At 37.1% G+C, this 72,089-nt stretch overlaps 2 protein-coding genes across 3 annotated transcripts; both read left to right on the top strand.

The window, feature by feature from the left end:
- The first annotated feature begins 418 nt into the window (after nt 1–418).
- On the top strand, nt 419–1,990 carry LOC103973459 (transcription factor TCP20-like). Its single transcript, XM_009388029.3, has 2 exons — nt 419–1,772; nt 1,861–1,990. The coding sequence occupies exon 1, from the start codon at nt 515–517 to the stop codon at nt 1,607–1,609; it is 1,095 nt and encodes a 364-aa protein (XP_009386304.2). The 5' UTR covers nt 419–514; the 3' UTR covers nt 1,610–1,772; nt 1,861–1,990.
- A 41,202-nt stretch (nt 1,991–43,192) lies between these two features.
- Nucleotides 43,193–58,611, top strand: LOC135645509 (E3 ubiquitin-protein ligase RKP-like). Of its 2 annotated transcripts, XM_065163956.1 has the most exons (11): nt 43,193–43,330; nt 43,611–45,215; nt 46,755–47,582; nt 48,145–48,305; nt 49,556–49,694; nt 49,790–49,873; nt 52,710–52,988; nt 53,072–53,203; nt 55,353–55,552; nt 56,679–56,874; nt 57,947–58,611. In XM_065163956.1, the coding sequence occupies exons 2-11, from the start codon at nt 43,716–43,718 to the stop codon at nt 58,244–58,246; spliced, it is 3,819 nt and encodes a 1,272-aa protein (XP_065020028.1). In that variant the 5' UTR covers nt 43,193–43,330; nt 43,611–43,715; the 3' UTR covers nt 58,247–58,611. The 2 variants fall into 2 exon arrangements, with proteins under 2 accessions (XP_065020028.1, XP_065020029.1); XM_065163957.1 differs by lacking the exon at nt 46,755–47,582 and having other exon boundaries at nt 57,947–58,433.
- The last annotated feature ends 13,478 nt before the right edge of the window (nt 58,612–72,089 follow it).

Genomic DNA, 72,089 nt, shown 5'->3' with positions numbered 1-72,089 from the left:
TTCATGACGGTATAAGCGAGGATTTGATCTCAATTTATTCCTGCTGCTCTCTCCCCTTCCAATTGTGGATTAGCTGGCAAGTAGTGGGCTTTATCTACAACTACAGTGAACGACGAGGATGTGTTTTCTCTGCACAGCTAACCATCTCGAAGGGAGACATATATAACCTGTAAGCAACCCACTCATGAAGAGGCAAAACAACAGAGGAAGTACTCTTTCATGTGATGTTTGGTCTAAAATCCTCCTATTTGTGTGCTGCCAATACAGAGTGCCACCTGGAGAATTGGAGGAGTCCCTTCCAAGTGATGCAACTGCGCTGTCCCAAGCAATCTGGTCACAGACAGGGTGGAAAGAAGGAATGGAAACAAAGAAGCAATAACGATAGAGATGAGAGTCCAATCAGTAGAAAGTGGGGAGGGAATTTTACTTGGTAGCATTGATTAAGACAGGACAGATAAATCTAAAGCAGACAGTAATCTTACAACTCGGGCATGAATTCCATTTGACTAAACACATGGAGGTGAGCCTCACAGCATCAACGTTTCAACTCTGCTCGGTTCTTTCTGCGCAACTCTGCGAAAAATTCCGCCTTTTCCCCTCCTGCCTCCCTCTCATGGAGCCCAAGAGTTCTGCCAAGTTGCTCCAAGAGGTGCCCAAGTTCCACCAGGCTATGGGCCTCCTACGGTCAGACAAGAGAGAACCCGCCGCAGCTTCCTCAGTAGCAGAAAATATCGACCTTTTTCCTTCCATAGCCTCAGGCGGGAGGGAGTTGCAAGTGGTGCCGGCAGCGGCGGAGAAGGACGAGCAAAGGCGGCAGCTTGCGCCCAAGAGGAGTTCTTACAAGGACCGGCACACAAAAGTTGACGGCAGAGGGAGACGGATCAGGATGCCCGTCCTCTGCGCTGCCAGGGTCTTTCAGCTCACCCGAGAACTGGGTCACAAGTCTGATGGGGAGACAATCCAGTGGCTCCTCCAGCAAGCGGAGCCCGCCATCATAGCCGCCACAGGCTCGGGCACCGTCCCGGCATCGGCCCTCGCCGCCGCCGCCGCCGCCGGTGGCCCCATGTCCCATTCGAGCGCCACTGTCCTTGCCGGGCTCCATCGGAAGCTTGATGAAGTGGATCAGGGAGCCGCCACAGCCGTGCGGCCTATCTGGGCCATGGTTGGGGGTTCTGGCGTCCCTCGGTTGCACCCTGGGTTATGGCCGCCGCCGCAAATGGGTGGGTTTAACTCCGGATTACTGCATTCAACAGCGGCCGCCTCATCCAACTCGAACCTTGGGGCCGGAGGCAGCGGCGACGGATCGGTAGGCAGCTTCATGCAGAAGATGGGATTATTGCATGGAATGGAATTGCCCAGCCCCAACATCGGCACGATGAGTTTTGCATCAAAGTTCGGTGGGTATGGGCAACAGCTGCCCGGACTGGAGCTCGGTCTCTCGCAAGATGGGCATATGGGAGTGTTGGATCCGCAGGCCTTGGGTCAGTTCTATCAGCAGATGGCAACGGAGAGGGTGGGAGCCGGCGCTGATGGCAGTGGGCAATTGCAACAGCCGCAGCAGCGACCGGCTCGTCAGGCAGAGGATGATTCACAGGGGTCAGAAGACTAGAAGGTTGGTTGGTTGGTTGGTTGGTCGGATGTCTTTGTGCGTGTGTGACTTCCACAAAAACAAGGCAGAGAAAGAGACAGAAATTTCATTCTTTGATGTCGTCGAGTGATGAGTAATTCGATCCATCTGCCCTTCCTTTCTCTGCAAACCTCACCGAGCTCAGGTAGCTTCTTCTCTGTTAGTTTGCATTGGATGTCATTTATCGGCAGTCTTGGATTTTAATCCTATTTTACTACGTATGGAACATGCAGGTGTATCATTACAGAGCTGTGTGTCGGTAAAAGAGTTTTAGGCCTTATATAGTAGAGGTACCGATGTAGTTGTGATTGGCTTGTTGGTGCAAATAAAAAATTGGCATTCTTATATCTTTCTGTGCGTCCTATTAAGCACTCTGAGCAATTTCAATTTTTGGGAGGGTTCTATTTCTTCGTGCATATTGATGTTTTAACCTAATTTTATGTTAGATTTGATATCTGTAAAACCATTTCGCTGTAATATACCTTTATTGACTGATTGTTCGAACGTGTCTATTGCTATTAGAACCTGTAGCCATTTCTTCTTAAAATTTATGAATAAAACATATATGTTATTTTTGCCATGCTGGGGGAAATGCAGAACGTTGAAGCTGCTTGTAATAAATTAATAAAATCCAAGAAATCTTTTGCATGTGCAACATGGTGTTTTTTTTTCCTATCTGCATAAAGTGCAAAAGTCATGTAATTAAGAATTAGGCTGCATACACAAATGTCGACAATCTTTCCCTCCAATCTTTCTCTACGGCTCAGTTGATTAGTCTAAATCATTGTTCTTTGTCATCGATCCAAATTGATGTCTCTTATTTGGACGGTCAACTTCAGGACTTCATTTTCTATGGTTGGAGACTTTTATGTCGAGAATGACCATCATCTTTTTTGAATCGATGTTGGGTTCTCTTGATGAATCATGAGATCTAGATATTTTGTTGAACCGACATCAGATGTGCAACATTCAGGATTATTAGATCTTTTGATGTTGATGCAGGTCTCGGACAGGTGAGTGTCAACCATTTTGGCTTTTCATTAACATGTCATCCATATATTGTTGGAATATTAGTGACATTAATAGAAGATGAATTAGAACTTGTTAAATCTTGACATTTTAATCGAGAAAGCAAGTCTTAGAAACATTAAGCGAGCATGCAAGAACAATTGACAGATGCAAACAATAGAGAGGCATATGATTTTTAGTAGTTTGATCTTTTTTTTATGTATATTCACTCTTGATTCCTCAATTCTTAAGGTCATCGTGTTTTATTAATGATGTTCCTTAGTTTAATTTTCTTCTTTTACAATCTTTTCATTTAAAGACTTAGAAGAGAATCTCACGTCAATCTTAAAAAATAATACTTACTTATGGCCATTAATAATGATAAAAAGATAGATGAGATTTAAATAAAACTCAAAGAGAAAATGATAATGCATTGTAAACTCAACGATGAATACCCCCACAAAGTCCAGAAAAATTATTTACACCCTATCATAATCTAAGATATGGTGTCTATTTCAGAGTATTAAATATTATTTAGAAAGTAAGACACTAGTCAAATGTAATAAAATAATTTGATATTACGTGGAATGAGTTGTTTACAACTTTTGGGAAGATGAGATAGATTGGGACATCAAAATATTCTAATAGCCTCTTGATAAGTATGAAATCCCATCGATCACGAGAAAAGCATCATTTTTTTCAATATCTAAGATATCATAAATTAAACTATTGTTAGGATTCTGGTTTGGAGAGTCTTAATTGAGGGACATTCATATAAAACTTACCTAAGCCGACCCGTATTAAAGAGGTGAAGAGGCCGGCTAGGGTTAGGAGGTTGTTTCTTAGAGAAGAATTAGGAGTTGTAAAGGAATATGAGTCTTGAGTATGAGTCCTATTAGGAGTTAGGGTTTAGAAGCCCTATAAATAGTCATATATTCCTCCTCTTTTTATAAGCAATAGATGAATCTTTTCTGTAGCCTTTGAGCAGTAACTTGGAGGGAGGAACCCTTATAGAGTTCTAAGGAGGCCGATCCCCTAAATAAATCAACCTCAAGTTTAGAATTTACAAGGGTTCTAATACTTGGTATTAGAGCAGCGTTCTTGGCATCTCGCAGCCCTTTCATAGCCATCCATTAACCCTCCACAGCCACCCAAAGTAATTCCCACAATTTCTTAAAATATCGTCGCCAAATTCCGCCATCATCTCCACCACCGTGGATTATCCTTTGATTTCCCCGTGAATTGCAACAGGTTCTGGTTTCCTATCTTACTGCTGCTGCAATTTAGTTATCCTTATTCGAAAATCCAAAAAAAAAAATATTCTAAAATTGTTGCATAAATTTTTCGTCGTAAAGTTTTCATCTCTACGACGAAAGATACAGTACAAAATTTCAACTGCATAGCACAGATTGTTTGATCTTGCTACTACGTTTTTTCTATCCAAATCTCTATAAAAATTTTTATGACAGTTTTGACACTTCCTAGCAACAGGTTTTCCTTTGGCTTTGTCAAAAAATTCTTAATATAAACCATTGATATTTTACATCTAATATGCTATACTTGAAAATATGTACTGTAAAATTTCAACCGCATAGTATTGGTCTTGATACTATATTTTTTCTATCCAAATCTTTACAAAACTTTTATGATAGCTTTGACACTTCCTAATAGTAGATTTTCCTTTGGTTTCATCGAAAAATTCTTAATATAAACTACTGATCTTTTACGTCCAATCTACTACACTTAAAAATCTGTGCTGTAGAAAATTTCAGCCGCATATTATTGTCTTAACCCATCTATTTATAATTTTTTTTTAATAAAATTTCTTATATACTTTATAGATCATCTTGGCTTCCATCTAAGATTGATCTATTGAGGAATTCATCTCTAAAAACGATTTTGTGTTGCTGTAAATTTTCATCATAAATCGTTAAAATTTTTCGATGAGAATTCTGCTATCGCAACTTGTACCAATTTTCTTGCTGTTACTATCAAAATTTTCTTAATTAAATTGGATATCCTTACTGTCATATAAACTGAGATATTGCTGTCAATTTCCTCCTCAAATCTCTCAAGTTTTTGATGGAAATTTCATCGAGAAACCACTGTTTCTTCGACGACAATTCTGCTCTTACAAGACAGCACATATCTGCAGCAACTTCCACTGATTTCTATCAAACCTTTGCTGTCATCTACCACAGATCCAAAACTATCATCCATAGCCCTAAAACTCTATCAAACCATACCCTCAAACTGCACCCAAAACAACCACAAAATAAGCCTAAACCGCAACCTACATCCACCAATCCACCAACCCTATCGACCATCACTTCTCTCAACCTATACATGCCTTTAACCCGATAAAAAAATAGAGATATTAACATCATAGATTTGAAGGTATATACTATGGCATCCGAGGAGGTAATCAAAGCTAAATTTGAAGCATTCGAGGCCCGAATGGAGGATAAGATTCGGACTCTCTTTACCGAACTCAGTTTGGGTCGACCATCAAGCCCGAAGAAATCACATCAAGGAGAGAGCTCTAACCAATCGCACCAAGCCCAAAGATATGACTTACAAGAGAGGGGAAGCTCTATGACTGACCCTAACTATCCACGCATGAGAGTGGACTTCCCTAGATGGGAAAAAGGAGACCCGATTGGTTGGATCTCGCGCGCGGAGCGATATTTTCGGTACCACAAAACCGCGAACACATTTATAGTGAAAATTACAGCTATATATCTTGAAGGGGATGTCATAAAGTGGTTTGACTAGTTTGAACATACTTATGGAGTCCTTTCATGGCGATAATTCAAAGAAGGACTGCTAATCCGCTTCGGACCAATCGATTACGTGAACATTGACGGACAACTAGCAAAGATCTGACAAATCTCCACCATTCAAGAGTACCAAACCAGGTTTGAAAGGTTAGCTAATCAAACTTATGATTGGTCTCAAAAACAGCTATTGGGGACCTTCGTTGAGGGCTTGAAGCCAGAGATCCGGGGAGAAGTTAAAGCACGACAACCGTACATGCTTATGACAGTCATCTCTTTTGCACGACATCAAGTGGAGCGATTGAACCATGAAGCTTGGAGGACTAGGGTCACTCCTCAACCAGCAATACTGAAGCATTCAGCCCCCTCTACTATCGACCGAGTCCTTGCACTAAAAAGGTTGACAAGAGAAGAGCTTCGGGAGCGATATGCGAAGGGGTTATGTTGGCATTGCGACGAGCCGTGGAGCCGTGAGCATCGTTGTAGTAAAGGGAGACTTCTTATGATTGAACCAATAGAAGAAGAAGTCATTGAACATCCAGAAGAGAGCCTTGAACATGAAGAAGAAGATGCAGAAGAAGAGCCACAACTGACTGAAGTTACGGTACATGCACTAACCGGCTACTCAAACCCGCAAACGATGAAAGTTGGAGGCCTTCTCAAACAACATCTGATCACTATTCTCATCGACATGGGCAGTACTAATAACTTCCTAAATAGTAAGGTTGTTGTCCAGATGACCTTACCTATCGAGAATTACAGCAAGTCTAACGTTAAGGTTATGGACGGATGGATTTTGAAGTATGATCGTAGGCGCCCGCGAGTAAAACTGTTGCTACAGGACCAAGAGATAATTGCATATTTCTTTCTCCTCCCTCTTGATGATCATGAGGCCATGCTCAGAATTGAATGGTTGACGACATTAGGTGATGTTTCTTGGAATTTTATGTAACTAATTATAAAATTTTACAGTAAGGAGAAATAGGTGATATTGCACGGGAAACGTGGGGGCGACGTAACGATGATTTGCACACAACAAATAGAGAAGATTTTGCATAAAGCATGCAGCGGCTTTTTGGTACAACTTGAGCAGCAAACTAAGGGAGAGCCAATAGAATTTGAAGATCCAAACCTTCTTCCTTTGCTTGCTAAATTTTCAGATATATTTGACGAACCGCACAACCTACCTCTTACCCGTCAACATGATCATTATATAATGATTCTTCCAAGCAAACTCCAGCAAATACTCGGCCATATCAGAATCGACATCTCCAGAAGGATGAAATAGAAAGGATTATAAAAGAGATGCTTGAAACAGGAGTTATTCGGCTAAGTTGCAGTCTCTACTCTTCACCGGTGCTACTTGTATGCAAGAAGGAGGCAACATAGCGAATATGCGTTGATTACCGAGCTCTCAATGGCATAACCATCAAGGACAAATACCCTATCCCAGTAATAGATGAATTACTAGATAAAAGAGAGCACAAATCTTCACAAAGCTGGATCTTCGTTCCGGGTATCATCAAATACGAGTGTGTGAAAAAGGCATACCGAAAATCGCCTTTCGAACACACAACGACCACTATGAATTTTTGCTTTATTCATCAAAAGATAGAATATCTTGGGCATATCATATCAGAGGAAGGTGTGATGGTGGATCCCTCCAAAATAGAAGCAATGCAGAACTGGCCGACCCCGAGGAACATAAAATTGCTACATGGATTTCTGGGTTTAATAGACTACTACCGCAAGTTCGTGAAAAACTATTAAAAGATCAGTGCACCACTTACTTCTTTACTGAAAAAAGATGTCTTCCAATGGTCGGACAAAGCCTTCGCTACCTTCGACAAACTTAAAGCAGCTATGACGACGACGCCGGTGCTAGCACTACCAGATTTCAGCTGACCCTTCATTATTAAGGCTGATGCATCTGGAGTCAGAATTGGAGCCATTCTCATGCAAGATGGTCGATCACTCGCATACACTAGCAAGACATTGTCGCTATCCCATTAAAATATGTCAACATATGATAAGGAGATGCTCGCCATTGTGCACACAGCAACGAGGTGGAGACCCTACTTGATCGGTCGACGATTTCAAATTAAAACATACCATAAAAGCCTCAAGTACTTTTTGGAGCACAATATATCATCCCTTGAGCAGCAAAAATTGGTAACAAAACTTCCTGGATTTGATTATGAAATAACTTACAAAAAGTGGAAAGAGAATATTGTTGTAGATGCGCTTTCGCAACTACCCGAGCAAGCTGAATTTTTGGCCATTTTACTTTCGACCAGCGACTTCCTTGAGGATATTAAGATGAAATGGCAGGACGATTCGGAGACCAATAAGATCATAAAAAAATTGGAGGAAGCACCAAGCTCCGTGGCTCATTACAATTGGGACTTAAAAAAATTACACTGATGCATTGTGCTTGTGAGAAATTCTACTTGCATCTTCACGAGCAGATTTTGGACAAAGTTATTCCATATGTAGGGTACTAAATTGAAAAGGAGTACGACATATCACCGACAAACCGATGGCCAGACGGAAGTTGTAAATAGGTGCTTAGAGATAGCCCAAAGCCACCCACTAAATATGACTACCTAAGGAGAACTCCAAACCCAGCCAAGTGCCATTATTGATCAACAGATCATGACTCGACGACGACGACCCACTACTGAAGTGCTAATACAGTGGGCGAACCTACCAACAGAAGATGTCACTTGGGAGAACTATGACAACTTGAAGATCAAATTCTCACAATTCATGAATCATCAGCCTCGAGGACAAGGCTGATTTTAAGAGGGCGGGTCTGTTAGGACTCTAGCTAGGAGAGTCCTAATTGAGAGGGACATTCATGTAAAACCTACCTAAGCCGGCCCCTATTAAAGAGGTGAAGAGGCCGACTAGGGTTAAGAGGTTGTTTCTTAGAGAAGAATTAGGAGTTGTAAAGGAATAGAAGTCTTGAGTAGGAGTCCTATTATGAATTGGTTAGAAGTAGGAGTCTTGAGTAAGAGTCCTATTATGAGTTAGGGTTTAGAAGCCCTATAAATAGCTATGTATTCCTTCTCTTTTCATAAGCAATATATGAATCTTTTCTGCAGTCTTTGAGCAGCAATTTAGAGGGAGGAACCTTTATAGAGTTCCAAGGAGATCGATCCTCTAAAGAGATCAATCCCAAATTTAGAATCTGCAAGGGTTCTAACAACCATCAACTAGAAATATAATGTCTTAGAATATAGGTGGAGGATTTATCAATTTCATCAATATACATATTATTATAAAACATATCTGACTAATATAGGGTAAATTGATTCACTAATTTGGAAAATAAGAAGTACATCTAAAACAATAGTCTCTAAATCATCTTGTTTTTCTAAATTAATATACATATTTTTGTGAATTAATTTAGACTTAAACTTAGAGAAGCTTTAACATATTTAAGGGTATCAAATAGGGTTGACTCAAATGTTCCATCTAGTATCCTCTTTTTCTGTTTTTTTGTGTGTCAAATTATCTATTCTTAATCCTAAGAAAAGACTTCCATCGTAAAGAAAATGAGTAAAAAAAACAAACAGAGACGAAAGAGAAATATATTTTCGCCACTGCTGTGAAATATTTTATTTGAAAACCTCATAAAAGTGATATGATTAAACGAGGGATGAAAAAATAAATATATTTTCTCCGACGAGCATGAAATATATTATCTGGAAACCTCAGAAAGTATGATCAAATGAGGCCATAGAAGAATAAAAGAGAACTACCGTAAGGCAACCGTGGTATAATCAAATGAGGGATGAAAAGAGAAATATGTTTTTCTCCGACTGGTTTGAAATATATTATCTGAAAACCTCGGAAGGTATGTTGGAAGTCCTACCTCGAAGACCATAGTATGGTCTTAACCAAGATCTCGAACTCTAGGAAAACTGCAAGAGGGAAAGAAATAGAAAGCGTCCATCCTCCCTTTAAATCAATTATTTTACAAGGATGAAAAGAGAAATATGTTTGGCAGACACTTGGAAAGGGTGAAGACATTAATCAAATCATGGAACAGCAAAATTTTGCAAATGCGTCACTACAGATTATAGGAAAATAAACGGATAGGATTGAAAAATTGTTACATGGTCTCTAGGAAAACAAATAGATGTAGAAGAAAGTAGTGGAATTCGGAATACTACTACTAAAACCCATGGTCTCTAGGAGTATTTCTCCAAAATTTGTACCACACTCTTGACCCCAACATCAAATTAGGAAAACTGATGGCAGATGATCTTATGAAAGAATTGATGAATGGAGTTACCAAATTATATATATATATATATATATATATATATAATTATATGCCTGAATCTGATGGCCATACCGATAATGAATCAGAAGAAAATATACAAGTCGATGAGCTCAACAAAATTACTGCGTTTAGAACTGTACCAACCTCTAGAATAAGAAGCAGACCAACCCATGTCCATCTATAATTCGAAGAGAAAAGAGATGTTTCTGAAGTAACATTTGATGGAAAATCAATTGTCGAATGGAATATTGACGGTTTCACATAATATCAGGTTATTACTGTGTGTCAACAAATTATAATATTTAGCAAAAAAATAATAATAATATTTGTAAAGGTCTATAGAGCAAATGGAAATTCTAAAAGAAATTTTGTTGGCATGCTATGGCTTTAGTGGCCAGATTTAAGTTTGGTGGGATAATTATCTCACCATCAATCAAAAGACATGACTTGGAAACGGTAAAATCTGACCCAGATGGGAGAGACTTTAGCAGAACCAGCTCAAACTGCTTAGTGACTCTCCTTTATAATATATATATATATATATATATATATATATATATATATATATATATATATATATATATATATATATATATATATATATATTTATTTATTTATTTATTTATTTATTTATTTATTTATCACTTTGCAGGCGATAACCAAGACATTTATGAGAAAAATATACGAACGACTTATAAGATTAGATTAAGATGTAAAACAATGACCCACTTCAGATGGTACAATGATACCATCCTTTCCAAACTTAACCAAATCAAGATTTAACTACCCTTAGAAACGAAGGTGGAGAGAAAGATAATATAAAATGTTCCAACTTGTTGGAGAACTTTGCATTGATATTCATATCAGAGATTAGCTTCAAAAACAAAAGCTTCTAGGAAGAATAAAGTTAGGAGATTTTTGTTATCAATTTAGATTTCATATGAAAAAATATTGCCTTTGACAATACTAGAGTTTTTAATCAGAAAAGTATAACAAGGTTTAGAAAGAAGAAGAACAAATGAGTCTATAATGACAGATATAATTAGGGGTAATTAGGGGATTCAAAGATATTTGAATCCAACCAACTCTAACTAAAAAAATAATTAGGTTCAATTCAAGAAAAATACTCCAAACCAGAACTATTTTAAAACTATCTAATCTAATCGGTTCAAAACCAATTAATTTGGTTCGATTAATTAATTTTTAATTTTAAATAATTTAATATATATTTAAATAAATCGATTCTGTTTAGTAAATCAATTTAGTCTAATTGAACCTAACCAAAATTTTTATCCAATTGGACTTGCATCCTCAAAAAAATTTAATCACAAAAATCATTCTAAATTTTCTAAATAATTGGACCTATGCATAAATATTTTTTTTATTTTTTTACTGAAATATGCTATATATAGAGGAATAACGACTTCACATGTCATCCTTTTTTCTTGATAATGAGGATATACAGTGATACATACCAGTCAACATAAGAATTCATATAAATCAATAAATAATTTATTAATAAAAATAATAAAAAAATAAGGTCTATACCTAAGACGAGAGAATAAGACTAAGAAGGGAACGAGGAGGAAGAGTACAAGTCTCACAACTATAACTAGTATATCAATAGAAGTAAAAATAATATGTATATGTTACGCTCACTTAGTAATATCATTTGTAATGTCTATATTTTATAAATATAATAAATGATATGCTTATGTTTTCGACTTTTAAATTGAAATACATGCTTTTTAAATATTTCTTTCTCAATGTTCTATGGAATGTTAGTTGAAAATGCATAAATGTTAATATTTATATCAAGCATAGCGTAATAAGCTAAAGGATAATGTCAGACTTAAATATAAGATTAAGTTATGATAATAAGTATGTATATAGCGACTAGAAGTGATGATTAAAATTTAATCAATTTTAAATGAATCTCAAGGCTTTAATGAGTTTGAGTTTTAAATATTATATATGTAGAGGATCATAAGCTACTTAGGCATAGATGGAGTAATAAAAAATTAAATAGAGATACATAAATGTGATTGAATAATGAGTTTAGACCAAAAAAGACCATCCTTGTCAAACCAAATTAGACTTAATTGAGGTTGCTATAACCTTATAATTATATTAGTAAAAGAAAAACAAACACTTAAAATGATGCCTAATGAGATTAAACCTTAGACTTCAAGGTAACATTTTAAGCACTTGTATTTTATTTTAGCCTCATCCTCTTTATCAATCGGATAACCCATGACCCATTCTCTCCTTCTTTAGCCATTCTCTTAGCTTTTCTCATAGAGACTATGAAACCCTAGCTCTAAGGAAGATTGAGGTAAGAAAAACTCAATTCTTCCCTTGCTATACCTAGGGTTTTAGTTTTATAAATTATAGTAAGATATTTTCAGCTACTTTTGAGTCATGTAGATTTAGAATTTATCTATGATTTTTAGACATATTTTGTATAAATCTTTTATGATTCTAAGACCTCTAGTATTACTTTAATTTGAAATTGGTACATAGAGTTATTACTGTCCCAATATGAAGTACTCAAAATCTCTTATTTTCTGAGAAAAGATTTTATTCGAGCTGAATTGACCCTCTTAAGAATTTGATTTGGCTCTATCCTTTTGATATATCTTAAAAAGTTTCGTTAAAGTTTTATAGATTTAGAATTGATTGAATATCACTACTGTACACTAAGTTATAAGATTTATAAGTTCAGATAGTCCTAACCCAATTTTAACACAATAGAATAAGTATAGAAAGTTGAATTAGCAGGGTCGTTTAGCCTCCAAATGATTCTGTTTGAAGTTAAAATTGTGTATGTATTTAGTTTTATATGTCTCTTAGTTTTTATTAAATTTTATGATAATTAAAAATCATTTGGTCACCTAGAATAGTGAAGTAAAATTTGTTCAAAGAATTATATGATAATTTGATTGATACTAACTAGTTAATTTAGTTATAGAGTGAATTGTTAGAAAATTAGTGATGAAATTTGGATCAACTTTTAGGTTTAGTATAGTTTATATGATAAGATATTTTATCATACTTTTTCTATGAACTATTGCTATGAATTATTATAAATCAATATTCGAGAGGCAAGGTTCTTAATGAAGGTGCTTTATGACCATATGCTCCCAATTTGATAGGTGTATCATTCTCTGGCATACTCGATCTTTAAAAAACTTAGACTTTCATTGGTATCTTTATTTTTAAGTTCAATTAGATAAGTATAAGTTTAATTGATTGTAAAATAATGGTTGTATAAGTTATCATATGTGTAATATATTTTGAAATGTATGTTCAATGAATATGATCTTCATGATCTAGTCATGAGCTAAATGTGAATGTATATATTTTGTAAGTATAAAAATATATGAATTATAATAAAAATATCTTGTATGTATGTATGTATAGATGATGATGTGTTTTCTATAATATAATATAGAAGTATTATGATATGTTATGTGGGAGTACACATAATATATTATGATGTGCGGTGTAGAAGTACACATATATATTATGGTATGCGATGTAATAGTACACGTATATATTATGATGACTTATGGTGTAGGAGTGCATATATATAATATGTCATGCAGTATAGGATTGTAGGTACATAATATAACGTGTGATGTGAGAGTGCACATATATATTACGATGATGTGCAATGTGGGAGTGCATGTATATGTTATGATATGGGGTGTAAAAGTCTATGAATTTACTATGCTTCCTATATGTGCATATAAGTATTTTAAATTATTTCATCATAGAATTTTAATTTTTTATTTTGCATATACTTTGTTGTAGGGTTATGCTTGCTAAAAGTTATAAGATGAGAGGTTTACTATTAAATGTCTTATACTAATAATTTTGAAATATTGTATACATGACATGATACTTGCTCATCTGAATAAAGCTAGCAATGCTTATACTTACTGAGTGATTACTCACTATAGATCTTATTTTACAAGTTAGGATACTAGTACCCTATTCAAGTGATTCGGTAGGGAAGTGAGCACGTGTAAACCTATGCCAGTGTAGATATGGATGACAACCTATGTGCATTTTGTGTATATAAATTTTAGATTTGTTATGTTTATGTTTTTCTTTGGTTAGATTATATAAATATGTATAGGTTTCAAAAACATTATGTATAAGTGAAACCCTATCATTTTGTTTTGTAATTAGTATATTTTAATTTTAAGATTGTTTACTTTCCGCTATACTCATATTGATAGTAATAATGAAAATAGAAATGTGACATCCTACATTAATCATAGGTATAGGTGGGACTAAGAGTAGTGTATTACAAGTTATAGTATTAGAGCTCAGGTCATAAATCTTGTAGACTATCTATATCTGCAAAAGCATGGGATACACTACTTAACTATCCTATAAGTTTTAATAATTGATTTGCATTAATTTTCTTATTATTATTTGATGTCTTATACTTGGTAGCTAGGGTATGAAAAACTTGGGATTAATCATAAAGATATCATGAGAATCAGAGGGCAAGCTAGTAGCTCTAGTAGTGTTCGAGAGAAGACTCCTGATAGTAGAAAGATATTCACATAGAGAGATCAAAGAGATCTAGTGATTAATAGGTTAACAAAGTTGGTAGAGGCAATCTAGATAATTGGAGCAATTATTGGCTTGAGGATAAGTGACAATGCCGGTAGTAGCTCGAGGATATGATGTTGTAGTATTAACAAGTGAGAGGTTTAGGAAAAATGATTCACTAATTTTTGAAAGTGATACATATCCACTGAAGAGTTGATAAGAAATATTAAAATTTTTTTTGAGTTTGCAAGGATTCCAAATAAATATAAAGTTATTTGTGTGACTTATATATTGTGAAAAGATGCTTGTCACTAGTAGGATGTAAGAAGGGGTCACTAGTGGGATGTAAAAAGGGAGATTGTAGATGCTGAACAAATAATTTGAAAATGATTCAAGGAGATCTTTTATCAAAAGTATTTCAGTGTAATCCACCAATCAATCAAAATGGTAGAATTTGTTAACCTAAAATAAAAAGGCTAATCGGTGATGGATTACATCAAAAAGTTCGAGGAGTTAGCCCAATTTGCACCACACATGATTAGCACTAATATCTTGAGGGTGGATCAATTTCTAAAAGGACTCAGAGCAAAATTTATTGAGATGTGAAGATGACAAAGAATGCCCTAGATATTCCCTATTCTCCAGTAGCTATTAAAGCATTGGAGGTAGAGGAGGTTGAGCAATGAATTTTTTAGGTCCAATAGATGCACCGTAGCCATGATATGCTAAGGAAGGATCAAATTCTAGATTGTAAAAGAAAATGACACTCAGGTCAAGGACAGCAATAGGAGTAGCCCAATTGGCCTACACAAGGAAAATTTGGTCAAACATTCCAATCTCAATCATCTTAAGCGCAAAGACCCACTTGTCCTAAATGAGGAAAGTATTATATAAAGGAATGCCTTAGAGGTAAAGGACTATATTTTTGGTGTGGAAAGCCAAAATATTTAGCAAGAAACTACATAACAATCTCATCATAACAAAAAAATAGTATTGGACAAGGTCTTTGTGATGACCAAGATAGAAGTAGAGGCTAGCTCATTAGTAATTTTAGGTGAGATATTTATTTATAACATTTCATTGCATGCATTAATTGATTCTAACACCACACATTCTTTTGTATCACTAACTTATGCGGAGAAATTAGACAATCAATCTAAAGCACTAGATGTGATATATTGCATAGTTATTTCATCAAGCGATATAATGTATTCAGGTCAAAGATTGAGGTCTTATCTAATTTAGATTACCTACAAAGAATTAATTATAAATATAATAATATTAAATATATAAGATTTTGATATTATATTGAGTATGGACTGATTGTCTAAATATCATGCATTCATTTATTATAATAAGAAGATAGTAGTATTTTAACCTCCAGGGTCAATAAAGTTTATATTTGCCGGTTCTAAAGAAAAGACATCAATCTTTTTTTATCTCAACAATGAAGAGAGCGAAGAGACTTTTAAATGGTTGATGCACATAATTGTTAGGATCAAGGGGGGTGAATTAGTGCAGTGATAAAATCGTTGATTTCTGAAAATATTGGTTTCGATTAAATCTGTTTCGGAAAGATATTAAACTTGACGGCATTCATAAGAGTGTAAAGAGAAAGTTAAGGAAGATTGCAGTAATGTAAATTGCTCAAATAGAAATGCAAACTAGAAATTAGAGTGCTTCGGTCGTTGTGACCTACAATCCACTTCTGATTCCTATATCGTCGAGGTCACCAATGTCCACTAATGGTCTTCTTTCAATATGCGAAAATCAACCACCTTTTACAGCTCTTTCTCCTTTTGTCGGGTTTAGGAGATAACTCTTATAAGCCTCGTTCCTCTTTCTTAGATGGTTACAAAGCTAAGAGAGGGAGGGGAGGACTCTTCTCACTTTTATAACACTTTAACACCCTAAGAATTCAAGATTATATTAATACTTTCATGCCCTTTCATGCGGAAAAGGGTGGGATATTTATAGGCCCTAATGGCTTCAAAATTAGAGCCAAAAAGTATCTCATTCCGATTTTCCGGGGTACTAGCAGTACCACCGCCATTACTGAGTGGTACCACCGCTTGTCACTCTGACATTAGGTGGTATCACTGCCCAGTCTGGGTGGTATGATCGCTTGATAGAGCTCGGAGATGAGCTCTCGTGGTACCACCACCTGACAGGGGTGGTACCACTATTGGCAACATTAACTGCCGACGGTACCACCGCCCAGAACACCTGGGAGTTCAAGTCCCAAGCGGTGCCACCACCGGCCTTAGTTTCAGGTGTTGAATGGGCTGTTCAATCTGGCCCAATTCAGCCTTATTAAGGGCCCAATTGACCCCTAACTGAGTTAGTGGGATTACCTCTCAATCCTAACTCAATTTAAGTTCTAAGTATAATAATTAAGACACTTAACAAGGCATTCTTGTTTCGGTATGTCAAATGTTCTTCCGGCGAGCTTGGGGCGAACTTCCGACGATCTCTCGGTAATATTCTGATAGACTCCCGACGAGTTCCTAGACTTTACATGATCTTCTTGGTGAGTTTCGATAAGTTTCTTTGGCAAGCTCTTTGACTTCTCGGTTCATTCTGGCAAAACTTCTGACAAACGTTTGGACTTCCGATGAACTCTCGAACTCTCAACAAAGTCTCGATCTTGACTTTAGCACAACATTTGCTTTATGTCTTACTGTTATTGTAGTTAATCCTGCACGCTTTTCTCAACATATAGATTAGATAAAATAATTTACAATTGATTTCATCATCAAAGTCCGAGATTCAACAATCTCCCCCTTTTTGATGATGACAATTAACTGATGATGGAGTTAACCTTAACTCCCCCTATCTATATGCCATACTTGAGAAAAGACATTCTTGAATTTAAGGCCTTTGAATTCAAGTATTAAACCAATAAGTTTAGTTCATTTAAACTTATCAACATGTACTATCATGATTTAACATTCTCAACATACGATGCCACGTATTTATCAATAAAAATGATGTCGAGGCATGACATCCATTTTCAAGTTCAACATAGAAAGATGATAAACAATCATCATTTTTACATATGATTAAAATTTCAAATATAAAACTTTCCAAGATTCAAATTTCAAAAAATGATGATTCATCAATCCGAGGCATGATTCCAATATGAAATAAAGCATTGTAATTTTGATATAGACATTTATCATTTTAATACGAAATCAAGCATGATGCTAGAATAAAACATTTGTAAGTAATCATGCCACATTATAATACATTTCAAGCAAACATTTGATATTTTTCAAGTATTTTTATTTGACGATACCAATCATTTTTCAAGCATTCACGATAAGATACAAGCATTTACGATAAGATACATTGCATACATTTACAATGCCAATTTGCCAAAAAATACAAGCATTTACGATAAGATACATTGCATATATTTATAATGTCAATTTGTCATCCAGTTGTTATATCATTTCTCCCCCTTTGCCATCAATAAAAAGGAGAACAATTCAACAATGCAAGTGTAGTAAAAATTCAAGCAAGTATCACACTAGTTTATCAAATTTGCATCGTTGCATGGTAACATTCAAAAGTTCTCAACATCAAAAGTTATCAACATTAAAGCGATAGATTCCATCAACTTCTCCCCCTTTGTCATTAATGTTAGGATCAAGAGCACACTAAGAGAGGGGGGGGGGTTGAATTAGTGCAGTAAAAAACTTTTACGATTTCAATAAACTTATTTCGATTAAAGCTGATTCAACAAGAATGGTTTCAACTCAATCATTTTCGGAAGAATTTTGAACTTGAAACCTTTCGTGAAAGAGCAAGAAAAGGCTAAGGTGATTTGTAGCAAAGTAAGTGCACAAATGAAGAGCATCGGTTTTGTAAGGTCTTTGTACGATTAAAGCCGATCTCGAAAAATGTTTACGTCAAAGCATAAATAGACGTAGTTTAGGCACAATGAGGAGGAGAGGCAGTTTGCTATAAAGGAAAGTTACTCAAAATAAATGCAAACCGAGTTTTTAGAGTAGTTCGGTCAATGTGACCTACATCTACTATTGGCTTCCTCCTCCAACGAGGTCACCAGCATCCACTAGAGACCTTTCTTCAATAGGCGAAGGTCAACCACCCTTTTACAACTTTTCTCCTTTTGCCAGGCTTAGGAGACAACCCTTACAAGTTTCACTCCTCTCTTGACTGATCTCAACACTTAGAAAAAAGGAGGAGAATTCTAGCTTTTACAACACTTTAAGGCCTTAAAGACTCAAGATAATTTCAAGTTTTCATTGTCCTTTCATGCAGGAAAGGGTGAGGTTTTTATAGGCCCCAATGAGTTCAAAAATGGAGCCTAAAAGTGTCCAATCCCTGATTTTCGAGGTTCTGGTGGTACCACCGCCATTACTGGGCAGTACTATTGCCTGTCATCGGGCACTGGGTGGTACTACCACTCAGTTTGGGTGGTACTATCGCTTGACAGTGCTCAAAGACTGAGCTCAGGCGGTACCACCGCCTGACAAGGGCGGTACCACCATTGGCAGTAATAACTATCGGCGGTACTACCGTTTAATAGGGGCGATACCAACACCCAGAATTCTTGGGAGACCGAGTCTCCCAGGTGGTGCCACTACCGCCCTATATGAGTACTCCGCTCTTTGATACCAGACTTATAGGTTTGGAAGTTTCAGATCTAACACAATCGATCATCAGGAGTGATAGTCAACCTTACGAGGGTAATTAAGTGTCAATAGAGGATCATCCACTCTTAGTGTTATGAGAAGAATATCTTATATATTCTTGCTCAAGCAAATCCCTAGCTAAGGTTATTCAGATTGAGAGAGAAAAAGTACTCCGGGAGAATCCGATTAGAGCGAAACTCGAGTAGATTTCGTATGAGCTTGACATCACCGTGCTCGGTATAGGGTCTCTTAGATATTAGATGGATGAGGGACTATAGATACATAATAACTAAGAATAAACAAGTCTAATATATTGGATTCCCTTGTATCATTTAGGGATTATGACATAGTGACTTAGTACGTCCGTAGTCCACGAGTCGAGTGAATTATTATAAGAGATGATAATTCACTAACTTAGAAAGAGTTATGATAGGTATGACTCATGGTTAGCTTAATATTGGGCCTAGAGGGTCACACACATATGGTAGGTGTTGCAACGAATAGAGGTTCAGATATGAGATATCCGCTAGAGCCCCTATTTTATTGGATATCTAATAAGCCCCCGAATTATTGGATCTTGTGAATAAGATTCAATAAGAGCCAATAAGAGATTATTGGGTAGAGATCTACTAATCTAAGAGGCTTGAGTAATTGGATGGAGATCAAATACCCAAAAGGGTAGGATCCATTAGGGTTAAGTTGACAAGGTCCTTTACAAATAGGAGAGAACCAAAGGGGCATAGGCTAGACCCTTTTTTGTTATCACCTCTTATTTTCTTCCCTCCCTCTCATTCTTAGTGAACAACCCTAGTTTGGGGCGTGTGGACAGCAAGAAGGGTCGGCCCCTTCTTGATCATGTGGTACGCATAGAGAGGAAGATCGTACAACGATTTGAGGTGCGTCTTCGCCATATCTACCATATATATTGTTGAATCTCATATTTTGATGATGAAACCAATTGATAATTATTTATGATTTGATCTGCATTTTGAGTGACACAGGATGCTTCGATCAAGGAGAGACAATTAAAGTAGGAAGAATCATGTTGGGCCAGAGGAAAACATGTTAGATGATTGGACGTCAAGCCGGAGGATCGGTCGATGTATCGACAGAAGGCTTCGGGCCATGGATTCAGACATCGGGACAAGAAGAGCGGATATTGAGCCAAGGATATCAGATTTGCAAGGTCAACTAGTTGATTGGGCAATAGGCAGCAAGAGAAGACGATGCGTCGAAGAATCAAACGAAGCGTCGATGGACCAATGACATGCCGGACAACATGATTCAAGCTTAGTAATAATTGTCTAGATCGAAGTGTGTTTCTATATGTGCAGGATTAACTACGATAGCAAGGCATAAAGCAAAATGAAGTCCCGGAGTAAAGAACGTGATTTCGTTGGGAGTTCGAGAGTTCATCGGAAGTCCGGACGTTCGTCGAAAGTTCTGCCGAAACCAACCGAGAAGTCTAGGAGCTTGCCAAAGAAGCTCATCGAAACTCACCAAGAAAATCATCATGAAGTCAAGGAGCTTGTCGGGAGTCCGCTGGAACATTACCGAGAGATCATCGGAAGTTCACCGGAAGATCGCTGGAAGATCGCCGGAAGCTCACTGAAAGAAACCTAGACTTACGGACTTGTTTAGCTTAGGAAATGTTTTAGAATTTATAGTTAGCATATAATTGAGATTGGAATTGGACCAACCCAATTAGGGGCCAGTTGGGCCCATGTAAGAACTGTGTTGGGCCCAATGAAAAGGCCCAAATAGTGCCACAAGAGGTGACACTATCATGGCAAAGTCTCCGAGACTGTGTTAGGCAGTGGTACTACCAGTCTGGGCGGTGGAACCACCCCTAGCAAGGTGTCAGGCGGTGGTACCGCTTAGTGTCAGTCGGTGGTACCACTAGACTGGGCGGTGGTACTGCCCAGTGAAGTATCAGTGTTAGACTGACACTAGCGGTGGTACCGCCTAGCATAGGCGGTGGTACCGCCTAGCATAGGCGGTGGTACCACCTGTACCCAGGAAACCAGGGATAAGATGATTTTAGACTCTAAGTTTAAATCAACTTGAAGCCTATATACCTCTCTCATCCCTGGTTAAGTTACACAAGACTTGAGAGTAAAAATAGAAAGAAACGCTATTGCAATCTTGTGTGAACTCCTCTAAAAAATTATAAGTGTTAGAATAGTTTGAGAGAAGAGTAAGTGGGGGTGTAAGGGTTATCTCCTAAACCCGGTAAAAGGAGAATCGAGTTGTAAAAGGTGGTTGGTCTTCGCCTATTGAAGGAACACCAATAGTGGATACTTGTGGTCTCGACGGAAGAAGAATCGGCAGAGTGCATATAGGTCACAACGATCGAACCACTATAAAATTGGCGTATTCTCTTGTTTGCATTTCTATTATTGTCATTTGCTTTACTACAAACCATTTTACTTGCTTACTGCCTTCAATATATTTATGAACATTTGTTTTAAGTTAAGTTTCCAAAATCGATTTTTATTGTACGAAAGAATTTTTCGAAACTGACGTATTTTACCGCTGCACTAATTCACCCCCCCTCTTAGTGCCGACTCTTTTCCTAACAGTTGGTATCAGAGCATCGTTTTCTCATTTGTTTTAACACCTAACGAGAAATGGCTCTTTTCGACTTTCAATAGGGTCACTCTCTCATTCGTCCTCCCTTGTTCAATAGGACGGACTACACATATTGGAAAATTCGAATGAGAGTTTTATTACTTTCTTTAGATTTAAATTTATGGAGTATTGTGGAAAACAGTTTTCGAATGTCTTCTCTTCTAATGAACCATTGGAATGATTTGGAGAAAAGATGTTTTTTTTAAATGCTAGAGCTATGAATGCTCTTTTTCGCGCCTTAGACAAAACTGAGTTTAATCGAGTTTCTACTTGCAAAATGGCCTTTGACATTTGGCATACTATTGAAATTACACATGAAGGCGCTAGCAAAGTTAAAATTCGAAAATCAACTTTTTGATGCATGATTTTGAGTTATTTTATATCAAACCAAGAGAGACTATTAGAGACATGTACACCCATTTTACGGATGTCGTCAATGGTTTAAAAGCACTTGGTAGAAGTTTTTCAGATTTTGAACTTGTAAACAAAATTTTATGTTCTCTTAATAAAAGTTGGGATTCAAAAGTAACGACTATTCAAGAATCAAAAAACTTAAACTATTTACCAATTAAAGAACTTATAGGGTCTTTGATGACCTATGAAATGACGTGCAATGCACATGAAGAATTTGAGAACTACCTTCCAAAGAACAGAAAAGATTTCGGACTTAGAATAATTAAATACCACTCGAACATAAGTTCAAGTGATAGTGACCTTGAACTCCTCATGAAATTTTTAAAACAAGAATCAAAAATTAAAAATAAACTTAAAAAGAAGAAGAAGACGACTTTGAACGAATTAAGCTCATTTGAAGACGAGGAGAAAAACAAAGGCGAGGTGGCAAACTATGCCTTAACGGCATTCGACGATGAGGTAATCAAAATATCTTTAATTTATTTCGAAATTACATGATGCTTTTCATGAGTTATTTTTAATTTAGTTTAGAATAATTATTTTTCTTAAAAATTTTATGTTTAAAAATGAAAATACAAAAAAAAATGATCATGCTAGTAATTTTGAAAATGATAATGAAAATTGTATGTTTTATGTTAAAGAAATAAAATGTTAGATTTAAATTTAATGATAATCCTATGTATATTTTTCAAGAAGAAATAATGTATATCTTGATGATTCTCGTATTGATTTTCGATTTTGTTTGAAAATGTCATATGCTCAATGAAACCATGATTGATGAATATACTTTATGTTTAATGATTTCTTTGGCTTGTATGCTCAATGTTTTGAAAATAAATGTGTGTATCATACTTTATGATTTTTATGCATAAGGACGTGAAGTAATGATTTGAAATCATATGTTTTGGAATTATGTGTTATACTTTTTGATTTTGATGATTTTTTATCTTTCTATTTTAAATGTTGATGTATGGTTTTCATATGAAAAACTTAAGTATGCTTATATAAAATCAATCACTTAAAATGAAACACATAAAAAGACAAATATATTATCATTGGAATTAAAATGATAAATCAAATCTCTTATTTAAAGAAGCCTTATGTTTAATATATTATACTTTTTTTGGTCTTGATGGTTTTTATGATGAAATCTACTTTTCGATCCTAACATGATGCATGGTTTTGACATAAGAACAAATATTTGGGCATGCTAATATAAAGTCAATCACACAAATTGAAACTAAGCATGAAAAGTTAGATTCACCTAAAAAGAAAAATGCATGACTACAACAAACAAAATGAACTTGATGGAAAATGCTTTATGTTTGATGGAAAATACTTTATGTTTGATGAAATCATTTTCGATGATGCATAATGATGTAATTATGTAATGAAAATATTAAAATTTTTGGTACCATGCTTGGTGATTTTATACTATGCATGAGATTTAAAAATGATGCGTGATGATTTTTGTGATTTATGCCTTATTGATTTATGACGTAATAAATCTTGCACTTTTGATTTTAAATGTTGATGCATTTATTTATTTGGCATAAATGAAATAAATCACATGAATTGAAACAACTAAAAAGAAGAACGATTTCTCCTTGAAAATTTTATTTTTCCCTACTTTATCGATTTTTCCAAAAAGGAGATTAATGAATCTATTTATATCATTTTTATGAATCTCTTGAAAAAGATTTTGATGTGACGATTTGAATTTAAATGAGCTTTATCTTGATTTTTTGAGATTTATAATATGAAATCTTTTATGAATCAAGATCTCTTATTTGATCTTTTATGTTTCTCTTTGTCATTTACTAAAGAGGAAAATAATTCAATTCATGATCTTGATTTCTTGACATTTGATACTTGAAATCTTTCTATGAATGAAGATCATTTTCTCCTTGTTTCTTTTTGATATCTACTATCTAAATAAATCATGTTTTTTCATAATTATAATTTTTATGATTCATAATGAATTGAGAGATTTTATATGCATGAATTGAGATCTAATTCTCCTACAAGATTAAATGAATTTTATCTATATTATGATCTCCTAAGAATTCTTTTTGGTAATTATTTAAGAGGAGATTTGTTAAAATGAATCATGGGTTCTCTTGATTTCTCGAATTTTAGACTTGATCTTTCATTTTTTATGATTGAAATGATTGAAATATTTTACACTATTATGTTCTTCCCATTTTCTTTCTTGTTTACAATGATAAAAAGGGGGAAAAGTTATGATCATGCATGGTAGGATATAATTTGACAAATTGATATCATCATGATGTGAAATATTTATGATTTGGAATGATGCATGCAATACTTATGCCTTTTATTATGATGATATATGTGATGTATTGTATATGATGTGAATCGTGATTAAAATTGCTTTGATTTGAATTCAAGGTTTATCTCAATTATAGCATTTTGAAATAAGAATGATATGTAAAGTTTTAAAATTGTGCATGTTGTAAATTGAAAATATAATGATGCACAAACAAGATTGATACTTTACCTTTGTCATACTTTGAAAATTATTGTAAAGGGAAAAAGAGATACAAAATTGTATTCTTCCATTCTTTTTGACAATAACAAAGGGGAAGATAGCTAACTAGCTTGCACAAGTCAAGAAGATGTAAAAACTTGCTTACTTACATATCTAAAGAGAAGCAAAAATTATGAACGTACATATCACAAAAAGAGGCAAAACTTTTTAGTTTGCTCAAAAGTAAGAAATGCTATCTTGCAATCTCAAGAGAAGCAAAAGTGATATCTTACCTATCTCAAGAGGCAAAACTTACAACTTGCACATTGCAAAAGGAAGCAAGAATTACTAGTTTGCACACTTCAACAAAAATGCTAGCTTGCATGTTTTAAGTAGATGCAAAAACACGCTATCTTGCATATATCAAAAGGTGTAAAAACGTTAGGACTCTAGCTAGGAGAGTCCTAATTGAGAGGGACATTCATATAAAACTATTAGGACTCTAGCTAGGAGAGTCATAATTGAGAGGGACATTCATGTAAAACCTACCTAAGCTGACCCCTATTAAAGAGGCCGGCTAGGGTTAGGAGGTTGTTTCTTAGAGAAGAATAAGGAGTTGTAAAGGAATATGAGTCTTGAGTATGAGTCCTATTAGGAGTTGGTTAGAAGTAGAAGTCTTGAGTAAGAGTCCTATTAGAAGTTAGGGTTTAGAAGCCCTATAAATAGTTATGTATTCCTCATCTTTTCATAGGCAATAGATGAATCTTTTCTGCAGCCTTTGAGCAGCAACTTGGAGGGAGGAACCCCTATAGAGTTCCAAGGAGGCCGATCCCCTAAAGAGATCAATCCCAAGTTTAGAATTTGCAAGGGTTCTAACACCTGGTATCAGAGCAGCGTTCTTGGCATCTCGATGTCCTTCCACAGCCATCCATCAACCCTTCACACCCACCTAAAGCAATTCCCACAATTGCTTAAGAGATCATTGCCAAATTCCGCCGTCATCTCCACCACCACGGATCATCCTTTGATCTCCCCATGAATTGCAATAGGTTCTGGTTTTCTACCTTACTGCTGCTGCAATTTAGTTATTCTTATTTGAAACTCCCAAAAAAATTATTCCTATATTGCTGCATAAACTTTTCATCATAAAGTTTTCATCTCTATGACGAAAGATACATTGCAGAATTCCAACCGTATAGCACCGTCTATTTGATCTTGTTACCGTGTTTTTTCTATCCAAATCTCTGTGAAATTTTTATGATATCTTTGACATTTCCTAACAGAGATTTCCTTTAGTTTTGTCAAAAAATTCTCAATATAAATCATTGATATTTTACGTCTAATCTGCTTGAAAATCTGCACTATAAAATTTCAGCCGCATAGCACTGTTTGTTTGATCTTGATACTACGTTGTTTCTATCCAAATCTCTACGAAATTTTTATAATAGATTTGACACTTCCTAACAGTGTATTTCCCTTTGGATTCATTAAAAAATTCTCAATATAAACCACTGATCTTTTACATCTAATCTTCTATACTTAAAAATCTATGCTGCAGAAAATTTCAGCCGCATATTGTTGCCTTAACCCATCTATTTGCAATCTTTTTTCAATGAAATTTTTTATACACTTTATAGATCATCTTGGCTTCTGTCTAAGATTGATCTATTAAGAAATTCATCTCTAAAAATAATTTTGTGTTGCTGCAAATTTTCGTCATAACCCGTTGAAATTTCTCGACGAGAATTCTGCAATCGCAACTTGCACCAATTTCCTTGCTGTTATACTGCCAAAATTTTCTTGATTAAATTAGATATCCTTGCTGTCATATAAATTGTGATTTTGCTATCAATTCCCTCCTCAATTCTCTCAAGTTTTTGGTGGAAATTATGTCGAGAACCGTTGTTTCTTCGACGACAATTCTACTCTTATAAGGCAGCACATACTTGTTGCAACTTCCACTGATTTCTATCAAACCTTTGCTACCATCTACCACAGATCCAAAACTTTCATCTATAGCCCTAAAACTTCACCAAACCACACCCTCAAACTGCACCAAAATAGCCACAAAACAAGCCTAAACCGTAGCCTACATCCACCAATCCACCAATCCTTTCGACCATCACTTCTCTCAACCAATACATGCCTTTAACCCGACAACAAAAGAGAGATCTTAACATCACAGATTTGGCGGCATATACTATGGCATATGAGGAGGTAATCAATGTTAAATTCGAAGCCTTCGAGGCACGAATGGAGGATAAGATTCGGACGCTCTTTATCGAACTCAGATTGGGCCGACCACTAAGCCCGAAGAAATCACATCAAGGAGAGAGCTTTGCCCAATCGCACCAAGTCCGAAGATATGACTTCCAAGAGAGGGGAAGCTCTATGACCAACCCCAACTATCCATGCATGAGAGTGGACTTCCCTAGATGGGAAGAAGGAGACCCGATTGGTTGGATCTAGCGCACGGAGCGATATTTTCGGTACCATAAAACCGCGGATGTATCTATGGTGAAAATTGCAGCTATACATCTTGAAGGGGATGCTATATAGTGGTTTGACTAGTTTGAACATACTTATGGAGTCCTTTTATGGTGACAATTCAAAGAAGGACTGCTGATCCGTTTCAGACCAACCGATTACGAGAATATTAACGGACAACTAGCAAAGATTCGACAAACCTCCACCATTCAGGAGTACCAAACTAGGTTTGAAAGATTATCTAATCAAAATTATGATTGGTCTCAAAAACAACTATTGAGGACCTTCATTGAGGGCTTAAAGCCGGAGATCCGAGGAGAAGTTAAAGCGCGACAACCGTATACGCTTATGGCAGCCATCTCTTTCGCATGGCATCAAGAGGAGCAATTGAACCATGAAGCTCGGAGGACTAAGGTCGCTCCTCAACCAGTAATATTGAATCTCTTAGCCCCCCATACTATCGACCAAGTCCCTACACCAAAGAGGTTAACAAGAGAAGAGCTTCGGGAGCGATATGCGAAGGGGTTATGTTGGCATTGTGACGAGCCGTGGAGCCGTGAGCATCGTTGTAGTAAAGGGAGACTTCTTATGATTGAACCAATAGAAGAAGAGGTCATTGAACATCTAGAAGAGAGCCTTGAACATGAAGAAGAAGATGTAGAAGAAGAGCCACAATCGACCGAAGTTACGGTACATGCACTAGCCGGCTACTCAAACCCGCAAACGATGAAAGTTGGAGGCCTTCTCAAACAACAACCAATCACTATTCTCATCGACATGGGCAGTACTAATAACTTTTTAAACAGTAAGGTTACTATCCAGATGGCTTTACCTATCGAGAATTGCAGCAAGTTTGACGTTAAGGTCGCCAATGGATGGATTTTGAAGTATGATCGTAGGCGCCCGCAAGTGAAACTGTTGCTGATCATGAGGCCTTACCAAGAGATAATTACATATTTCTTCCTTCTCCCTCTTGATGATCATGAGGCCATGCTCAAAATTAAATGGTTGATAATATTAGGTGATATTTCTTGGAATTTTATGCAACTAATTATGAAATTTTACAGTAAGGAGAAACAGGTGATACTGAATGGGAAACGTGGGGGCGACGTAATGACGATTTGCATACAACAAATGAAGAAGGTTTTGCATAAAGCATGCAGCAGCTTTTTGGTACAACTTAAGCAGCAAACTAAGGGAGAGCCAATAGAATTTGAAGATCTCAACCTACTTCCTTTGCTTGCTGAATTTTTAGATATATTTGACGAACCGCACAACCTACCTCTTACCCGTCGGCATGATCATTATATAATGATTCTTTCAAGCAAACCTCCAGTAAATACTCGGCCATATCAGTATCTACATCTCCAGAAGGATGAAATAGAAAGGATTGTAAAAGAGATGCTCGAAACAGGAGTTATTCGGCCAAGTTGCAACCTCTACTCTTCACCGATGCTACTTGTACGCAAGAAGGACGGCACATGACGAATATGCGTTGATTACCGAGCTCTCAATGGCATAACCATCAAGAATAAATACCCTATTCCAGTAGTAGATGAATTGCTAGATGAAAGGGAGCATAAATCTTCACAAAGCTGGACCTTCGATCAGGGAATTATCAAATACGAGTGTACGAAGAAGTCATATCGAAAACCGCCTTTCGAACACACAACGACCACTACGAATTTTTACTTTCTTCAACAAAAGGTGGAATATCTTGGGCATATCATATCAGAGGAAGGTGTGACGGTGGACCCCTTCAAAATTGAAGCAATGCAAAACTGGCCTACCCCGAGGAACATAAAATTGCTATATGGCTTTCTGGGTTTAATAGGCTACTACCGTAAGTTCATGAAAGACTATGAAAAGATCAGTATACCACTTACTTCCTTATTAGAAAAAGATGTTTTCCAATGGTTGAATAGAGCCTCCACTGCCTTCGACAAACTTTAGGCAGCCATGACGATGACACCGGTGCTAATACTACCAGATTTCAACCGACCCTTCATTTTTTAGGCCGACGCATCTGGAGTCGGAATTGGAGCCATTCTCATGCAAGATGGTCGACCACTCGCATACACTAGCAAGGTATTATCTTCCTTCCATCAAAATAAGTCAACATATGATAAGGAGATGCTCACCATTGTGCGCGCAGCAACGAGGTGGAGACCCTACTTGATTGGTCAACGATTTCAAATTAAAACCGACCATAAAAGCCTCAAGTACTTTTTGGAGTGAAAGATATCATCCCCTGAGCAGCAAAAATGGGTAACAAAACTTCTTGGATTTGATTATGAAATAACTTACAAAAAGGGGAAAGAGAATGTTCTTGCAGATGCGCTTTCGCAGCTACCCGAGCAAGCCGAAGTTTCGGTCGTTTCACTTCCGACCAGCGACTTCCTTGAGGATATTAAGATAGAATGGCAGGAAGATTCAAAGACTAGTAAGATTATAAAAAAATTGGAGGAAGCACCAAGCTCCGTGGCTCATTACAATTGGGACTCAAAAGAATTACACTATAAGGGACGCATTGTGCTTATGATAAATTCTACTTGCATCTTCACGAGCAGATTTTGGACAAAGTTATTCCATATGTAGGGTACTAAATTGAAAAGGAGTACGGCATATCACCCACAAATCAACGGCCAGACAAAAATTGTAAATAGGTGCTTGGAGACAGCCCAAAGCCACCCACAAAATATGACTATCCAAGGAAAACTCCAGACCCAGCCAAGTGCCATTATTGATCGACGGATCGTGACTCGACGATGACGACCCACTACTAAAGTGCTAATACAGTGGGTGAACCTACCAACAGAAGATGCCACTTGGGAGAACTATGACGACTTGAAGATCAAATTCTCAAAATTCATGAATCGTCAGCCTCGAGGACAAGGCTGATTTGAAGAGGGCGGGTCTGTTAGGACTCTAGCTAGGAGAGTCCTAATTAAGAGGGACATTCATGTAAAACCTACCTAAGCTGACCCCTATTAAAGAGGCCGGCTAGGGTTAGGAGGTTGTTTCTTAAAGAAGAATAAGGAGTTGTAAAGGAATAGGAGTCTTGAGTAGGAGTCCTATTAGGAGTTGGTTAGAAGTAGAAGTCTTGAGTAGGAGTCCTATTAGGAGTTAGGGTTTAGAAGCCCTATAAATAGTCATGTATTCCTCCTCTTTTCATAGGCAATAGATGAATCTTTCTGCAGTCTTTGAGTAGCAACTTGGAGGGAGAAACCCCTATAGAGTTCCAAGGAGGCCGATCCCCTAAAGAGATCAATCCCAAGTTTAGAATCTGCAAGGGTTCTAACAAAAAAGTTTACAAAAAACTCACTAGCTTGCATAATGCAAAACTTGTTAGCTTGCTTCATATAACACTTGTTAAATTTTCTAACTTACAAATTGCATAATGATAAAACTGGAAATTATGTTTATTATGCAATGATTTGAACTTATATCTCAAACACTTGATAGTTGGTGTTGAATCTCGTATTTTGATGATGAAACCAATTGATAATTGTGTTTATGTTTTAATCTGTGTTTTGAGTGACGCAGGATGCTTTGATCAAGAAGAGACAATAAAAGCAGGAAAAATCATGTTGTGCCGAAGAAACATGTTAGAAGATTGCACGTCGGGCCAGTGGATCGGTCGACGTATCGACAGAAGGCTTCAGGTCGTGGACTCGAGCATCGGGCCAAAAAGAGTGGGTATTGTGCTAAGGATATCGGAGTTGTGGAGTCAACTGGCCGATTGGGCAATAGGTCGCAAGAGAGGACGATGCGCCGAAGAATCGAACGGAGCGTCGAGGGACCAATGACATGCCGGACAACTTGGTTAATTGCTTAGGATTAATTGTCTCGATCGAAGTTTTGTTTTACATATACAAGATTAACTATGATGGAAAAAAGACATGCTGCAGGAGTTACGCCGGAGTCAAGACTATGATCACGTTGGGAGTTTGAGAGTTCGACGGAAGTCCGGACGGTGATCAGAGGGTCTACGGGAACAAATCCGAGAAGTCTAGGAGCTTGCCAAAAGAAGCTCATCGAAACTCGCCAAGTGGATCGTTGCAAGTCCAGGAGTTTGCCAGAAGTCCGCAGGAGCATCACCGAGGGTTCATCGGATGATCGACGGAAGTTCGCCGGAAGCTCGCCGGAAGAAGCGATTAACGCACCGGAGTAAGTTGCAGTAAATGTCCTAAGAAATAAAGTAGTTAGCATGATAATTAAGTTGGAAATGAGAAGTGTTCCCATTAACTTAATCTTGGGTCAATTGGGCCCTTGATAGACCCAAACTGGGCCGAATGGATCAGTCTATTCGGACCGAGATTTCTTAGCCAATGGTGGCACCGCTTGGGTCGGCGGTGGCATCGCCCAGGGCTCAGTCTCTGAGCTAGGCTGGGCGGTGCAACCGCCCCTGACATGCGGTGGAACTGCCTGAGCTCAGTCTCCGAGCTCTGCCAAGCGGTGCAACTGCCCCAGTCAGGCGGTGGCACCGCTTGGGCTCAATCTCCGAGCGAGACTGGGCAGTGCAACCGCCCTTTCAGGCGGTGGCACCGCCCAGAGGCTCAATCTCCGAGCTCTGCCAAGCGGTGCAACCGCCCCTGACAGGAGGTGGCACCGCCTAGAGGCTCACTCTCCGAGCTCTACTAGGCGGTGCAACCGCCATACCCCGGATTTCCAGGAGATGATAGTTTTGAGCTCGGAATTCAAACTAGTTTGGGGCTTATAAATACCTCACCCTTTCAGCAATGAAAGGGTAACCAAAGAAACCGAAAATCCAATCTTACTCTATGATTTTTAGAGCTCAAAAGTGTTGTATGAGTTAAAAGTTCTCCTTCCTCTTTTCTTCCAAATTTTGATCTGTCAAGAAAGGAAAGAAAATTTTGTAAGGGTTGTCTCCTAAGCCCGTCAAAAGGAGTGAAACTGTAAAAGGGTGGTTGGCCTTCGCCTATTGAAGGAAGGCCTCTAGTTGATGTTAGTGACCTCGTCGGAGGAGGAAGCCAAAAGTGGATGTAGGTCAAGATTGACCGAACCACTCTAAAATTGTGGTGCTCTCTGGTTTGCATTTATTCTTGCTGCTTACCTTACTACAAACCTCCATATGTGCTTTACTTCCTCTTTACTTTTGCTGCACTCCTTTACGAACTCGCTTTCAAGTTAATTTTCCGAAAACGGTTTTACGTCGGAAATGATTTCATCGTACGAACGCAGTTTTAAACGTTGAAAGTTTTCCACTGCACTAATTCATAATTCACCCCCCCCCCCCTCTTAATGCTCTTGATCCTAACAATTGGTATCAGAGCCTGGTATTTCTCATTTTGGGTTTACACTTGAGAGAAATGGTTCTTCATGGCTTTCAAGAGGGCTTATCGGTTGTTCGTCCACCGTTGTTTAACGGATTGGACTACACTTATTGGAAAACTCGAATGAGAGTTTTCTTGATTTCTATGAATTTGGATTTATGGAATATTGTTGAAAACGGTTTTCAACTTCCCTCTAAACCGATGAACGAATGGTCGGATTTGGAGAAGAAGTATTTTTCTTTAAACGCAAAGGCTATGAATGTCTTATTTTGTGCTTTGGACAAAAATGAGTTCAATCGGATTTCTTTGTGCGAAATGGCTTTCGATATTTGGCGCATTCTTGAAATCACACACGAAGGCACAAGTAGTGTAAAAGATTCTAAAATAAATTTTTTGATGCATGATTTCGAGCTTTTTCGAATAAAGCCAAGTGAAACCATTGTTGACATGTACACCCGTTTTACGGATGTCATCAATGGTTTAAAAGCTCTTGGTAAATGTTTCTCGAATTTTGAACTTGTTAGTAAAGTTTTACGATCACTTTCTAAAGCTTGGGAATCAAAAGTAACGACAATACAAGAAACAAAAGATTTAAATATTTTTCCACTTGAAGAACTTATCGGTTCATTGATGACATATGAAATGGTGTGCAATGCACATGATGAACATGATGAACAAAACAACCTTCCAAAGAACATGAAGGATTTGAGACATAGAATATTTGAAGACCACTTGAGCATAAGCTCAAGTGATGGTGAACTTAAACTACAAATGAAACAAAAATTAAAAAATAAAAAGAATGAAACTACTTGCTTTGAATGCAAGAAGAAAAACAAAAATTGTGATGAATCGAGCTCCTCCGAAGACGAGGAGAAAATCAAGAATGGCGAGGTGGCAAACTACGCCTTAACGATATTCAACGATGAGGTAATCAAAATGCTTTTAATTTATTTCGAAATTAAATGATATTTTTCATGATGCATTTTCCTTTTTTATTTAGTTTAGAATTAATTTTCTTGAAAATTACATATTTAAAAATAAAAATATAAAAATTATGATCATAATTTTGAAAATGATAATAAAAATTGCATGTTTAATGAAAATGCAAAAATAAAATTGGATCATACTTACCTTTCTAATGATTTTAAAAATAATCATGAAAATTACATATCTTATGAAAATACAACAAAATGTAATGATGATCATATGTATGTTTTTCTTAAGAAAAAAAATGTGTATCTTGATTATTTCCGATTTTGATTAAAACCATGCTTGATGTCTTAATGAAAATATTAAGAAGTTTAATATCATGCTAAGAAGTAATAATGTATATCACGTTGATTTCCATTGTTATTTCTCGATTTTGATTAAATAAAATCATGTTTGATTTAAAGAAATGCATAATGATTTAATATTAAATATTTTGATTGATAATTTTATGCATGAGATTTTAAGTTATACATTATGATAAGCATTTGTTATTTTCATGAGTGTATTTGAAAAACTATGGCAAAAATGTACCCGAATGCATGAACTTGTTAAGATTATTTTTCGGACTTTATTGATTCAATGATCAAATCACTTAATTGCCATGATGATTTTACACTATTACATGCCTTAATAACATGTTGGAAATTATGTGTTTTGGATACAAAAATTTTCATGATCATGAGCATGTTTTATCTTCATGATTGAACTTGAAAATCTATAGCAAAACCTTATCCGAATGCATGAAAGTGTTAAATTTCATTTTCGGATCTTCTTGATCCTAACAATCGGATTTTCTCGATACATTATTCTCTTCTGGACTTAATAAACAAATATCATATCGAGTTTGATTCATATCATTGATTTTTGAAATATGGAATCAACTAGCAAATACATCTCTCATAGACTTATCATGTGAAAAATATCTTTCGAGAAATGGATTTGATGATTCCTTCTTATATCTTTAGAGAAATAGTTTTACGTGCAAAGATTTGATTCACACACATATCTTGATCCTTGTAAAACTGAAGTGTGCTTTAATATCTTATCAATTTTAACTTCATTCAAGTAAGCTTACAAGTGACTTTCCTCCATGCAAAAAGATAATAACAAATAAAGAGGAAGAAGTAATGAAAGCTATCTCCATGTCATGTTTTTCTTGAGATGTTTGTATAATTGATATCCTATCACTCAATGTTGAAAAATGACATAAACCTAGTTATGGCATGAATCATTACCGCACTTACGTTTAAAATTTGTTTATATCGTTCTCCTTTTTGTTAATAACAAAGGGGGAGAAATATATGAATTGATACTATTAGTACCATATTTGAATTTGAATTATGTTAAGATATCAAGAACTTGCATCGTAATTTTACTTGCTGATATCTTGCCATGTGATGAAATGCTATGATTTGTTACTAAAATGATGCATGCAATACTTATGCCTTTTATTATGATGTATGTGATGTATTGCATATGATGTGAATCATGATTAAAATTACCTTAATTTGAATTCAAGGTTCATCTCAATTATGAAATTTTGAAATAAGAATGATTACTCACCTTTGTCATAATTTGAGAATTGATATAAGGGTCTTCCCTTCTTTTTGACAATGACAAAGGGGGAGCAAGAATTTCTAGCGTGGACATCATGAAAAGAGGCAAACTAGCTAGCTTGCACAATTCAAGATGAAAGCAAAAAATTACACTTCTCAAAAGAGAAGAAATTGCTATCTTGAACATCACCGATAATTGCTAGCTTGAAATCTCAAGAAGAAGCAAAACATGCTAACATGCACATTTAGCAAACTTGCATATTTCAAGAAGCAAGAGTTGCTTTCTTGAACATCTCTAAATTGCTACCTTGCATGTTCTAAAATGTTGTAACATTGCTAGCTTGCATGATGTAGAACTTGCTATCTTGAACATTACCAAAATTGCTATCTTGTATGATGTAAAACTTGCATATCTAAAACTTGATAGCTTGAATGTTCTAAGCATGATGTAACACTTGCTAAATTTTCTAGCTTCGAAACTACATGATGATAAAACTTGATATTATGTTTTTTATGCAATAAGTTGAATTAATACTATAAACACAAGAATAGTTGGACTTCTCCTTTTTGTTGATAACAAAGGGGGAGAAGTATGATGTTATGCATAAGTTTATGCATAAGTTCATGATGACGTGTTGCAAGTATTCATGATGAATATTGCAATGACTTGAATTCAGTTTGAATTCAAGGTTATATCAATATGGCATATTGATAGGGGGAGTTTGTTTAAACCCTAGGAGTTAAGTTTAACTCCATCATCAATTGGTTGTCATCATCAAAAAGGGGAAGATTGCTGAATCTCGTATTTTGATGATGAAACCAATTGATAATTGTGTTTATATTTTAATCTGTGTTTTGAGCGACGCGGGATGCTTCGATCAGGATGAGATAATAAAAGCAAGAAAAATTATGTTATGCTGAAGGAACATGTCAAAAGATTGGACGTCGGGCCGGTGGATCGGTTGACGTATCGATAGAAGGCTTCGGGCCGTGGACTCGGGCATCGGGCCAAGAAGAGTGGGTATTGTGCCAAGGATATCGGAGTTGCAGAGTCAACTGGCCGATTGGGCAATAGGCCGCAGGAGAAGACGATGCGCCGAAGAATCGGATAGAGCGTCGAGGGACCAATGACATGCCGGACAACTTGGTTAATTGCTTAGGATTAATTGTCTTGATCGAAGTTTTGTTTTACATGTGCAGGATTAACTATGATGGAAGAAAGACATGCAGCAAGAGTTGCGCCGGAGTCAAGACTATGATCACGTTGGGAGTTTGAGAGTTCGACGGAAGTTTGGACGATCGTCGAAGGTTCTGCGAGAACAAATCCGAGAAGTCCAAGAGCTTGCCAAAAGAAGCTCGTCGGAACTCGCCAAGTGGATCGCCGCAAGTCCAGGAGTTTGCCGGAAGTCCGCAGGAGCATCACCAAGGGTTCATCGGATGATCGACGGAAGTTCGCCGGAAGAAGCGATTGACACACCGGAGCAAGTTGCAGTAAATGTCTTAAGAAATATCGTAGTTAGCACGATGATTAAGTTAGAAATAGGAGATGATCCCAATAGCTTAATCTTGGGGCAATTGGGCCATTGACAGACCCAAATTGGGCTGAATGGATCAGTCCATTTGGACCCAGATTTCTTGGCCAACGGTGGCACCGCTTGGGTCGGCGGTGGCACCGACCAGGACTCAGTCTCCGAGCTAGGCTGGGCGGTGCAACCGCTCATGATAAGCGGTAGAACCGCCTGAGCTCGGTCTCCGAGCTATGCCAAGCGGTGCAACCGCCCTAATCAGGCGATGGCACCGCTTGGGCTCAGTCTCCGAGCGAGACTAAGCGGTGCAACTGCCCCTATCAAGCGGTGGCACTGCCTAGAGGCTCAGTCTCCGAGCATTGCTAAGCGGTGCAACTGCCCCTAACAGGAGGTGGCACCGCCCAAAGGCTCAGTCTCCGAGCTCTGCCAGGCGGTGCAACCGCCAGACCCCGGAATTCCGGGAGATGACAGTTTTGAGCTCGGAATTCAAACTGGTTTGGGGCCTATAAATACCCCACCCTTTCAGCAATGAAAGGGTAACCAAAGAAACCGAAAATCCAATCTTACTCTATGATTTTTAGAGCTCAAAAGTGTTGTATGAGTTAAAAGTTCTCCTTCCTCTTTTCTTCCAAATTTTGATCTGTCAAGAGAGGAAAGAAAATTCTGTAAGGGTTGTCTCCTAAGCCCGTCAAAAGGAGTGAAACCATAAAAAGATGGTTGGCCTTCGCCTATTGAAGGAAGGCCTCTAGTGGACGTTGGTGACCTCGTCGGAGGAGGAAGCCAAAAGTGGATGTAGGTCAAGATTGACCGAACCACTCTAAAATTGCGGTGCTCTCTGGTTTGTATTTATTCTTGTTGCTTACCTTACTACAAACCTTCATATATGCTTTACTTCCTCTTTACTTTTGCTGCACTCCTTTACGAACTTGCTTTCAAGTTAAGTTTCCGAAAACGGTTTTACATCGAAAACGATTTCATCGTACGAATGCAGTTTTAAACATTGAAAGTTTTTCGCTGCACTAATTCACCCCCCCCCCTCTTAGTGCTCTTGATCCTAACAGTTGGAACTTCACCTTTTTGTTGATGACAAAGGGGGAGAAGCATGATCATGTTATGCATAATGACATGTTGTAAATATTCATGATGAAATTTGCAATGACTTGAATTTAGCTTGAATTCAAGGTTCTATCAATATGCCATATTGATAGGGGGAGTTTATTTAAACTTCCGGGAGTTAAGTTTAACTCCGTCATCAATTGGTTGTCATCATAAAAAAGGAGGAGATTGTTGAATCTCATATTTTGATGATAAAACTAATTGATAATTATTTATGATTTGATCTACATTTTGAGTGACACAGGATGCTTCGATCAGGAAGAGATAATTAAAGCAGGAAGAATCATGTTGGGCCGGAGGAAAAAATGTCAGATGATTGGACGTCGGGCCGGAGGATTAGTCGACGTATCGACAGAAGGCTTCATGTTATGGATTCGGGCATCGGGCCAAAAAATGTCAATTGACTGATTAGGCAATAGGCCGCAAGAGAGGACGATGTGCTGAAGAATCAGACGAAGCGTCGATGGATCAATGACATGCCGGACAACATGATTCAAGCTTAGTAATAATTGTCTAGATCGAAGTATATTTTTACATGTGTAGAATTAACTATGATAGCAAGGCATAAAGTAAAATGAAGTCTTGGAGTCAAGAACACGATTTCGTTGGTAGTTTGAGAGTTCGTCAGAAGTTATGCCGGAACCAACCGAGAAGTCTAGGAACTTGCCAAAGAAGCTCGTCGGAACTCACTAAGAATATCATTGTGAAGTCCAGGAGCTTGTCGGGAGTCCGCTGGAACATTGCCGAGAGATCGTCGGAAGTTCGCCAAAAGATCGCCGGAAGCTTGCTGGAAGAAACCTAGACTTACGGACTTGTTTAGCTTAGGAAATATCTTAGAATTCGTAGTTAGCACATAATTGGGATTGGAATTGGACCAACCCATTAGGGGTCAGTTGAGCCCATGTAAGAACTATGTTGGGCTTAATGAAAAGGCTCAAACAGTGCCCTAAGAGGTGATACCATCATGGTATAGTCTTCGAGACTGTGTCAAGCGGTGGTACCGCCAATCTGGGTGGTAGAACCGCCCCTGGCAGAGTGCTAAGTAGTGGTACCGTCAGATTGAGCAATGGTACCACCTAGTGCAGTGTCAGTGTCAGACTGACATAGGCAGTGGTACTGCCCATACCTAGGAAACCCGAGATGAGATATTTTTAGACTCCAAGTTTGAATCAACTTGAAGCTTATAAATACCCCTCTCACCCCTAGTTAAGTTACACAAGACTTGAGAGTAAAAATAGAAAGAAACATTGCTGCAATCTTGTGTGAACTCCTCTCAAAAGTTTTAAGTGTTAGAATAATTTGAGAGAGGAGTAAGTGGGGGTGTAAGGGTTATCTCCTAAATCCGGTAAAAGGAGAATCGAGTTGTAAAAGGTGGTTGGTCTTCACCTATTGAAGGAAGACCGATAGTGGATACTAGTGGCCTCGACGGAAGAGGAATCGACGAAGTGGATGTAGGTCACGACGACCGAACCACTATAAAATTGATGTGTTCTCTGATTTGCATTTCTATTGTTGTCATTTACTTTACTGCAAACCATTTCACGTGTTTCAAGTTAAGTTTCAAAAATCGATTTTTATCGTACGAAAGAATTTTTCGAAACCGACGTATTTTACCGCTGCACTAATTCACATCCCCCCTCCCCCTCTTAGTGCCAACTCTTTTTCTAACATATATCACTACTAGAGAGAAGAACAATTGACCTACTTCATCCACTCCTATAAATCTAGGAATTTTTAGGGATATATGATCTCCCTAGGTAACAAATCTCCCTTGACACATGCAGTTTTTAGTTTTGTATTTTGTTTTGCATACCAATCTTCGCATGATGACAAAATCTTTTTCTTTTTGGAAATCTAGATTTTATTTTTCTATTATTCTATTATGCATATGATGCTCTGTCTAGATTTTCTAACGTAACTCATGGTTAGCTCAGTATTAGGCCAAGAGGATCATACACTTATGATGGATGACACAACAAATAGAAGATTGGATATGTGATATCCAATAAACACTTGTTTTATTGGATTTTTTTGATGAGACCCAATAAGAGCTTAGAGTGGATAATTGGATAGAGATCCAATTTCTATTAAGCTATGGATAATTGGATGGAGATCTAGTATCCAATATGTTATGATAATTTGATGAAGATCCAATACCCAATAGATAAGGATTCAATAGGGTTAGCAAAAAGGGCTCTCTATAAAAAAGGATATGAGACTAAAAGGGTTATAAAGCTGGATCTATTAGTTATCGCTCCCTATCCTTCTCTCCTCGCTTCTTTCTCAGCTAACTGGCCCCCCTCTAGTGTGAGAGAGTATTAAGACGGATTAACCTTGCTATGTGGAGATGGTGCGCGAAAGCAAAAAAAGAACGCATCGCGAAAGAAGATGAGTCACCACTTTATATGTCATGTGGATCATGCTAGAGAGAAGAGCGCTAAATCTCCTTCATTTATGGACTAGGATTTGCAAATCAGGGATATATGAGTTCCCTTATATTAGATCGTCTCACATCTTATGTAGTTTTCGAATTTAATGAGTTTTTGCTCCCAATTATTACACGTGATTTGATATAAACTTATTTTTAAAAAATTAATTTCTGTTTTATTTTTTCCTAACAATATAGACCTCAGTTTTTCTAATTGGCATATCATCCAATTTTTGGATATTTTGTCTAATCTTTGGATATTTTGTTTGAACCTCTAGGATGTCACCAAATCCTTTGTCATGCCGACTTCTTCATGACATCATATCTTTCAATGCCACATCAAATCCTCTAACACAATTGACTGGAGCTATACTATGAAGTGTGATCTCTAACACACTGACCAATCTTATTACTTGATATTCAACTTATGACACAACATTTGACTCTTCAGTGATTCGAGTCTAGTGTCCAGGTGCTTCCTACATCATTTAACATAATATTAATTTTTAAAAATTTTAATTAATTTAATTATCAAAATTTGGGACTTAGCAATTGCATAAATGTACATGTGTATTGGAGAGACCAAATGATATTACCATTCATTCGTAGATATCATTCCTTGTTTTGAGTATTTTTCATTCTAAGTCTTATATAGACTTAATGATAGCCACTAATAAGATTAATCTTGGTGTACATTCGTCATGATTTATTTTTTTTTGAAAGAGGAGAGTTGGCACTGTACAAGGACTTAAACTTTCTCGTACCAAACCCTCAAAGTTTATCCATTTATCTTAGTTTCTTGTCATGTTCGTTTGGACTTTATTTTATAAGTGGCATTGGCAACGCAAGGTGTAATATCAATATAATGTCTCTCACGGGTGAAAATTTAGGTGAAGTCTCCTCGAGTACAACATCCGAAGATTTTTCAAAGAGATGCTTGATTATAACAGAGGATCTCCACTAACCTTATTATTCTCAAAAATAATGAGAGCGTATGCTTCACCGCATACTTCAAGCTCTCTTTTGAGTTCAAGGGAGATTATGCTTCATTGCCTACAATAAGAGCATATGATTAATTGCCTATTCAATCTACTAGCAACTATCTTCGATACATAATCATTAACCATACATCATGCTTATAACTTATATGAACAAAAATATCATTTTATAAATAACAATCTTTATTTCAAAACTTCTCGTTATAACATATTCTTACAAAGTTCTTTTAAATTTTAAAATACCTTAAAATATCTACAAATAATGAGGATGTAAATCTTTCAAATATCATTAACAAATTACTATATTTAACATTATCATCTCGCAATAAATTAGCTTTCAAAAATTCATAGCTGTCGAATGTATAACTCATCGATGACTTCATCTACATTCAGATACAAAATTAAAGTATTAATGTTCAAATCACATTCTTTCATCAACTTATCCTATAGGAGATTCTCAACCATACATGGATTAAATTGGATATGCTCATCAATAACATCATGGATAGTATACAAATTATGATTGATATTTTGTTTGATTTCCTCTGCTATATTTTACTCGACCCATTCATGTTCAAATACCTTCTCATGACTGTTTCTATTTTCATCTATTACAAATGTCTTACTTAAATCAAAATTATGAGTTTGAAATTGTAAGAATATAGATCTTTCAATTTGGTTTTATACTATACAAGTAAGAAAGACAAAGCATATATTCCAATTAAACTCTTCATCTCATCTAAAATATCATAATTTGTTAAGTATTAGTATTCAAATGAAATTAAAAATCTCCGAGAGAAATAAGAAAATTTAAAAATTATTTTAACCTACCCGAAATATGGATTTTCGTATATTCTTTATATTATAATCACTCGATAGATAGAAGTAGGAGAGACAAAGCATATACTTCAATTAAGCTCTTCATCTCATCTAAAATATCATAATTTGTCTGGTATTAGTATTCAAATGAAATTAAAAATCTCTGAGAGAAATAAGAAAATTTAAAAATTATTTTAACCTACTCGAAATATGGATTTTCCTATATTCTTTATATTATAATCACTTGTTAGAAGTAGGAGAGACAAAGTATATATTTCAATTAAGCTCTTCATTCTCATCTAAAATGTCATAATTTGTCTGGTATTAGTATTCAAATGAAATTAAAAATTTCTGAAAGAAATAAGAAAATTTAAAAATTATTTTAACCTACTCGAAATATGGATTTTTCTATATTCTTTATATTATAATCACTCAGTAGGAGAGACAGTTTATATTTCAATTAAGCTCTTCATTCTCATCTAAAATATCATAATTTATCCGGTATTAGTATTCAATCTAAAATATCATAATTTATCCGGTATTAGTATTGAAATGAAACTAAAAATCTAAAAGAGAATGAAGAAAGGTAAAAAATTCTTTTGACCTAGTCGAAATAAGAAATTTCCCCAAGTAGTGATGGCTTTGGCCATCTGTGATCGACCACAACTGTCACCCGACACTGTGACGAAACATTTTCCACTATTTTGGAGTGATAGGTGGAGGGGAAGATGAGTTTGACGATCCCACAAATACGGATTGAAGGCTTCGATTGATTGGTGTCCAAGGACAACTCTCAGTTCAAAATCATAACATAGCCCTTTCAAAATTTTAGGCTACTTGCTCGTGTGGATGAAGAGTCCAACGACCAACAACCCTCCCATGTTTTATTGGACGAGGACACGATAATGTGGGCTAATTTAGGTACCATATTGGGAAGCTGCAATTCTGTTGAACTCGATCGAATCGGTTCATGCAAAAATTCATATAATGAAAACTAAGTTATTTTAACCAAACGAGTGAGGGTCTCATCTATTTTTGCGGAAAAAAAAAATATTCTTAGTAAATTCTGATTAGTGTCAAAAATAAATAGTGAGATCAGTAAATTTGCCTAAACAGGCTTGACCTCCACGAGAAATTTTATTTATATGTTGTTTTGAGGTTGGATCGCAAGGGAGCTTTTACTGCACGTGCGAATTCTCCGCTTCCGCGGCGTTGAGATAAACAAGAGCGGTCGAATCCGCCACGTGATCTCCTTTCCTCTCCACACGGACTATGGACACGATTTTGTTGTTCAACTCCGGGACCCTGATGCCCCGGTCAGCGCCCTAATATTGGTCGGCGACGACAGTTAGATCAACCTTACCGACACGCAACCCACTGATGTACCCCCTCAGCGAAGCGCCGGCCCCGCGTGGTAGTCGCCATTGGTTTCTTTCTGGGTTAGGAAAAGACGTTCGTTTAACATGTGCTTGCTCGGTGGAGAACTTAACCCGTCTCTCGCCTCTCGTATTGTCCTCGTCGTCCATCGACGGCATACGCAAACCCTAACTACCACGCGCCGCCGCCCAATCTGTGGGAGATCGAATTTGAAGCCCTAGCCTCCTTCCAACCGCGGAATCAGCCGCCGGATCGCCGCCGCACGTAAGTTCGTCTCTTAAGCTGAACGATTCTTCGAGCCTTCGCCTTATTCTATTTAATTGTCTGGAACCGACCTCCATATCCTTCGTGTTTCTTTTTCAACTTTTCCGAATTCAAAAGATTTTTCTTCCTATTGTTTGATTGATGGGTTTCGTGACTGATTTTCAACTCAAGGATGAATTTTTGATTATCGAATGCCATTTGCTATCTTTTCTCGGTTGGCGTTAAGTCGTCGTTCTCTGACCTTTCGGTTTTCTCACAGTTGAAGCGTTTTCTGTTGCAGATTATGGAATATTGTTGAAGAAATATATGGTTTTTATCAAGGTAGATCGTGTATTGGTAATCTCGGGGAGCAAAAAATAGTGAGTCCCGTTCGGTACGAATCTTCATGGGTGAAGATAGTGTTAGGCATATTGGAATATCCTCCGGATTGGCTGTTCTACTATCCGATGATAAACCAAAAGGTAATCCCCAAAAGTCCCGCTTGATTTCTTATTGTGATAGCATCGGTGATCATTCGGTGGAAAGGACTCTGGAACATATTTTTGATCTACCTCACAAATCAGTTCGTCCCTCTAGTAGTTTAATTGATGTTGATTTCATCCGGTCAATCTTGAACAAACAACTGCCAAGATTTCAGCAGGAAAATGATTCTGATTGCTATAAAAGAGATGGTCTATCCATTCTTGACGGTGGTTCTGCCCCAAATGCTGTTGTCATAGACAACGCTAGCACGCGTGGAGATATCAAGACCATAAGGAAACCATTGCTTGTAGAAAGCCAGACAGTGTTCAGTAGTGCCCGAGCAAACGCATGTGCATGGAAGGGGAAATGGATGTATGAAGTGACGTTAGAAACTTCTGGAATCCAACAACTTGGATGGGCTACTGTTTCATGCCCATTTACAGATCGGAAAGGCGTGGGTGATTCAGAAGATTCATATGCATTTGATGGAAAGAGAGTGAGCAAATGGAACAAAGATCCTATGCCATATGGTCAGTCGTGGGTAGTGGGCGATGTCATTGGTTGTTGCATAGACTTGGACAGTGATGTGGTCTCCTTTTTGAGAAATGGGCTTTCTCTTGGAGTTGCATTTGACAGGATCCAGAAAATGAGCCCTGGGATTGGATATTATCCTGCAATTTCTCTTTCTGATGGTGAGCGTTGTGATCTGAATTTTGGTGCTCGCCCATTCAAACACCCTGTTGATGGGTTTCTTCCTATTCAGGCTCCTCCAATCTCTAGATATTATGCTAATTACTTGCTTAGTTGCTTGACCAGGTTACTGGAGGTACGATGTTTGGATAAACCTGACTCAGCATATTTTGAGAAATTGAGGAGGTTTAGGAGGTTTGCACCCCTTAAAGAACTGTTTTACCCTATATCTCATGGTATCCTAGAAGAATTCTTTAATGTGATTCAGTCAAGTGAGGGGAGCTTTGAATATATTGCGTGGGGTGCACTTCCATCTTGTTTTTTAGGGATATTTGGTATACATGAACCACATGATTATGCAAGTTTGGATCAGGTTCTCGATTTATTTCTAGAATTTCCAGGATCCGATCCATTGTTGCAGCATCTAATTGTGGCACTTTCATGTAGTTGTAAAGTGGCACCACTTGTTCTGACAGAGTGTCCTTACTCTGGATCGTACCCTTATCTGGCACTTGTCTGTCATATTCTCAGGCGTAAAACTATGATGGTTCTGTGGTGGAAATCACCAGATTTTGAATTTTCACTTGAAGGATTTCTCTCAATGAAGAGGCCAAACAAGCAGGATTTACACTGCCTTATTCCATCTGTTTGGTGGCCTGGTTCCTGTGAGGATGTAGGCTGTGAAAGTAGCATGATGTTAACTATGACTGCACTATCTGGTGCTATGAACAAGGTAACTGTGCCTCTTTGGTTCATCTCTATTATTAGCTGCTAATTGTGTATGTTACATGTTAATCCTTAAATCTGCTTGCCACATGTCATTGAAAATAGGAATTCTGTGAGTAAGTTTATATGATGATCTGTAAGGTACAATGTGAATCACATTTTGCTTTTATGGTAATTCTTCAGCAACCTGAACTCACTTTAGTGATTTTCATAGCATGATCTGTATAATGATTTGTTGATTTGCTTTGTAACTGCTTATTTGTACTTTGGGTGACCAGATTTGGTTTAGACTATTCGTATGTATGATCTAAAATGATAATATGGTTGCGTTGCTTGTTCATGGGTGCATGTGGCATTTAATTATTTTATTTAATTTAATGCACTGGCTAATTGAATTTCATTAATGCCCTTCAATTTTGGTCATGCTTGAACCACACTTTCTGAAACACTGAAACCTGTCTGAGCTCATGAAACTTGTACAATTGTGATCACTGCTACATACTGGCTACTTCAATTGTCAGGCCACTCTGATTGTGGATCATAATGGAGTGTCAAAACAGCAAATTATCATATAGCAACTTACTTACACTTGTCTGAGTATTTTCACAGAAATAGTTTGCTTGTTGTTGCATAATTATAGAACTTGAGGGCAGGTATATGACTTGTATATTGTCATTATATTTTATGGAATTGTTTTGGTCTAGAATTGAATATAATAACCAAATGAGAAATTATTCTATCATCTAACAGAGTTGAGCTGTGATAGCTAATGCTATGTCGGTTTCTTTGCCACAGGTCTCTTAACATCCTTCTTGTCATACTTATTTGTTGCATGAGTATCTGTGATATGTTACTGTTTCTTATGTTTTTAGGAAGATCATCATTTCATTTGCTTTTTCTCTGTTGGTAAACATATAATTATCAGGATAGGGAAGTAGTAAGAGATACCTTTGCATTTACATCTCTTGTGATCAGTAATTACAGAATAAATCATGGTTCGCATTACTGGTCCGTATCGGTATACTGACCAACTGTTGGTACGGTACATATTGAGCTGTACCGAACATACCAACACATGATACATCAGAGTGTACCAATGTACCACTCATATCGATCCTCTGTCGGATTGGTACATACCCGCCCATATCGAGCGATGTACTTCGGTACGTCAAACCTTGGAATAAACAATATTGTAACATCATTTTTTAAATTTATGCATTCCTACCCTTTTGCAAAAAAAGAGAAAAAACAAGAATTAAATTATTATCTCACAAGTTTAATTCTGTAATTTCTTTCAACCACGCAAATTTTAACTTACTTTTTTCATTTTTTACATGATAAACAGTTACTTGAAATTCAAACTGTGGTTTTTGTGATGGTTTTTGCCTTACTGTATCTACTTAATACAAATTTGCAAATTCTGCTATCAATTTGTTTTATTAATCAGACATTTATAATTAGTTTACAAATGCTTATGGGGAAGTTGTTATTTGATACAGTTTCTCTATTGTAAATTATTTTATAGAAAAGCATGTTTAATATGCAGATTGAGGAGATGCACCAGCGACTTTGTAGTTTGGTCATACATTTTGTGCCTCGGGCAGCCCCCTGCCAGCCACCTGGTTCTGTGTTTAATACATTCTTGCAGAATTTCATCTTGAAGGTCAGAGGTGCAGAGCATAAGATGACTTCTTCCAATGTATCAAATAACTCAGTTGTAGTTTCTCTGTACACAGTAATCCTACGTTTCCTATCTGAAGGTTTTCCTGTAGAGGGCATATCTGGGTTCGTGAAAGGTTCTGGAGTGAATCTTGGAGCCAACGTTGGATTTCTTCATAGGGGTGGAAAGCGAAGATTTCCTGTGGAGTTGTTCTTCACAGGTGATGCAAATTGTGCTGGAGCCCGTAGAATAGGAGGTTCTTTAAATCACCTAGTTAACTCTCAACTATTTAATGAGGAACAAACAAAAGAAGTACAGTGGATCGAAGGCTGCATGGATGATGAAGAAACAACAGTAACACATTCTACTATTCAGAAGCCATGTTGTTGTTCAAGTTCTGATGTTGATGATATCCAAACAGTAGAAGATAGCATTGGATATACATCTAGAGGTTTGAAGGGTTTTTGTATTCCTATTTCTGAGAGATCACTTAATGTGGTAACATTGTGCAATTCCAGAAGTCTAGGTGATGAAATTGTCGATAAACCTAGTTCGAGCAATCAGTCAGATGTTGATACTAGATGCCGATCTTTGCCGTGTCCAGAGAGCATAGCAACAACTAGTGAATTATCATTGGAAGTACTAAGAGAGGAAGAGCTGCTTGATATGATGCTATTTCTGTACCATTTAGGTGTTGCACCAAACTTTAGGCAGGCAAGTGAATTCAGCTGTATTTGTCACACTTAGAATTACCATTTTGCAATATTCATTAATTTAAAGGAAATGGAACATCAGTATCGAAATTTGTTTTCTTTTGGTGACTTCATGAAATGAGAGTGTGAATCTTATATAATCCAAGCATCAGATGTTTGGCAATCAGATATAACTGTAGGCTTAAAATGCTACATGATTTCTTACTGTAGCACAAGCTAACCTTGAAAACTTGGTTCCAATGTGGGGAATACATCATCCAATTTCCTTATCAACAGAATTCACCTTTACCTGAAACAGGAGATGTTCTAACACTCCTGCATTTGGCAATGTTAGAGGGGCATATCCTTAGTCAAGGGATTTATTTGTCGATGTGCAATTGGTATTCTTAGCTGCCACATTTTCTCATTATTATATATAAAATAAGCAAATGTCAGTATAGTTTAGTTTTTGTTTGTTTAAATATTTAAACCATTTCATTATTATTATCTTTATTTGTATGTGTCTAATCAGTTTGTTTTCTGTAAACATTAAAATGAACTTTTCATGAATTCCTTAATTGCAGGCGTTTTATTACATGTCTCATCAGTCACAATCAATTTCTCTCTTAGATGACACGGACAAACAAATAAGAGAAAGATCCTGCATTGAGCAGGTGAAGCGTTTGAAAGAAGCACGTAATGTATATCGAGAAGAATTGGTTGATTGTGTCAGGCAATGTGCATGGTAAGTCTGCTATCATAGAACCATTTAAAAAAGTTGCAATTCTTTTCTTTAGCTAGGCACTAAAAGAATCCATTATTGTTCAAGAAAGAATGCATTCTTGTTATACGATATCTGTAAATGAAATTGAAACAGGCTTTTCTTATTGGATTTCTCATTTGAAATTTGAAGATTCTTTCTCTTTTTTGTCTGTTCTGATTGTCATTGTAAGATATTATCTCTTGTATGAATGCTTTAAGAATATAGGTGACAGTCCAATGCAACAAAGTGACCAGTTGCTTACTGTATAAAGAATGAAGGCCATTACTAGCAGATGCGTTATATACTATTTAAGAGTCTAGTGAAGTTATTAGGTCACTGGTCTCTAGTTATCTTTTAATCCTTCATGCAGCGAGTTAATAGGTTTCTGCATTCTATGGTTCTCTCAACTTGCTGCAAACAATAGCCTGTCGGCTGCTTCTGATAAAATTTAGACGTAAGAGCTCCATCCACTGCACAGATCTGATTCAGTGCCGTCCTTGGAACCATTGCTTTATCAGGACTGCATTGATTTATTTACTTGTTTTTCTCCCATTCTATTCACAAGCTGAAGTGTTTTTCTTTATATCTTTTGTCTACTTTTATATTAATCAATATATTCTTATGACAATTAGCTTGGTCAATAATATGATTTATTATTAAGATTTCTAAAATTTAATGTGTAGCCAACTGTATACATGTTCCATGTCTTGGATGGAAATTTTATTTATATGTATGGAACTGGAAATGCTCGATAAACATGATGTAGAAATGTCATAATCAATAAAGTGATGAAATACCAGTTTTACTATTCTTTGCTTCTGAAATGTTTACTTTGATTATCCACAATTAGTGTAAACTTGTGGTTCATAGCTGCATATGTGGTATCACATCTGTGTATTAGAGTTTATCTGATGCTTTAAGGCAGTCGAAATCTTGAAAATCGGTCTGTCGAGAAAAAGAATTTGTAAGATGAGCTTGCAGTGAGGGACCATTACTGTATGTTATTTCACTTTAATAAATTAGGTTTACTCTATTGTCAGTACTGGTATGGAAAGTTGTCATTTATGTGGTACTATTTTTGTTTTTATGTTTTACAATAAATCTCAAGATTACTTGCAGATGGGTTCTTGTGGAAGTGGTATATACATGTTAACTATTTTTTATTATTTGTTTTTTTTATATCTATTCCAGTTTGTCTTATCAATTTTGGCACTTCCTTTCAAATACTGCAGGTACCGCATCTCTCTATTTACTCGTTGGAAGCAAAGAGGAATGTACGCAACATGCATGTGGGTTGTGGAGCTGCTTTTGGTTCTAAGCAATACTGATTCTATATTTTGTTTTGTTCCTGAGTTTTATCTGGAATCACTGGTAAATGTTATTTTGTTGTATATTGCTATTTTTAGGTAATCAAGTAGTTTATTGGTGATACATTGTTAATGTACATTTTATTGTAACCTTTGCAGGTTGACTCTTTTCATGCATTACGGAAGAGTGACCCTTCATTTGTTTCTTCTGCTATTTTTATCAAGCAAGGCCTTGCTTCATTTGTATGTATCAAATGTGAAAACTACTCTTTTTTAGAAAAAATTATGGTGGAATTTGTTAGCATGTTCACATATGAAAGAGAACAATACTCTGAGAAAACAGTAACATTGTCATGCATATGCACTAACAAATAGCATGAAAGCCTTGTGACATGCATTTTTTTATTTACAAAATACATGCTAATTCTCTCCTTTATCTCTTAGATTGTTATTCTGAATTTTATAAAACATATAATTATTTACTTGATGTCAGTAATGATATATTGTTTGATGGTTTATATGAACCGAGAGAAACTTAGTAGCCCTAGAAGTAGGTTTCTGATGGAGATGAAGAGTTTCGGTTGGAACTGGAGGTATCTTGATTCATAGGCACAAATTAACATAACTTTGGTTTTCTTTAAGGTGAGAAATGACTGGTTCTTGCTTTAATGGTCTTGTTGTGGATCCTGTCATAGTCAAAATATTTTGTAGAACAATTTGTCTTCTAGTTTTCCAATTGGTCTGTCCATGAACTATGTCTGATCTTGTTCTCACTATTTGGATCAGAGCAATCATAGGTATACCGGCTTAAATGTGCTGTGTTTAGTTTTACAAGTCTTACAAGAATCTAATAAGAGAGGAGGAAAGACAGATGCCAAGCATGTTACTGCTTATTCAGTAAGCTGTATTGCTGACTGAATTTTGGTTTAAAATATTTTGAGCTCTCATTTCTTGTCTGATTGCATTAGTACAGAACTGCTCTAAAGATTGTAACCTGAAATTGTAGAAGGAGATTGACTAGAGTTGGATATAATGACATAAATGAATTATTTGTGCAAGATGTTAAGTGAAGAAATGCAATTTATAAAGGGGCCTTTTAGGAAGGGATACACACCAAGCCGATAGCTGTTGTGTTGGGCAAACTTAATGTAATTAATTGCTAATTGGAGCCTGACTAATGTAGTTTAGGATTTTATGAGGGTTCCAATTCTATTTAGGATCAAATTTACTGATAAAATTGTTATTTAAGTCTGTTAAATATTTAAATTATTTTTATTAGCTTTATGTATCTCTTTTAGGGTGTTTTGGTCATGAAGGGAGAAGACATAATTCTGATCCAACCAGGTCCCTGATAATTGTTTGGATGAAGCTTTAGGTATCCCTTTAGGTTGTCTTGGTTGTGAAGGGAGAAGACATGGGGATGATTCTGATCCAATCAGGTTTCTATTACTTGAGAAAGAATTGATCTGTTACCAAAGAAAGTTAGAATAATAGGCTATTTTCCAATCAAAATAGCCGCAGGGATAGTGCATGAGACTTCTGCAATGCTGGATTTAGGGAACTCAGCGAGTAGATGGTCAATGTATGCAAATGGGTGTGCATATTCTTTACTCAACTTCCTTTCCCATATTAATACTTATCATTTAAGAAATCCAACCATAATTGACCTTTTTATTTTGCCAGATTGCATCTCAGAAATGCTAAAAATTGAGAAGGGATCTGATTGAAGTTTACAGAAATATGAGGAAGAAATTGTCCTATTTCCAAGTTATTTGATTTTTGGCTCAAGGATACCCCTTTTCCTTTATGAATTTCTTTATGTTTGCTGACGCTACAAAGAAAATGTGCAATTTTGTTTCCTTGCCAAGGTATACATAGTAAATTAAGCATGCTCTGATCCTTCAGGGGGTGGCCTCTCCTGCATGTTTCATTGGCTCACAAAGAGGCCTCTTGTTGTTGCTTATATTAAACACCAAACTTTCCTGTGCTCTAAGAAAATAACATTCTGGTTTAGGAGAATCAACATCATGTTGAAATTTGATAAATTACCACCAGGGAAAAATTAGAAATTTATATGTATGCTAGTGACTATGATGAATCATGGCTTGATTATAGGCTCGAAACCTCCTGTAATGAGTATCATTCAGAAGACTATGACTATTATACAGTAGTAAATAAGAAGCAAAATTTTAGGGTATAACTGCAAACATAGTAGTTGGTGGCCAAAACATTTGAAATCTGATATTGTAAATTGCTAGATTTGGTTTTATGCAAATGTTAGCTTGATTGATGCCTAGATAGTTGGCATAAGAATATTCTAGCAGTGGTATGAAAAAAATGATTGACAACCTTGGCTGCACGCAGCTATGAAATCAATTTTAGAGTGGGTTTTGTTTGCTTCATTCTCAACGGCTGTGCTGAGTTGGAGAATTCTGTGATCTGTGATACCAGATCATAACTGGACTACTGCATTTTGGGTATGTCTATTCTTAAATCCATTAGAAAGAGGGATGTTGAACTAAGGGGTGGAAATGGAATTTGCAACAACCATTTGTATTTTACAACAATTGGATTTACTTATGATTTTTACATGCTTGATGTTTTCCACATATCTATTGTTCTTTTCAATTGTTTGATTGTTAAGAGATTTAAACTCATTTTGTAAGCAATCATTTGTTTGTTTTTCCTAGTCTTCAATGACCCGATTATTCTTACACCGTGTTTACTTGGGAAACTTTTGGAGGTTCACATTGGTACATAGAAATATATGCCTTACTGAAATTCTTACTACACCTGATTGAACTGGTCCACTCTGGTGTTTGTTCCATGAGGCAGTTTAATTAGATTGCGAAAATTCATATCTAACAATTATATGATCCTAAAGAAATAAATGTTTTCGGGGACAATGTGCTCATTAGAAATATGTGCAGAGTGCAGTTGTATTTGTTATTTAAAGTACCTTTAGATTGTTTACGTGGATAAAAACCTGAAGGAATGCATATTTCTTGTATGTAAGTGAAGTATTGTTTTGTTTGTAGCAAGTCATAACAAATTAAAATAATTATTATTCTGTTATTAGGTCACGTTTGTTGTGAAGCACTTCAATGATCCACGGATACTAAGTGCTGACATCAAAGATCTTCTTTTGCACTCCATATCATCCTTGGTACAGTGCAAGGACTACCTAGTTGCTTTTGAGGACAACAAGGAAGCAATTCAGAGATTGCCCAGGGCATTGCTGTTGGCATTTGATAACAGATCCTGGATTCCGGTTGCAAACATAATTCTCAGATTATGCAAAGGTTCTGGATTTAGTTACTCAAATCATGCAGGATCCTCATCATCGGCCCTTTTCCAGGTTAGAATGCCATTAATATCTGACTCCTGGTTGATTATAAATGTGATGCTATTTGTCATAGTCTGTTATTTTGCATCATGAAGGTACTATTTCGAGAGGCTTGTGTCCATGATGAAGCTCTATTTTCTTCATTCCTCAATCGTCTTTTTAACACACTTAGTTGGACTATGACTGAATTCTCAGTGTCTATCCGAGAGATGCAAGAGAATTATCAGGTGTGTTTTCTTTTAATTTGTAGATAATTTGATTATTATTATTATTTATTTCTGTAAAGATATGAGGAATTCTGTTATCAACCATCTTTTTTCTCCATTAGTGCTCAGTTTGCTCTGAGAAATTTAAATGAGCATTTTGCTGCTCTTATGTGAACAATATCTTATAATTTGAACTACTGATCTCCTATGATTTTGTTGAAGATAATCATAGTAATAAAGAGAAGACTTCTTTGTATATAATTTGGATGGCTAAAAGCTTCATAGATGTGTAAGGTTCAAATTTTTGTGGTCTTGTGCTTTCAACCAGCCCATATAGTCTTCACATTGAAAAATTAGGGATCAGACTCTCTTTGTTGACCACAGATGGGATCACAAGGTGGTCAAAGGCCTTTCTAGCTTCCAGTGGCCAAGGTGATTCTATGGTCTTCGGGAGATTGAAATATATCTTATTTTTCAATTGTTCCCATGTGGAATTTACACAAGTTTGGGGTTCAGGAATCATCTATGTTATCTGGGGGTTCCATGATAGGCCACACCTGGGTTGTTTGGCAGCTCTAGCAGTTCTCCGGCTGACATCACTGTTCCTATCCATTTTCACCTTAATAGAGCTCTTGTAGTTCATTTTTCTTGTTGCATAGGCTTGTCTGGACAAGAAAAAACCTGAACTTCGGAGTAGGGTTCTGGGTCTCACTTGGGTGGGCCATTGTTGTACTCACATTTATTGCCTCCTTTGGAACTTCGTAATTTCGTATCGTATCGATGTTTCGAGCTTTGCTCGGTATGGTACAGTACGGGCGACTGAGCGATACGTTAGGATCTACCGTTCGGTACATATATATATATATATATATAAAATAAAAAATATAAAAATCAATATATAAAATATATAAAATTATAAAATATATAAAACATATAAAAAATAAAAAAAGGAGGCATATGCTGCCTTGGTGATGTCACCTCCTTTTCTTCTCTTCATTGCATCAAACGAGGAGAAGAACGTGGTCTTCTCTTCATCTGTGGCATTCGGCGAAGACGTGACGTCTTTGGCCTTCGGCGAGGGAGGGCGGCGCTGGATCCGGATCGTCAAGGGATGGCGGCGCCGGATTAGATAGCGTCAAGGTTCTCCTGATTCTCCCTCTTTCCCTTGATGCTTCTTCTTCCCTCGCCCTAGCCAGGCCGCAGCCAGGCTGATACCACCCGGTAGCAGGCAGTCCGCGTACCGGTCTGCTGGTGAACTGATGTATTGCTCGGGCAGTATCATTCGAAATTAAAATCCTTGATTATAATCCATGAATATTTTATAGTTTTAATGGTAGAGAAATATAAGTTAGAGAGTTATGAAATATGAAGGACTTTAGAGGTGAGATATAGGACAGAAGCTGGGAGTGAACTCATTGGAGGGAGAAAAGAGATAATTAAAGCTAAACATAAAGAAAACATGTTTCCTAAACAAATTGACTACAATCCCTGTGTCATTAAGCAGGTCAGAGTCTTTATATCGTTTACAAGGCTTCTTGTTCATTTAGTAAAAAGTTTTACAGAAGTTGGAAATCTTGTATATTTAAAATCTTCCTAAACATATTAATCTCTCAAAAATTGAACCAACTCATCCAAACTAAAGTATATTTAAATAGGACTTTGAAGTAATTACCTGACCAAGTGGCAACTGAGATGACTTATCTTATATAGCCACTAAAAATAATCACAAAATTTATTAGATCTACAAGTCCTAATCTAAACTATGTTAGATTTAACCTAGATGCTAGCTGGACTCAAACTTGATCTTGGCTCAAAACCAAGTTACATCATTTTATCTGTGTAGTTTTTCTTTTCTTTCTTCCTCATCTTTTATGCAATGATATCTTTAATTATGCTAGTTTGCTTGACACACTTAGTACAGTAATTTGTTTCTTTGGTTTGAATATTGTTTTTCATATGATAGATGGGACAAGATTGTAAGATCAGTATTTGAGTTTTAAATCTTCATGGACTGTATTCATAACTATTCCATGTTAACGTTTTCTTCACATTCACATTATTATATTTGACAAACTTGATGCATTCTGAAGGCAATAAACATTATAAATTTGATGCATGATATTACTTTTCCTTTTTTAAAATAACTAGTAGGTTGGTTTTGCTTTTGCAGATTGGTGACTTGCAGCAAAGAAAATGCAGTGTTGTTTTTGATCTGTCATGTAATCTCGCAAAGATTCTGGAGTTCTGTACACGTGAGATCCCTCAGGCATTTCTCTTGGGGCCTGATATGAATCTACGGCGGCTTACAGAATTGATCATATTTATTTTGAACCATATAATTTTCACTTCAGATTCTGAGTTTTTTGACATGTAAGTTTGAAAATAGTTAAGCGATTCTAGTTGAGACCACTTTTATCTCTTTCCAAATGTTGATTAATTAGGAGGTTTTATGTCTTATGACACAAGCTTAGCAAAAACAAGAATGAGTTGCTTCATGGTTAAAATAGAAAATTATATTGTTTATGATCAACTTAATTAATTGGAGTTGCATCAATTGGAATTGGCCAGTAGGAAACAAGTATATGGGCATCACAAAGGACAAATCCAATAGGAACTTTCTTATCGAGTCTTAAGCTGTTAGCAGGGGTATAGTAGCAAGATGCCTATTAATTTGATTAAACCTTAAAGTTGTAAGTGAATGCCGGAGAAGTTCCTGTTGACAGAATTAGTAGTAGTGTTTGCAATGAAGTAATTGGTGAAGAATGTTTGAATCTAAGCTAATAGATTCAAAGTTAACTTGATTAAAAGAGTTAATTGGATACTATAAGTTTTGTGCTGAAACAACTTCTGTTCATAATTAAATTCATGCTGAGGCTGAAGTTTACATGAAACAAGTTTTATTAATGAATGGAAACAAATTGAAGATGAAAAGTAACAAATAAGCATAATAATAAGTAAAAGATAATAGAAGAGGAACGGCATACAGGATCTTTAATAAGGTGGCAACGCAAATAGAAACAAATATAGAAAAAGTTGTAGAGTCGGAATAACTCAACAAAGGAAGAGCAAAGAAGCCGATGATTTAGTGGCCATGGAGAAGTTTTTTTTCATTGATGAGATTCCATCACATAATCAATTAATCCAAGGTTTCCTCTTTAATTTGACTCAGCTAGCCCCTATGACAGAGAATATAAAGTATAATACAGCAGAAGTGTTTCAGAAAACAAAAAAAGGTGATTTACACACCCTGGTGATATCTTATGGTACTTTGCGTGGATTGTTACCCATTGTTGCCTTTATGGCTACAATAGCAATTTTTATCTGCTATAGTATTTATTGCTATTAAGGAGATATAAAACAGGTTCCTGAGTTTGTAATACTTCAATATACAAGAAATCTCTTTTGGTCTATCTGCCCTTTTATTATGCATTTCGTTTTGTACTTTAGATAGCTTAGGTTTCCTTCTGACTTCTTTTTTATATATTTGTATCTACAGGTCAGTTAGGCGACCTTGCCAATATCAAGAGAAAACAAATCGAGCCATTATCTTAGCACCTCTTGTTGGTATTATAACCAGCTTAATGGATGCTCACACAAATTTGGAACAAATGGACCTGAATGATGTTGTAGGGGTGTTTGTGAGCATGGACTGCCCTGCTACTGTTTTTCAATGCTTGTTGGGCTACAATTGGGTTAGATTTTTTTTCTATCTTGAATTTTTATTTCCTTATATTTGAATTATTCTCTTGGTAGAACAACAGGAAGTATTCTTGAGAAAACAAAAATATAACTCAAATATATCGATCTTTTACAATCACGGGACTGAATTTTGAGTGAATTAACGAATGACTTCCTAGTTGGAAGATTAAAGAAATTTCTTTTCGAAATTTAGGATCTCATTTAGACATCTATGGTGTTCTACCAATAGACTTTTGACACATTGATCCTAGAATATAGTTGTAATTGAGCAGAAGTTGCTTAGTCCTAAGCTGCTCACAGTTTAGAAAGCAGGTTGTCTGAGAGAGGAAACATTTTCATTTGATGTGTGATTAATAACCGATGTAGAATATTTTGGCCACAGTACCCTAACAATTGAACTACATCTTTGGAGGTTGAATTTTGGTGGGCTTGTTTTGCTAGGATCTGCTTTTTTTCTTTTAATCTATAGTTGCATAGTTATTGCCTTGAACATATATGATTTCATTTTGATAGTGTTCATTCTTCTCTCTACACCTCCAGCTACTCGTGTAATCTCCATATAATTTTGCCGACTAATGCTCGTCTCTATCCTTCTGAGCACCTCCTAACTTTATTGGTGTTGTTGATTTAATAATCAGAATTTTGAGAATTGCATAATAAACTTGCTGAGTCTGTCATGAAGTGTTTCTTGAATCTGCCTCCCATTGCTTTACCAAATTAATATTATGAAATATTTTAATGTTCTGCTGAAGACGATTCCCATATGCTTGGAACCTTGAATTTACTTAGCCATGTCCATTTTGTTGGTTGTTAATTACCAACTGCTGTGAAGTGAAACCTGGGATATATAATGGCTCCTGGATAAGATATACAATTATAGTGCTTTGACTGCACAAGGACTTTCTACGGTATACAGATAGCAGTTATGAATTTATGATTTTTCTCAAAGGCTTTTTTGATATCAAATCTTCGAATCACATAAAACAAAAGCAAGACTTCATAAAATAAAGAAATCAAGGAGTCACAGTTAATTGTTGTCTAAATCTCATTTCACCATCTTTGCAGAGTAATGTCCTTAGAGGGGATGCTTCTCTTGCCAAGCTAGCAAAGCTTGAGGAATTTTCCAGTAACCTGAGAAGAAGAACAGAGGCCATAAAAAGGACAGAGTCATGTGTCAGAACTGGCGACGACGAAGCAGAAGACTGCTGTTGCATCTGCTATGCTTGCAATTCAGATACCATGTTTGAGCCATGTCATCACAAGTCATGCCATGGTTGCATTACACGGCACTTATTGAACGGCCAGCGATGCTTCTTTTGTAATGCGATAGTCACATCTGTGGTGATGGTGGAACCAAGGAACTGAAGTTGGGAGACCAGAGGTTGGTTGTGATTACTGATTTCTGCAACCAGGTGGCCTAGGTCATTGGCATTATCTGTGTCGTAGCTGTAAGGTAGTCAAGGGACCTTTTTTTCTTTGGGATCACCACCATCACTGTACAGTTGTTGCAACAAAGTTGTCAATGCAATGGAACAACATACGTAAAAGAAAAGATATTACCCATTTATATAAATCCCTGAAGCTATGGGTTGCATAGAAGTACTGGGAGGGATCTACAAAAGGTGAATTTTGTAGAGTCTAGGCATTTTATTCTGTATATATGAGAATGTAATTCAAGGAAATCTTCTATCTCCAGCTGCTATTAATCTAAAATAAGGAGAGATTGTTTAGGTGCTTTGCCTTGTTTCCTTGATTCTGTTTGATGTGCCTGTGCCAGCTGTTGACAAGCTTATGTACTAGGAACTAAAAAAAAGATGATTCATGAAGTTATCCTACTCTTCACTGTTAGCTGAGGCTCCGAGAATATAGTGGTACGTACATGTTCATGTTACCTTTTTCTCTTGGAAACAAACGCCTATGATTTAGGATCACATTGGCAAATGTCTTCTGGGAAGAAGGACCTGCTGGATTGTGACTTTCATATCAGTTGGGAGTTCTTGTCAGCCCACGCCATCACGGCCAAGTTCTGTTGTATGAGACATGAGATTACCCCGTACGTTTTAGTTCCATGAAACAGTTTCACGTCGAAGAAAAGGATTTATAAGATTGGATTTACATTGAGAGCTCGATACATGGAGGCCTTACATGTTTCTTCATCAAGATTCAGATCATGAACTTGTAAATAAGCTTGAGGCCGAGATGAAAATTAAAAGACAGATGGGATGACGACTGTACCTGCAAATAAGGTTAGGTCGACAATCATAGCTTAGACTTGAATGTGATTCATTTGTGATGAAGATGATGAGAGTTGAAATGAATGAGCAAAAACAAGATTAGATGAAGTTGCAGATGACATTGACCATAATATTTGTATTGCATTAGATACTATTGGTGGTTGAATTGTGTCGAGTGATGATATATATCTTTACAATATTGAAAAAATGCTGGTTGAATACTATGGCAGCGAAGATGATGGTTTGTTTTTTAATATCATAGTTCTTTGTGCTGAAGATGATGAATTTGTTTTGAACGATCTTTTTGTTGGTCAGATATAGACCATATATATGATTTTCCTAATTATTTTAATTTCTAAAGTGGCCTATTTATGATATATAATAATATTTAACATAATTTGAAATTTCTATAGGTATTTTGAGATTAAAAAAAAATTCAAGAAAACCTTGTAAGATATGCAATTTGAAGAAATTTTGAAATCAAGCATGTTGCAACTAATAGTTATAAATGTATAGTTTTCATTTGCAAATAAATGATAATAGCTCATGGTGGAACCAAAAGTTTCAAAATTATGAAGTTTACTAAAGAGAATCGATGTAATTTGTCAAGCTTAATAGAAACATAAATAATACATTAATTATTTCATTACAGATCATATTAAAGTTCAAGATTTGACATTATATTTCAAAGATAATTATTATAGATATTTAAAAGAGATTAAAAGTTATTATATTTAATAAAAATAATTATTTTGCGTGTGAGATTATACTTAACTAAGTGGTGACCTCATATTTGAAATGGTAATTACATCAGAAAATCAATTTCAAAGATTTTTTGGCATTTCAAAGAAATGCCTTATAAGTTTTGTGAGATATATGTGATATATTTTTGATGCCGCATATTTATTGGGCAAACATTTTAGTTCTTTGACGATGGCTACAACTATTAATGGTGCTAATTAATTATTTTCAATTGCATTTATTACGATCCGGATAAGTAGAAATTTATGGAAATGGTTCCTATATCATTGGAAAGTAAGGGTTGTTAATTGTAAAAACTTAACCAATATTAGTGATTGTAGCTTAAGAATTCTTTCGGTTACAAAGGAGATATACCCAAAAGCAAATCATGGTTATTAGATGATTCATGAACAATTTATGAGATAGAAATAGTACAAATATTTTTTAGGTTGCTACTAGGGCTACTACTATATATAAGTTTGATGAATACATACAAAAGTTTTAAGTTTTAAGAAAATTATAACGAAAGTTTCAATTGAATATCTAAACTTAAGGACAAATGGACAATCATGTTTTTCTTTAACCATCACCATACTATGCTAATAAAAAATGGATCAAAAATTATCAAATGATTTTACATCTGTTGTCAAATAGCCAACAAATTAAAATACACTATGACAAATATTTTAAGGGAAGAAGGACGATACTTAAGAGTTTTTCTTGATGTTAATATTAAATTATAAATTTAAATATCCTTTGAGGTAGTTATAGTAGGTTTGGAGAGAAAAAGTATCATTTTGATTTTTTAAGATTTCTATACTCTGGTGGCTATTAGGTATCATAATGTTACTACTCGTTAATTTTGTAAAGAATATTATATAATTGAAACTTCTAAGAAAGCTTACAATGATAAAGGATTTCCCATAAGGATTAAATAGTATGTGATACAACCAATGATGATCGCATTGTTTAATCTTTTAGAAGCATGGTGCATATCGATATTGTTCAATGTGATAAGGTTCATTTTAACGCTTGTGGTTTTAGTCATGGACCACTTAAGCCCTTATGGTTTACTTGTATATAAAATAACCCATACATTTTTAAAAACGTAGTATATAAGTCCCTTCTATCAAGTCTGAGTTAATAAATATTAAAGTCTACTTATGTGACATGCTGACTCATAATAAATTATTAATATAATGATATATATAATTTAAATAAAAAAAAAATCTATTTTGGCCCATGTGATTTTGGTCATGGACAACTTAAGCCTTTATGATTTTATTTGTGTCTAAAATAACTCATACATTTTAAAAAACGTAACATATAAGCTCCTCTCATCAAGTCTAAGTTAACAGATGTTAAAATCTACTTACGTGGAATGTTGAGTCATAATAAATTATTAATATAATGATATATAGTTTAAGTTAAAAAAAAAAATTATTTTGTTGAGGAAAAGGTGTTGAGAAATCTTGGATAGCATTACCTGTGTAGTAGAAGAATAAAAAACAGAAATCTCATATTTTTCGTAGAAAAATGTTCTCAAAACAAAAAAACGCATATGTGAAAGATATATTATTAGGGAGATCATATATCCCTAAAAAATTCTAGATCTATAGAAGAGGATGAAGGAGGTTAGATGTCCTCATCTCTAGTGGTGATTCACATGACAGATGCGGCGAAGACGTTCCTCAAATCATTGCACGATCTTCCTCTCTATATGCAACATGTGATCAAGAAGGGGTCGACCTTTCCTGCTCTCCACACGGCCCCAATTGGGGCTGTTGACTAAGGAGGAAAGAGAGGGAGTAGTGCTAGTCATAGGTGCCCTACAAGCCAATCACGTGAGTGATGACACGTAGTCTTTTTGCTTATTATTATTATGATATTTTCTCACTTTATATTGCTTGATGCATAAATATATTGTGATGTCTATGAATTTATGTAATGGGAATCATATTTTGATGAGATCACTATAATGAGACCGATTCACCTTTAAACACAAACCCTAAATAATCTTGGTCATAGGTTACTCGAGAAGAACATTGAGATAATCAGACAGACTAGTGTGTTGTATACTCATCCATATAATGGAGGTGACTAGTCTCATAGCTGCTCTTGTGGGGACACTATGGCTACAATACAGGTGCTCATTGGAGAATGAATTCACTAATTGATCTGCTCACAGAATGTTGGATGGTTGAAGATACCTTATTATTAGATAGTGATTTTGTCATCCCAATGGTGTACCTGGACCTTAGACTTGAGACACTAAGGATGATATCCTATATAAGTACTCCATTCTTTGATACCAGACTTATAGGCTTGAAAGTTCTAGATCTAGTACAACCGGTCATCGAGAGTGGTAGTCTACCTTACGAGGGCTATTGAGTGTCGATAGAGGATTATTCGCTCTCGGTATCATAAGAGGAATATCCCATGTGTTCTTGCTTAAATAAATCCTTGGCCAAGATCATTCAAATAGAGAGAGAGAAGGAGTTTTCTAAGAGAATCCGATTAAAGCGAGACTCGAGGATAAACCGTATGGGCCTGACAGCACCATGCACGATATATGGTCTCTAGGATATTAGATAGATGAGAGACTCTAGGTAAATGATAACTGAGGATAGATAGGTCCAAAGAATTGAATTCCCTTGTATCATCTAGGGACTACGGTGTAGTGACCTAGTACATCTACAATCGATGAGTCAAGCGAATTATTATGTAGATAATAATTCACTAAGCCAGAATGAGTTCTGATATATATGACTCATGGCCAGCTCGATATTGGGCCTAGAGGGTCACACACATATGGTAGGTGTTGCGACAAATAGAGGTTTGGATATAAGATATCCACCGAAGTCCCTATCTTAATGGATATCCAATAAGCCCATGAATTATTGGATCCTATGGATGAGATCCAATAAGAGCTATAAGAGAATATTGGATAGAAATCCATCAATCTAAGAGGCTTGGATAGTTGGATGAAGATCCAATACCCAATAGGGTAGGATATATTAGGGTTAAGTTGATAGGGGGCCTCTATAGATAGGAGAGAACCAAAGAGTCATAGGCTAGGTCTTTTTGGTTACCACTTCCTATTCTCTTCTCCTCCTCAACCAACAGGTGCGAAGATTTAGGCAACAATTTGAGGAGCATCTTTACAGCCTCTGCCATGTAGATCACCACTAGAGAGGAGGATATTTGACCTCTTTCATCCTCTCCCATAGATCTGTAGGATTTCAGGGATATATGATCTCCCTAGGTAACACAACTATCTCAAGCGTAGTTTTTAGTTTTGTGGGTTTTTGCGTGCCAATCTTCGCACGATGATAAACATATTTTGGGAAATTTGAGAATTTTGTTTTATGTTCTTCCATTGCACATGTGATGTCACTCCTAGATTTCTCTACAAGGAGAATAGGTGGTGGCAACCAAAAAGGGTCTAGCCTATACACATTTGGTTCCCTTCTATTTATTGAGGTTCTTATCTACTTAACCTTAATGGATCTTGCTCTATCGGGTACTAAATCTCTATCCAACTATCCAAGCCTCTTGGATTAGTGGACCTCTACCCAATAATCTCTTATTAGCTCTTATTGGATCTTATCCATAATATTCAATAATTCAGGGGTTTACTGGATATCCAATAAGATAGAGGCTCTAGTGGATATCTCATATCCGAATCCCTACTCATCGCAACATCTACCATATGTGTGTGACCTTCTAGGCCCAATATCAAGCTGGCCATGAGTTATACATATCAGAAGTATTAGGATCGTAAAGGCACTAAGAGGGGGGGGGGGGGGGGGGAGGGGTGGGGGTGGGGGGTGAATTAGTGCTTTCAAAATAAAACCCCGATTTCAAAATTTCAATCGATGAAACCTGTACCAATAATGCGTTTAACTTAGAATGTGAGTAAGGGTAGTGAGTAACTAAATTAGATAGTAATAACAAGAAAAAGCATAAAGAGAGTATTAGGACTCTAGCTAGGACAGCCCTAATTGAGTTTCATTGAAATGGACATTCATGTAAAACCTACCTAGCCGACCCCTATTAAAGAGGTGAAGAGGCCAGCAAAGGTTAGGATTAGTTTGGAGGTTACTGCTTAGAGAAGCACTAGGAGTTGGTTAGAAGTAGGAGTCTTGAGTAGGAGTCCTATTAGGAGTTGGGGTTTAGAAACCCTATAAATAGTCATATATTCATCCTCTTTTCTGAAGGAATAGATGAATCTTTTTAGCAACCTTTGAGCAACCTAGAGGAAGGAACCCCTATAGAGTTCCAAGAAGGCCAATCCCCTAAAGAGATCAACCCCAAGCTTAGAATCTGTAAGGGTTCTATCACTTGGTATCAGAGTAGCATTCTTGACATCTCACTGCCCTTCTATAGCCATCCATCAGCCCTCTAAAACCACCTAAAGTAATTCCCACAATTGCTTAAAAGATCATCACTGAATTCTGCCGTCATCTCCACCACCGTGGATCATCCTTTGATCTCCCCGTGAATTGCAACAGGTTCTGGTTTCCTATCTTACTGCTACTACAATTTAGTTATCCTTATTCAAAAATCTAAAAAAAAAAAAGTTCCTATATTGCTGCATAAACTTTTCGTCGTAAAGTTTTCATCTCTACGATGAAAGATGCACTGTAGAATTCTAACCGCATAGTATAGATTGTTTGATCTTGCTACTACGATTTTTCTGTCCAAATCTCTACGAAATTTTTATAACAACTTTGATACTTCCTAAGAGCATATTTCCTTTTACTTTCATCAAAAAATTCTTAATATAAACCACTGACCTTTGACGTCCAATCTGCTACACTTTAGACGTAAAAATCTACTGTAGTACCTTTCCGTGATTCTCAATTTTTCTGAACCTTCCACCACCCCATGCCATTAACCTATCAACAGAAAAAAGACAGGGACATCTATGATCTATAGGCATATGCTATGGCTTCTCAAGATCCAATTGATGCCAAATTTGAAGCATTGGAATCTTGGATTGAATCGCGGCTTGAATCACACTTGGAGGACAAATTGTGTGCTTTGTTTGCAGAATTTAGAATTAGACAACCGCCGAGTCTAACCAAATTTTTTCGGGTAAACCTCCAGCAAATACTTGGACATATCAGTATCCACATCTCCAGAAGGATGAAATAAAAAAGGTTGTAAAAGAGATGCTCAAAACATGAGTTATTCGGCCAAGTTGCAGCCCCTGCTCTTTACCGGTGCTCCTCATACGAAAGAAGGATGGAACATAGCGAATGTGCGTTGATTACCGAGCTCTTGATGACATAACCATCAAGGATAAATACCATATTATAGTAGTAGATGAATTGATTGATGAATTAAAGGGAGCACAAGTCTTTACAAAGCTGGACCTTCGATCTGGGTATCATCAAATACGAGTGTGCGAAAAAGACATACCGAAAATCGCCTTTCAAACATACAATGACCACTATGAATTTTTGGTAATGCCCTTTATTCCCACCAATGCTCCCTCTGCTAGTCATAGGTGCCCAGCAAGCCAATCACGTGAGTGATGACATGTGTGACTTGATACAGAATCTTTTTTGCTTATTATATTTTGGCATATATATATATATATATATATATATATATATATATATATATATATATATATATATATATATATATATATATATATATATATATATATATATATATATATATATATATATATATATATATATATATATATATATATATATATTTATATATATATATTTTATGTCCTTGGATTTGTGCAATAGGAATCAGATCGTGATGAGATCACGAAAATGAGATCGATTCACCTTTAAACACATATCCTAAATAATCCCGGTCATAGGTTACTCGAGAGGGACATCGTGATAACTGGACAAACTGGTGTGCTGTATACCCGTCCATATGATGGATACAGTGGGTCTCATAGATGCTCGTGTAGGGACACTAGGGATATAGTACAGGTGCTCATTGGAGAATCAGTTCACTGATTGATCTGCTTACGGAATGCTGGATGGTTGATGATGCCTTATTGTCAGACAACGATTCCATAGTCCTAATGGTATATCTGGTCCTTAGACTTGAGATACCAAGGATATCCTATATGAGTGCTCCACTCTTTGATACCAGACTTATAGGTTTGGTTGTCCTAAATCTAGTACAGTTGGTCATTAGGAGTGGTAGTCGACCTTACGAGGGCTATTGAGTGTCGATAGAGGATTATCCACTCTCGGCGTCATGAGAGGAATATCACATGTGTTCTTGTTCAAACAAATCCCTGGCCAAGGTCATTCGGGTTGAGAGAGAAAGAGTTCTCCGGGAGAATCTAATTAGAGCAAGACTTGAGTAGAAACCGTATGGGTCTGATAGCACCATGCTCGATATATGGTCTCTGGGATATTAGATGGATGAGGGACTATAGGTACATGGTAACTAAGGACAGATAGGTCCAATGGATTGGATTCCCCTATATCGTTTAGGGATTACGACGTAGTGGCCTAGTACATCCGTAGCCGATGAGTCAAGTGAATTATTATAGAGATAATAATTCACTGAGTTCGAAGGAGTTCTGATAGGTATGACTCACGGCCAGCTCGATATTGGGCCTTAAGGGTCACACACATATGGTAGGCATTTCGATGAGTAGAGGTTCGGATATGAGATATCCGACGGAGCCCTTATCTTATTGGATATCCAATAAGCTCCTGAATTATTGGATCCCATGGACGAGATCTAATAAGAGTCCATGAGAGATTATTGGATAGAGATCAACTAATCTAAAAGGCTTGGGTTATTGGATGCAGATCCAATACCCACTAGGCGAGGATCCATTAGGGTTTGACAGGGGACCTCTATAAATAGGAGGGATTCAGAGCCTCATAGGCTAGAGCCTTTGCTTGCCTCTCCTATTCTCCTTCCCCTCTCCACCTCAAAGCAGGCCTGGAGTTTTGAGGAGCGTCGTCGCAGCCCTACTGTGTGGATCACCGCTAGAGAGGAGGACGCTTGACCTCCTACACCCTCTCCTAAGGATCTGCAAGGAAACAAGGATATACGATCTCCCTAGGTAACACAATCTATTATATACGTAGTTTTTCAGTTTCGTGAATTTTACGCACCAATCTTCGCACGACGACGAACATCTCTTTGGGAATCGGAGATTTTGTTTTTCATATTCTTCCGCTACGCATGTGATGTCGCCCCCAAAGATTTTCCCAACAGTGGTATCAGAGCCAGGTTGTTCATGCGATAGATTGGTTTTAAACTGCGTGTGTTGTGTTTTGGAGAAGCTTTTGATGTCAAAATCGTTGACGCAAAAGCGAAAAGGGCAGCAACTGTTGCTGCCCTCGCTGCCGTTGCAGATGGTAGCACTGCCATCTGCGTGCAGGCAGGCAGCCTGCAACAGCAGCTGCAAGGGCAGCGGCGCCTACGGCCATTGCTCTCGCATGGTGACGCGATGCAGGGCAGTGGCGCTTGTGGCTGCTACTCCCGCGGGCAAAACCCCAACAGGAGCGGTCGCCCAAGGAGGCAACACCGCCTGCGGGCGTTGCCTCGCGGGCAGAACCGCCCGTGGAGGGGATGACGCCCACAGGGGCGCCCGCCCGCGGAGGCGGCAACGCCTGCGGGGGCGCCCAACTGCAGGGGCAGCGTCGCCAGCGGGCATGCCACCTGCAGGCGAGGGCAGCGACCCCGCCCTCCGCTGCACAGCCCGTCGCCGGTAAGGTGGTAGAGGCGACGGTAGTAGTAGCAGCAGGGGAGGATGAGGGCATTAGGGTTTTCTGGGTAAAAGACAATTTTGCCCCTCGGAATTTGAGAAATTCTATTTCTGTCTTTTATCTAAATTATGAAAATACTCCTAGGAATTAAGAAATTCCCTATATGTCCCTGATTTCATAAAATACTAATTAATTAAAAACTTTAGTTGATTATTATTTTTATTATTATCTAGTAGTCATACATGATGATTATTTATACATGTGATGTATGATGTGTGGACGGATGATCATGGACCATGTATACTTGTGATTATTATTATTGGGGTCTGCGAGCCTCCATTATATTTCTCGTTTATTGTCGGGCCTACATACCTATGATTAAGTTGTAATCATATGAGGAGGCGCAGCAGGAGCGTGGATGCGATAGCGGGACCCACGAGATGGACAATCACGATGCATGAAGATGCATCGAGATGTCGACGAAACCAACAAGGATGAGATAGATGATCACAGGGCATGGAGATGCACCGTTGCACACATAGATCTTGATGTGAGTGATTAGGCCTACTAGCTCGGGCCTAATCACATTAGGTTGTGGTCTATGATCATTTGGTGTGATTGCTTATACACATACTAGATATATATATATATTTGCATGCGATGTAGATATATATTAAATATGTATATGTGTGACATGTCATATTAGGAGACCAAATCATAGAAACATCTCTCTCGATAATATTAAGTCGGTAAACGTGAGGCAATTAGATTGACCCACGTGGCCTTCCATCGTTATAAGTAGGAATCGATTCCCGGTGTAGGTTGAGTTGGTCGAGTCCCTCGAGACTCACCTATATCGTTATTCACTATCTTGCTTACGACATAGAGATGTCATCGGTGACCTAAGGACATGGTATGCTTGGTCGAGTCCCTCGAGGGTATATCATCAAATCAGACTCATCTTGTAACGAAGGTGTTGACTTAACCGAGCATCATGGTTGGTCGAGTCCCTCGAGACTATGGTGATTCGGAGGTCGAACAGGACGGGAATCACAAGGAGTTGTGATCGGTAAGAGTTGCCTACCTTTTAGGCTTAGTGTGATTGGTCGAGTCCCTCGAGGTTATACTAAGACGCTGATTGGATCCTGATCCCCACTAGAAGTTTGCCGGAGACTTCCGTTTCATGTGCTGAGGGTGTCGCGTGACTCGTTAGTAAAATAGTGGGAGCATATTAAGATATAAGTCCAAATCTTGATAGTTTATTTCTTACAAAATCTACATGTTATTCATTTCTACTGCATCTTTATTTTCAGAAAATGTCGCTTTCAAATCCCTTACGTGGCATACTTGATCTCAACCGCCTCACTGGTCCAAATTATATGGATTGGCTCCATAACTTCAGAATTGTTCTCACGACGGAGAAAATCGTGTACATCCTTGATACAGTGATGCCTACGCCCGAAGAAGGGGCAAGCGAGGATGAAATCGCTCGCTACGTGAAGTACATTGATGACTCTACTCTTGCTCAGTGCTATATGTTGGGCTCTATGACTCCTGAGTTACAAAGACAACATGAAAAGATAGATGCTAGATCCATTCTCCTACATGTCCGTAAATTGTTTGAGGAACAAGGAAGGACTCAGCGATATGAGATATCCAAGTGCCTCTTCGACGCTAGGATGACTAAGGGGACACCGGTTCAGAACCATGTCCTAAAGATGATTGAGTGGATAGAGAAACTCACAGGTCTAGGAATGGTTATAGAGCAAGGTTCGCAATACCGTACCGTACCGGAGTTTCGACCTAGGCTTGGTACCGGTACGGTACGGTATACCGCTCGGTACACCCAGGTGTACCGAGCGGTATATTCAGGCGTGCCGAGCACTGTAGCACTACTACAGTACTGCTATAGTACCGGACCGGTAACAGGCGATCCGCGTACCGGAAGCCTGTCGGACCGGTACGTACCGCCCGTACCGGGCGGTATGGACCGGTACTGCAAACCATGTTCTAGAGGATAACCTGTGTGTGGACATTATGCTTCAGTCCCTACCAGATTCCTTTTCACAGTTCATAATGAATTTTAATATGAAAAAGCTTGAGGTGACTCTCCTAGAGCTCCTCAATATGTTGAGGGAGGTAGAGAGTACTATTAAGAAAGAGAAGCCAATTCTCTACACTAGTGAGACCAGAAAGAAAAGGAAAGCAGAAAGGTCCTTTAAGAAGGGAAAGGGCAAGGGCAGACCAGGTAAAGCAAAGGTTGCTAAGAAAGACCCAGCAAAGGACAAAGGCCAGTGCTTCCACTATGGTAAAGATGGGCACTGGAAGAGGAACTACAAAGAGTACCTTGCAGAAAGGGCGAAACAAAAGCTTGATGAAGCTTCAGGTACATTCATGATCAGTCTCCATTTGTCAGACTCTTATGATAACACATGGGTATTGGATACCGGTAGTGCTTATCATATATGCAATTTGTTGCAGATTCTGGCAAGGCCTAGGAGACTAGAGAGAGGCGAGATGAACTTCAAGATGGGTAATGGAGCAAAAGTTGCTGTAGTAGCTATTGGCGAGGTCGCCCTACATCTGCCTGGTGGAGCTTTTATTGCATTAGATGCATGTTATTTTGTTCCTTCTATTATTAAAAATATTATCTCCATTTCATGTTTGACAGTTAGTGGATATAAATTAGTTTTTGAGAACAATGGTTGTTTGATATTATTAGATGATAAGATCATTATGAAAGGAACATTGCATAATGGTTTATTTATATTAGACACTACTCCACATATCATGAATGTAAATGTGTCTAAGAGGAAATGAGATGAGATAAACAGTGTATACCTGTGGCATTGTAGGCTAGGTCACATCCATGATAGAAGGATTCAAAAGTTGCTAAATAATGAATATCTAGATCCATTCGACTATGTGTCATATGCAACTTGCGAGCCTTGCCTTCGTGGAAAACTGACCAACTCTCCATTTAGTGGAATTGGAGAGAGAGCCACTGAGCTGTTGGAACTCATACATAGTGATGTATGTGGACCCATGTCAACTCATGCCATTGGTGGTTACTCCTACTTCATTACCTTTACTGATGATTTCTCAAGGTATGGATATGTGTACTTAATGAAGTACAAGTCCGAGGCCTTTGAGAAATTCAGAGAGTATAAGAATAAGGTGGAGAACTAGACTGGAAAGAGTATCAAAACTCTTCGATCAGATCGAGGAGGTGAGTATTTAAGTACAGAGTTTACTTAGTTCCTCAAGGACCATGAGATATTATCCCAATGGACACCTTCTTATACACCTCAGCTCAATGGTATCTCTGAAAGGAGAAATCGTACGTTATCAGACATGGTACGGTCCATGATGAGTTTCGTTGACCTACCCATCTCATTCTGGGGATATGCCCTAGAAACCACAGCTTAGGAGGGAACTAATGGTTCATCTACTAAAGTCGTTTTAGGTTGCCTCTCTTATTCTCTACCCCCCTTCTCCTCCTCAAATAGCAAGCTTGGAGTTTTAAGGAGTATCGTCATAGTTATGCTATGTAGATTACCGCTAGAGAGGAGGACGCTTGATTTCCTTCATCGTCTCCTAGAGATCTGTAGGGATTCAGGGATATACGATCTCCCTAGGCAACACAAACTTTCATATATGCAGTTCTAAGTTTCTTAGTTTTTATGCACCAATCTTCGCATAATGACAAACACGTCTTTGGGAAATTGGGGATTTTGTTTTCAATGTTCTTTTACTATGCATGTGATATCACTCCCAGATTTCCCAATAGTGGTATCAGAGTTAGGTTGTTCGTGTGAAAGATTGATTTTGAACTGCGTGTGTTATGTTTTAGAGAAGCTTTTGACGTCAAAATTATTAACACAAAAGCGAGAAAGGGCAGCAATTGTTATTGTCCTTACTGCCCTCGCAGATGGCAGCCTTGCGTGTAAGGTGCTGGCAACAGTCTGGCTGTTGCCGACGGTCGGTGGCCTGCATGCAATAAGCCGCCAACAATGGTGCTCGTAGCGGCAGCGCATACGGGCACTACCCTGGCAAGGGGCAGTGCCAGTGGGCGCTACGCCCGTTGGCAAAACCACCTCAAAGTGTAGTAGTGCTCGTAGGGGCGCCAACTCGGCGAGGCAATGGCGCCCTCCGACGTGGGCGCCCGACTGCAAGGCCGGCGTCACCCGTAGGCATAGTGCCCGCGGGCAAAGATGGTGCCCCCCGCCCCTACGATGGCCGCCACGAGGAACATTGCATAATGGTTTGTTTATGCTAGACACTGCTCCATATATCATGAATGTAAGTGTGTCCAAGAGGAAACGAGATGAGGTGAACAGTGCATACCTATGACATTGTAGGTTAGGTCACATCCATGAGAGAATGATCCAAAAGTTGCTAAATGAAAGATATCTAGATCCATTCGACTATGAGTTATACGCAACTTGTAAGCCTTGCCTTCGTAGAAAAATTGACCAACTCTCCTTTTAGTGGAACTAGAGAGAGAGCCACTGA

Source organism: Musa acuminata, chromosome BXJ3-8, assembly GCF_036884655.1.
Source record: "Musa acuminata AAA Group cultivar baxijiao chromosome BXJ3-8, Cavendish_Baxijiao_AAA, whole genome shotgun sequence".
Taxonomy (NCBI): Eukaryota; Viridiplantae; Streptophyta; class Magnoliopsida; order Zingiberales; family Musaceae; genus Musa; species Musa acuminata.
Note: the sequence above shows the minus strand (reverse complement) of the source record. Positions and strands in the feature narration are given on the sequence as shown.

What these genes read in the sequence shown, in the direction of transcription:
- LOC103973459 (XM_009388029.3), top strand. Translation starts at nt 515, where the DNA reads ATGGAGGTGAGCCTCACAGCATCAACGTTTCAACTCTGCTCGGTTCTT.
- LOC135645509 (XM_065163956.1), top strand. Translation starts at nt 43,716, where the DNA reads ATGGGTGAAGATAGTGTTAGGCATATTGGAATATCCTCCGGATTGGCT. An exon ending in TATCTGGTGCTATGAACAAG is followed by an intron (nt 45,216 to 46,754) that starts GTAACTGTGCCT and finishes TTTAATATGCAG; the next exon opens with ATTGAGGAGATGCACCAGCG. An exon ending in AGTTTTATCTGGAATCACTG is followed by an intron (nt 49,695 to 49,789) that starts GTAAATGTTATT and finishes TAACCTTTGCAG; the next exon opens with GTTGACTCTTTTCATGCATT.